This window comes from Elaeis guineensis, chromosome 1, assembly GCF_000442705.2.
Source record: "Elaeis guineensis isolate ETL-2024a chromosome 1, EG11, whole genome shotgun sequence".
In the NCBI taxonomy this organism is placed as follows: domain Eukaryota; kingdom Viridiplantae; phylum Streptophyta; class Magnoliopsida; order Arecales; family Arecaceae; genus Elaeis; species Elaeis guineensis.
In genome coordinates, this window is record NC_025993.2 from 24,583,136 (window position 1) to 24,655,224 (window position 72,089).

The window sequence follows — 72,089 nt, forward strand, 5'->3', positions numbered from 1 at the left end:
CATTAGTCTATATGATCTTAATATCCGATTCATCTTTTCACAACTTCAATTTGATAACCTTCATCTTTTTTGGCTTTGGACTAATCAAGACTATGCCTCAATCTCTATCCAATCAAATGTTTACTTATAAGTCCATCAAGATTGTCCTAGGTATGAGCTCCTATCTGGTTGTCCCATGTATGAAAGTCCATGAGGGCTGTCTCAGATATAAGCTTCTGGCAGGCTATCCCAAGCATGAGCTCTTGACCGATTGATCTAAGTATAAGCCCGTGAAGGCTATCTCAAGCATAAGCTCCTGATAGACTATTCCATGACGAGACTAATTCGAACCATATATTTTTTATCCTTTTATTTTACATTAATAGCTCCTGACAGACTATTCTATGATGAGGCTAATCCAAATCATATATTTTTTATCCTTTTATTTCATATTAATTTCATGTTGTTTTCACCAAACAATTTTAAATTTTCAATATGATCAGAGAAAGAATGTCATATCCATATAACTATAACATCAACCACTGATACATATGCATAATCAATAAATGATGTAAATCATACCAAAAAATTATTTAAGGAATGATTATATCTCAACCCTGGTAAATCCATTAATACAAGAAAATCCAACGGTAAAATGGTATATATCTATATTTAGTAATCATGTATAGGGATTCTTACCTCAAGTAGTGATAAATTAGACACACTGCCTTATGCTCTGGATGTCAAAAGCTACTCGATGCCCTCCTATTTGGACTGTTCTCCTATATATATATATATATTAAATAATGTTATAAAATAAATCAAATATATCAAATTAATTTTTTAAAATCTTCTATTGGGGTTTATCGGGATCCTCACCCATGTCTCCAATATTTTTCCTTCCCAAATTTCTCTAAACCATCTAAAGGAAAAATATAAATTGATTAATTAATTATCTAATTTAATTTATTAATTATTTAAGAAGAGAGAGAAGAAGCTTCTTCTTCTCTTCTCCTCATCCAAAATGGCGGATGTGATCCCCTTCTTCTCCTCTCCCCCCACATGCAACCAAGGAGGACCGACATCGGTTACCCGTGGTGGTTCCCAACATTAGTGAACACACAACCCCGACGACAGCCTCAATGGTAGCTGTTGCCGGCAGCATGCGAGGAAAAACAAAATAAAATAGGGATGGCCCTATTTGGTTCAAATCTGATGGCTTGCCGTCACTCGTTCGAGGATGGAAAGACAATCAGGAAAAAAAGAAAGGGGAGGGAAAGAGCTTATCTGGCTCCAGTGGCCAAAAAGAACTCCGATGACCCTTTCTTCCCATCCAAGAACATGTAGAAAATCCTTGAAGATGTTTCAGTGAGTTCCCAAAATCCTTAATGAAGACCTAAGAGAAGAGAGGGCTTTCTATAGGGGGTTTTCCTAACCTAATGGGGACTGTGCCCCGATCTCGTTGGAGATTAGAGGGAAGAAGACTTCGATTAGGAGTCTTCTTCCTTCCCTCTCTCATGCACTATGCACGACCCAAACTTCTGGGCTGGTCCAAAATGCTCTAAGGACTGGGTCATTACAATATGATGAATTGGTGAATTGGCAATTGAATTTCAGTATTTTTTCCTCCTTTCATGAGCTCCAACTGCTTAACTTGTTCGACAATCATATTGGAGGATTGCAATCACAAATAGGTTAACCTCTTGCTCATTTACTTTGTTTCTATAATTTCAATTAATTCATATTTTTTATCATTTTGTCATAAATATGTTTGATTTAGATCCACTTTCTTTGGGAACTTATTTGACAAACATATCAGAATTGAGAAAGTTAGAAATCCTTGATCTCAATAATAATTGGCTCAATGGAAGTATTCTATTATATCTTAAGAACCTATCTTCCCTCCGTGCCCTATATCTATGAGACAACATGCTAAATGGCACACTTGGTATAGAAGGTAATAACTTGCAGAGTCATGTACAACTATTTCTCTATCATAAGACCATTAACACACTGAATATAATGGTTTGTATATTTTCTTAGTTTATATTAGTCTATCCCTCATCTAATTTGCTTTTCTAATTTTGTCAGTCTTTTCATATTTTCTATCCTCTTGCTATAAATATTTTTTTAATTTAGGCTCACCTTTCTTTGGAAACTTTGTATTTAACAGATATATCAGGATTCAAAAGGATAGAAATCCTTGATCTCAACTATATCCAGCTCACTGGAACCATTCCATTATCTTTTAAAAATCAATCTTTACTTAGGATTCTATATTTGCAATGCAACTATCCAAATGGCACACTTGATGCGCAAGGTAAAAACTTAAAGATTCTTGTGTAATTATTTCTCTATTACAAGACTATTAATACATTGAGTATGATATGTTATATATTATCTTCTTGGTTTACATCAGCCTCTCTTTTATCCAATATGCTTCTCTAATTTTTCAGTCTATTCATATTTTCCATCTTCTTACTATAAATAGTTTTGATTTGGATTCACTTTCTTTGCAAACTATGTATTTGACAGACATATCAGGATTCAAAAAATTAAAAATCTTTAATCTCAAGTATAATAGGATTATAATTAGGACTACTCTGTTATCATTTAGAAATCTATCTTTACTTCGTGCCCTATATTTAGGAACAACATGCTAAATTGTCCACTTGATGTGCAAGATAATAATTTAAAGGCTCTAATTTAATTATTTCTCTATTAGAGACCATTAACACATCAAGTATATATATTGTCTTCTTGGTTTATGTAAGCTTCTCCTTCATCCAACTTATTTCTCTAATTTTTTTAGTCTATTCATATATATGTTCCATCATCTTATCGTAAATATTTTTCATTAGGTTCACTTTTTTTTTGGAAACTTTATTTTTGATTAACATATCAGGATTCAAAAAAGTTGAAAATCATTAATCTCAGCTATAATAGGCTCACTGGAACACAAGTTTGTATTATTGAGATTCTAGAATATTGGGTTCGTATCATTATGGATTCAGATCTATTCAAATCTAATAAGTATTGTAAGTTCCATTACAAGCACTATGATTAGCATATAGTCAGCCCAAATGTGTCAGTACTATAGTACCCCCTAATTTACATGAGCTATAGGTTGCTTCCATTTTAATACCATTTGCAATAATTTAGGATCTTACTTAAAAAAATTAGTTAGGCAGTGTTATTTGAATTTCTTAGTCCTCTATAGGTACCTAATTAAAATCTATATATTGCATGGTTGATATGGGATTGTATACATGCCTGTATAGATCCTTCCATAGCTATACACATGTCAGCTCGAGTGGAAGTTTTGTACGTGTACTCAAGGCAGATCAATTGGTTTTTTCAGCAGCCAACAATTTGGCAAGTACAAAATATACATCATGGGCTTTAATTGACCCAACAACTAAATTTAACATTACCCTTAAAGTCATTAGTTACTCTAAGTTGATCATGAGTCAGTTTTGGAATCCTAAAAAACCAAGAGACCATGTCAAAGGCACCTTATTCTTTGGCTGAAAACCTTATTAAAAGTTTGATGAGGTCAAATTCAAAGCATGCGTGGAGAGTAAAAAACAAGTTAGCATGAACTTTGGCTATGTCTTTGAAAAGTCTCAACCATAATTTTCTTGAAAGACGTCATAACACCACACAGGGCCAAGAAGAAGCTGCACGGTGGTGACCACTTTGGCTCAATAAAATTCCAACGGGAAGCTTCTGGTTGCATGTGAATTGTTGCCATGCGACCATGTTTATTCAATCACAACCACTATACTTATCATAGAAAAACTTCCTTCATTCTAGATAAAGGTCAAATTTATGCCGGTGTATGATCACAGATGAATGCTTACATAGTGGCCGTCCAAACAATCTCGTGATAATTTTTTCTATATGGTTTTTTCTTAGGGTTTAAGAGATTTCAAACCTAAAATAGTATTAAAGAAAAAAAAAAGAGAGAGAGACATAGAATTCAATGATGAAACAATTCATGAATATGAAATGAAATGTTAGATTCAAATGGTCATTGCTTTCAGCTAACCGAGAGCCTCTAGAGTTTGTCTCAAAGCCATAAATCATGATTAAATTCCTTCTCAGAATCCAATTTTAGTCACCTAAGTTTCTCTTTACCTATGGATTTAAAAAAAAGAAGATAATAAATAAATAAGATGTCTAACTAACACTACTATAGTTGGGTGATGTGACAATTTACTTTAGGGTCACATCAGTATCTTCAATAACTTAGCATAGAAGACTAGTAATTAGATAGCATTTCTGGTTTATGGTCTAAAGGTACTGCCTTGAGTTGGTCCTCAATGCAGAATGAGAATTGCTTTTTAAAATAGGGACGGCTGTTATAATTTTGTTAGTTTCTTACTGTATTCCACTATAACACTGTTATAATGACTATAATTATTATTTAAATATTAAAAATATGGAATGTTACTATTTGAGGCAAATAACCATTATGACGATCTTACACTAGTCAATAACTATTAAGGTGAGGGTCCTTTCTAATGCTATAATGTGTTGCTTTTGGGATTAATATTGGCATGCATCATTGCTTGTTAGATTTTTTTTTTCTTTTGTCTATTTTTGAGATAGGGGAGAGAAGTCTTACTATTGGAGAAGAGAAGGTACCTAAAATTCTAGGATCTTTTTCATAAATATTTCTGAAATAATATCCTAACAAATAATACTACACAAGTCTAAATCATTTTGACCTCTCCCTTCCAAACAAGAGGGTGCAACCACTGAGTTCAAGCTCAAATCACTTGCTAGATGTTTTAAAGTGATTAGATTGATTGCCACAATTCATGCATGACATTCAGATATGATAGTGTCATAGGTTATGGCAACTGATATTAAGCTCATGCACACTCATGCCCACATGAGTTAGGTAATTGGTTAATGTTGGACGGGTCAAAGCAAGGAGCCATCAATTTTAGGTCATTTGTTAATTTGGGGTTGGGTTGGGTCAAAACATGGAAGATGCTCATGTGATCTTCGTTGATCATCATATCTATAATTTGACCCAAGCTGGACTAATGTTTCATAAAAATCAGCTATTAATCAATGTTGAGATTTGTTAGGTCGGACAGGTTGGAGAGCAATGCAACCAAGGTTAGGCCATACAATAATTAGAAATCTTCAGAATCCAAGAGAGAAGAAAAAAGGAATTAGGAGAATTGGCTCGTCCTCGAGGGATGGTGGTAACCTTAAATAGCCAGGAGGCTAGCTTTCCTAGCACCCATCGAAGATCGAGAAGAGGAGTGGCCCCTTTTCAAGCCAGGCCATGAGCCAAAGTCCAGGCCATGATCCGAATTAAACATCAGGCTGGTGAAGTGGACCAGACCCAGTTCATTTTTTGGGCTAGGCATTATATACTGCATCTATCAGAATTCACTCAGACAATCCTGAAGCAGAGTGCCTCAATGAAGCTTTCCTCGATTTCTAGATCTACTGGCAGGTAGGCAGAGGAGCAAGGTAGTCCTCCTCTGATGCCCATCTTATAGAGGCTAAGCAGCGAGATTAAGGTCTCCCATATTTATACTAGAACTAACTAATATACCTTAAAAGAGTTCATCGCAATTTAAAGTGATGTTGAAGTAATGAAGGCATACAATGCCTAATTAACATCCATGAAATTTAGTACAACAAAGAATGGATTTACCAACAAATTTCTGTCTCTTTACTAATCTTCACATGGTACATTTAAATATTACTCTTCTTGAATAGTAGTTGAAGATAGACTATTTGGTCTATGGATATCTAGAGTCCACAGTTATAGAGCTCCCATTATTCAAGAGTCAAATCCTCTTTGGAAAAAATTTTGATCAAGAGTAGAAAAACTCCCAATAGCTTTTCTCCAAAAAAGAAGTCCTACATGGATCATGATGCATACTTTTCTTCCATATAGACTTAGACTTGCTAGTTTACGCATTGAGTCAGTGCACGTGGAACAATTGAAGACTTTATCGAGAAGTCCTAGTTCATAGGGAAAGTTTCTACCCCTAAATCTTCTTAAGTTCTTAATGAGTGGATTCTAGATCTTACAAGAAATTATTCCCCATATCTTTCTATGACTCTCTTTTACCTTTTGTGAGCTACTCGCTTGTCTTTAATTGTTTTTATTTTTTTTACTAGTTTCTTCCATTTGGTGAATTACACTTCACTCACTTTCAATTCTAATAATTATTCTTAGGCTGGGGTCCACCCCCAATCTCATTTCCCAAAAAAAATCTTACCATTGAGGGATTGAACATGACATTATTGGAAGCCATGCAGTCAACCTAGCAATATGTTGACTTGGCTATAGACTCAAATCTCCAAACCTCCATGCTTTTATATGACTAGTACAAGGATGAGATGAGAAGCAAATATGCATCAGATAATTACCTTACAACAGTTACCCCATTATGAGGAATTGCTATTACTCTGTCACCTACTCAAGGCTAGCAATTTTGTTATGGACTTCATTGATTGTAGTCCTATGCAACTGCAGCTCTAGCTTCGGATGTCCTTCAGAGGAGTATGAAGCTCTATTAGAGCTTAGATCTTCTCTCCTTCACAACGACTATACTTCACCACCCACATGGGGAAGAGGGAGAGACTGCTGCCTTTGGAAGAGAGTAATCTGTAGCAATAGCACAAAACAAGTGTCAAAGCTCTTGCTTTCACAGCTCGTGGAATATGATCAATTTAAGCAATGGCGATTGGATTTCAATATTTTTTCTTCCTTTCACGAGCTCCGACAACTTAACTTATCCAGCAATCAAATAGTAGGACCATTATCACAGATAGGTCAGCTAGCCTTTCTCTCATCCAACTTATTTTTCTAATTTCATTATATTCTATTCTTTTGTTGTAAATAGTACTTTTGATTTAGATTCTTTTTTGGGAAATTGTATATTTGATAGATATATCAGGCTTGAGAAAGTTGGAAATTCTTGATCTAAGTGATAACATGCTCACCGGAACTATTCCGTTATCTCTCAAAAATTTATCTTCACTTAATGTCCTGAATCTAGGACACAACTAGCTGAATGGCACACTTAACGGGGAAGGTAATTACTTACAAAGTCATCTGCAGCTTTTTTCCTAGCATGAGACTATTAACATATGGAGTATAATGGTTTATATTGTCTTATTGCATTGTGTTAGCCTCCTCTACAAATTTGTTTGTGCAATTTTGTTCTATTAATATTTTCTAGTCTCTTGTCGTAACTATTTTTGATTTTAATTCTTTTTTTTGGGAACTTTGTATTTTTTTTTTTTGATAGAAATTTACAATGGGGTTCGATCACAGATGAATGCTTATTGGGTGGCCTTCCAAGCATTCTCATGATGACTTTTTCTAGGTGGTTTTTTAAAGAGTTTAAGAGATTTCTAACCTAACATGGTATTAAAAAAAAAAAAAAAAAGAGCAGGTGTCCCTTTCTACTAACCTGGGCCCTATACAGCCTGTCTCAGAGCCATTAATGATAATCAAGTATTCCTTTTTAGAAGTTAATTTTGGTCTCTTAATTTTTTCCCTACCTGTGGACATAAAAGAAGAACATAATTAATAAATATAATTTGTCTAACTCCTCTAGCTATCATGATTGGCTAATGTAACTATTTACTTTAGGGGTCAGGTTATTTAGTCTTCCACAACTTAGCATGGAAGGCTAGTAATTAGATAGCTTTTTTGGCTTAAGATCTAGAGGTACTATCTTGAGTCGGTCTTCAAGCAGCATGAGAAATATCTAAAAAAACAGGGATGATAGTTAGTTTTATTGTATAATGAATGCTTATAATACTAAATATCATGTTATAATGATTATTTTCTCTATTATTATATATATAACAAAACCTTGGGGAGGGGGCTATTAAAAAAATTGTTAGAATGACTATTTAATAGTTATAACACCTTATTTTTTATCCTTGGTTATTATCTCTCATATGGACCGTAATTTGCCATGTGAATACTTTACCCAACCGCTTGGTGTAGTCCTATTAGAATACAACTAACCGGACCCATATGTTCTCCTGAAGACTTGCCGAGCTGACCGTCCATTGTATTGACCGGTCTTATGGATTCAAGATAAAAGTCTTGTTGGGACACTTAATGTAATATACATAACAATATGTAGAAAAATAACTACCATTATAGTGCATATGTGATTTATATTTATCATCATCTATTTATATAAATAATGCTCATTACTATTTACTTGTACCTTCCATAAATAAAATATTAATTTTTAAACTTAAATTTCTAATATTAAGATTTTCTCTAAATGTTATTGTATGCTCTAGAAATAATATTTTGTGTTTAATAAAAAGTGAAGGGAAAACTAATGTTATTATTTTCCCATTGTTTTTCATTATAACATTGTTATAAAAACTATAGTTGTTATTTAAATATTAAAAATATGAAATGTTATTATTTGAGGTAAATAACTATCCTGATGACCTTATAATACTAGTTAATAATGATTTTGATGTGGGCCCATTCTAATGCTATGAAAGCCATTGATGGAGGAGCGTCCGTGAGAGAGCACTTTATTAGGCACAGATATAAAAATTAGAAAAATTTTATTTTATTTAGAAAATGAATAATTTTATTTTTACTAGACTATAGGAATAGAGTTTTACAAGTATTTAAATATTTTATTTTAATATAAATTTCTATTAATTTTTTGAGTCTATATATATATATATATATATATATATCCACTATTATGTAATTGAGAACACAAGTCCGTATTATTGAGATTCAAATATTGAGTTCGTATTATCATAGATTTAAATCTATTGAAATCCAATAAATATTATAAATTCAATTACAAGTACTATGATTAGCATATGTCAGTCTAAATGTGTCTGTACTGCAGTGTCCCCTAATTTACATGAGCTATAGGTTACTTTCATTTTAATACCATTTGCAATAATTTAAGATCTTACTCAAAAAAAATAGTTAGATGGTATTATTTGAATTTCTTGGCCCTCTATAGGTATCTACTTAAAATCCATATAATGCATAGTTGCTATGGGACTATATACATGCATGTATAGATCCTTCCATAGCTATACATATGTCAGCTTGAGTGGAAGTTTTAAAGCAAGTTAATTGGTTTTTCCAGCAACAAATAATTTGGCTTAGTACAAAATGGCCATCATCGGCTTCAACTGACCCAACAACTAAATTTAACATTACTCTCAAAGTCATTAGTGACTCCAAGTTGGTCATCAGTCAGTTTTGGAATCCTGAAAAACTAAAGGACCCAGACCATGTCAAAAGGCACCTTACTCTTTGGCTAAAAACCTTATTAAAAGTTTGAAGAGGTCAAAGTCAAAGCATGCGCGAAGAGTAAAAAATAAGTTAGCATGAACTTTGGCTACATCTTAGAAAAGTCTCAGCCATAATTTCTTGAAAGATGTCATAACACCACACAGGGCCAAGAAGAAGCTGCACGGTGGTGACCACTTTGGCTCAATAAAATTCCAACGGGAAGCTTCTGGTTGCATGTGAATTGTTGCCATGCGACCATATTTATTCAATCACAGCCACCATACTTATCGTGGAAAAACTTCATTCTAGATAAAGGCCAAATTTATACCAGTGTATGATCACAGATGAATGCTTTCATGGTGGCCATCCAAACAATCTCGTGATAATTTTTTCTATATTATTTTTTCTTAGGGTTTAAGAGATTTCAAACGTAAAATAGTATTAAAGAAAAAAAAAAGAGAGAGAGACAGAGGTAGAATTCAATGATGAAATAATTCATGAATATCAAATGAAATATTAGATCCAAATGGTCATTGCTATCAACTAACCTAGAGCCTCTAGAGTTTGTCTCAGAGCCATAAATCAAGCTTATGTATTCCTTCTTAGAATCCAATTTTGGTCACCTAAGTTTTTCTTTACCTATGGATATAAAAAAAGAAGATAATTAATAAATAAAATGTCTAACTGCACTACTATAGTTGGGTGATGTGACAATTTATTTTAGGGTCACATTAGTATCGATCTTCCATAACATAGCATAGAAGACTAGTAATTAGATAGCATTTCTCTAATTTCATTCTATTCTATCCTTTTGTTGTAAATAGTACTTTTGATTTAGATTCTTTGTTTTTTTGAAATTGTATATTTGACAGATATATCGGGATTGAGAAAGTTGGAAATTCTTGATCTAAGCAATAACATGCTCACCGAAACTATTCCATTATCTCTCAAAAATTTATCTTCACTTAATATCCTGAATCTAGGAGCCAACCTACTGAATGGTATACTTAATAAGGAAGGTAATTACTTACAAAGTCATCTGCAGCTTTTTTTTCCTAGCATTAGACTATTAACATATTGAGTATAATAGTTTATATTGTCTTATTGCATTATGTTATCCTCCTCTTTAAATTTGTTTCTACAATTTCGTTCTATTCATATTTTCTAGTCTCTTATCATAACTATTTTTGATTTTAATTCTCTTTTTTGGGAACTTTGTATTTTTTTTTGGTAGAAATTTATGATGGGGTTCGATCACAGATGAATGCTTATCGGGTGGCCTTCCAAACATTCTCGTGATGACTTTTTCTAGGTGGTCTTTTAAAGAGTTTAAGAGATTTTTAACCTAACATGGTATTTTTTTTTTTAAAAAAAAAGAGCAGGTATCCCTTTCTACTAACCTGGGGCCTCTACAGGCTGTCTCAGAGGCATTAATGATAATCAAGTATTCCTTCTTAGAAGTTAATTTTCATCACTTAATTTGTTCCCTACCTATGGACATAAAAGAAGAACATAATTAATAAACAGAATTTGTCTAACTCCTCTAGGTATCATGATTGGCTAATGTAACTATTTACTTTAGGGGGTCAGGTTATTTAGTCTTCCACAACTTAGCATGGAAGGCTAGTAATTAGATAGCTTTTCGGCTTAAGATCTAGAAGTACTATCTTGAGTCGGTCTTCAAGTAGCACGAGAAATATCTGAAAAAATAGGGATGGTAGTTAGTTTTATTGTATAATGAATGCTTATAATACTAAATATCATGTTGTAATGATTGTTTTCTCTGTTATTATATATATATAACAAAACCCTGGGAAGGGGCTATTAAAAAAATTGTTAGAATGACTATTTAACAGTTATAACACCTTAATTTTTATCCTTGGTTATTATCTCTCATATGAACCGTAATGTGCCATGTGAATACTTTACCCAACCGCTTGGTGTAGTCCTATTAGAATACAACTAATCGGACCCCTATGTTCTCCCGAAGACTTGCCGAGCTGACCGTCCATTATATTGCCCGATCTCATGGATTCAAGATAAAAGTCTTATTGGAACACTTAATGTAATATACATAACAATATGTAGAAAAATAACTACCATTATAGTGCATATGTGATTTATATTTATAATCATCTATTTATATAAATAATGCTCATTACTATTTACTTGTACCTTCTATAAATAAAATATTAATTTTTAAAGTTAAATTTTTAATATTAAGATTTTCTCTAAATGTTATTGTATGCTCTAAAAATAATATTATGTGTTTAATAAAAAGTGAAGGGAAAAGTAATGTTACTATTTTCCCATTATTTTTCATTCTAACATTGCTATAAAAACTATAGTTGTTATTTAAATATTAAAAATATGAAATGCTATTATTTGAGGTAAATAACCATCCTGATGACCTTATAATACTAGTTAATAATGATTTTGATGTGGGCCCATTCTGATGCTATGAAAGCCACTGACGGAGGATCATCCTATGAGAGAGCACTTTATTAGGCACACATATAGAAATTAGAAAAATATTATTTTATTTAGAAAATGAATAATTTTATTTTATTTAGACTATAGGAATAGAATTTTACAAGTATTTAAATATTTTATTTTAATGTAAATTCCTATTAATTTTTTGGGTCTATATATATATATATCCACTGCAATGTAATTGAGAACACAAGTCTGTATTATTGAGATTCAAATATTGAGTTCGTATTATCATCGATTTAAATCTATTTAAATCCAATAAATATTATAAATTCAATTACAAGTACTATGATTATCATATAGTCAATCCAAATGTATCTGTACTGCATGCCCCCTAATTTACATGAGCTATAGGTTACTTCTATTTTAATACCATTTGTAATAATTTAAGATCTTACTCAAAATAAATAGTTAGCTAGTATTATTTGAATTTCTTGATCCTCTATAGATATTTAATTAAAATCTATATAGTGCATAGTTGCTACGGGGCTATATACATACATGTATAGATCCTTTCATAGCTATACACATGTCAGCTTGAGTGGAAGTTTTGTACGTGTACTCAAAACAAGTCAATTGGTTTTTCCAGGAACCAACAATTTGGCTAAGTACAAAATGTCCATCATGGGCTTTAAGTGACCCAACAACTAAATATAACATTCCTATCGAAGTCATTGGTGACTCCAAGTCAGTCATCAATCAGTTTTGGAATCCTGAAAAAACCAAAGGACCTAGACCATGTCAATAGGCACCTTATTCTTTGGCTGAAAACCTTATTAAAAGTTTGAAGAGGTCCAATTCAAAGCATGCGCGGAGAGTAAAAGACAAGTTAGCATGAACTTTGGCTACATCTTTGACAAGTCTCAACCATAATTTCTTGAAAGACGTCATAACACCACACAGGGCCAAGAAGAAGCTGCACGATGGTGACCACTTTGGCTCAATAAAATTCCAACGGGAAGCTTTTGGTTGCATGTGAATTGTTGCCATGCGACCATGTTTATTCAATCACAACCACCATACTTATCGTGGAAAAACTTCATTCTAGATAAAGGTCAAATTTATACCGGTGTATGATCACAGATGAATGTTTTCATGGTGGCCAATCAAACAATCTCATGATAATTTTTTCTATATGGTTTTTTCTTAGGGTTTAAGAGATTTCAAACCTAAAATAGCATTAAAGAAAAAAAAAAGAGAGAGAGAGAGAGACAGAGGTAGAATTCAATGATGAAATAATTCATGAATATCAAATGAAATATTAGATCCAAATGGTCATTGCTTTCAGCTAACCTAGAGCCTCTAGAGTTGGTCTCAAAGCCATAAATCATGATTATTTATTCCTTCTTAGAATCCAATTTTGGTCACCTAAGTTTTTCTCTACCTATGGATATAAAAAATGAAGATAATTAATAAATAAAATGTCTAACTGCACTACTATAGTTGGGTGATGTGACAATTTACTTTAGGGTCACATTAGTATCGATCTTCCATAACATAGCATAGAAGACTAGTAATTAGATAGCATTTTTTTATTTAAGGTCCAGATGTACTACCTCGAGTTGGTCCTCAATGCAGCATGAGAATTACTTTTAAAAATAGGGATGGCTGTTATCTTTATGGTATAGTGAACCCTCATAATACTAAAAAGTGAAGGGAAAGATAATTTTGTTACTTTCTTATTATATTTCACTATAACACTGTTATAATGAATATAATTATTATTTAAATATTAAAAATATGAAATGTTACTATTTGAGTCAAATAACTATTATGACGATCTTACACTAGTCAATAACTGTTAAGGTGAGGGTCCTTTCTAATGCCATATTGTGTTGTTTTCGGGGTTAATACAGGTCATGCATCATTGTTTGCTCGATTATTTTTGTTTCTTTTGTCCATTTTCGAGATAGGGGGAAAAGTCTAACTATAGGAGAAGAAAAGGTACCTAAAAATCAAGATTTTTTTTTACTTAAAAATTTTTGAAATAATGTCCTAAAAAATAGTACTACGCAAGTCCGAATCACTTTGACCCCTCACTACAAAACAATGGGGTGCAACCACTAAACTCAAGATCAAATCACTCGCTAGATGTTTTAAAGTGATTAGATTGATTGCCACAATTCATGCATGACATCCTGATATGATAGTGTCATAGGTTGGTCATGGCAACCGATATTAAGTTCATGCACACTCGTCCATGTTAGTTAGTTTGGTTAATGTTGGATGGGTCAATCAAAGAGCCATCAATTTTAGGTCATTTGTTAATTTGGGGTGGGGTTGGGTCAAAACATGGAAGATGCACATATGATCTTCATTGATCGTCATGTCTATAATTTGACCCAAGCTGAACTAATATTTCATAAATATCAGGTGTGAATCAATGTTGAGATTTGTTAGGTCTGATAGAATTCCTTAGCGACCATCCATCCAAGAGCCATGTCTTAATTTCTGTGTTAGTAAAGATTATGTACATTGAGATGAGAAAGCTAGGAATCAGCTAAGACTCAAATAAACCTTATTGCAAGGCTTACAATGGACCAAGTATTTTTGCTTCTCTAATTAACAACAAATGTATGTTTCACCGGCACACAAGAAAACTCTTTCGAGATTTATTCATGGAAGCTGCAAACATGTTAATTACATGCAACATAGAGTCTAAAAGATGAAGATTTATCAAAGGATCAAGACCATGTCAAAGGCATCTGATGTTTTGGCTGAACACTTGATTAAAAAATAAAAAGTCTGAAGAGGTCATCAAGGCACCCTGGTTGGAAATGGTAGAGGCAAAGCCTCTGCCTTTGGACCAGGGTTGGAAGCTCGGAGCAAAGAAAGTGTTCGGAATAGGAAAAATGAAATCCAGTGAATTCTTGAGGAATTTCAGGGTAGTACATAGTAGTGGCCTTGTGCGAGGACAGTAGGGAGAGGAGGAAACTAAGAGGTGAGGAGGTGGATCTGGCAAGTTTGAAGTCATGATTTCGGAAAAAGCAGGGTGATGACAATGATTGTTAAATCTGGAGAATCCGAGAGAGAAGAAAACAAGGATTGGGCGAATTGGCTCGTCCTCTTGAGGGGTGTAAGAACCTTGAATAGCCAGGAGGCAAGCTTTCTTAGCGTCCATTGGAGAATGGGAAGAGGAGTGGCCCCTTTTCAAGCCAGGCCACGAGCCAAAGTAAAGGCCATGACCCAAATTAAATGTTAGGCCGGTGAACTGGGCCAGGGCCGGTTCATTTTGGGCTAGGCATTATCTACAGCCTCTATCAGAATTCACTTGGACAGTCTTGAAGTAGAGTGCCTCAATAAGCTTTCCTTGATTTCTAGAATTGAGAAAGTTGGAAATCCTTGATCTCAATAATAATTGGCTCAATGGAAACATTCTATTATATCTCAAGAACCTATCTTCCCTCCGTGCTCTATATCTATGAGACAACACGTTAAATGGCACACTTGGTATAGAAGGTCATAACTTGCAGAGTCATCTACAACTATTTCTCTATCATGAGACCATTAACACATAGAATATAATGGTTTGCATATTTTCTTAGTTTATATTAGCCTCTCCCTCGTCTAATTTGCTTCTCTAGTTTTTTGTCTTTTCATATTTTCTATCCTCTTGGTATAAATATTTTTTATTTAGACTTACTTTCTTTGGGAACTTTGTATTTAACAGATATATCAGATTCAAAAAGTTGGAAATCCTTGATCTCAGCTATAACCAACTCACTGGAACTATTCCGTCATCTTTTAAAAATCAATCTTCACTCAAGGTTCTATATCTGCAAGGCAACTATCTAAATGTCACACTTGATGTGCAAGGTAATAACTTAAAGACTCTTATGCAACATTTCTCTATTACAAAACCATTAATACATTGAGTATGGTAGGTTATATATTCCTTCTTGATCTATGTTAGCCTCTTCTTTATCCAATGTGCTTCTCTAATTTTTCAGTCTATTCATATTTTCGATCCTCTTGCCATAAATAGTTTTGATTTGGATTCACTTTCTTTGAAAACTATGTATTTGATAGACATATCAGGATTCAAAAAGTTAAAAATCCTTAATCTTAGGTATAACAGGCGTATAACTAGGACTACTCTATTATCGTTTAAAAATCTATTTTCACTTGATGCCTTATATCTAGGGGACAACATGCTAAATGGCATACTTGATGTACACAGGTAATAATTTAAAGGCTCTTATTTAATTATTTTTCTATTAGAGACCATTAACACATTGAGTATATATATTGGCTCCTTGGTTTATGTAAGCTTCTTCCTCATCCAACTTGTTTCTTTATTTTTTCGATCTATTCATATATTCCATTATTTTATTGTAGATATTTTTCATTTAGATTCACTTTTTTTTGAAAACTTTGTATTTGACAGACATACCAGGATTCAAAAAGTTGAAAATCTTTGATCTCAGTTATAACAGGCTCATTGGAACACAAGTTTATATTATTGAGATTCGAGAATATTGAGTTCATAATATTATGGATTCAAATCTATTCAAATCCAATAAATATTGTAAATTCCATTATAAGCATTATGATTAGCATATAGTCAGCCCAAATGTGTCTGCACTATAGTACCCCCTAATTTACATGAGCTACAGGTTGCTTCCACTTTCATACATTTACAATAATTTAGGATTTTACTCAAAAAAATTAATTTAAAAATATTATTTGAATTTTTTAACTCTCTATTAGTATCTAATTAAAATCTATATAGTGCACAATTGATGTGGCACTATATACATGTTATATAGATCCTCCCGTAGCTATACACATGTCGGCTTTAGTGGAAGTTTTGTACGTGTACTCAAAGCAAGTCAATTGGTTTTTCCGACAACCAGCAATTTGGCTAAGTACAGAATGTCCATCATGGGCTTTAACTGAACCAACAACTAAATATAATATTACTATCGAAGTCATTGGTGACTCCAAGTCAGTCATCAGTCAGTTTTGGAATCCTGAAAAACCAGAGGACCGAGACCATGTCAAAGGGCCTTATTCTTTGGCTGAAAACCTTATTAAAAGTTTGAAGAGGTCAAATTCAAAGCATGCGCGGAGAGTTAAAAACAAGTTAGCATGAACTTTGGCTATGTCTTTGAAAAGTCTCAACCATAATTTTCTTGAAAGACGTCATAACACCACACAGGGCCAAGAAGAAGCTGCACGGTGGTGACCACTTTCGCTCAATAAAATTCCAACGGAAGCTTCTGGTTGCATGTGAATTGTTGCCATGCGACCATGTTTATTCAATCACAACCACCATACTTATCGTAGAAAAACTTCCATCATTCTAGATAAAGGTCAAATTTATGCTGGTGTATGATCACAGATGAATGCTTACATGGTGGCCGTCCAAACAATCTTGTGATAATTTTTTCTATATGGTTTTTTCTTAGGATTTAAGAGATTTCAAACCTAAAATAGTATTAAAGAAAAAGAGAGAGAGAGAGAGAGAGATAGAGGTAGAATTCAATGATGAAATAATTTATGAATATCAAATGAAACATTAGATCCAAATGGTCATTGCTTTCAACTAACCTAGAGCCTCTAGAGTTTGTCTCAAAGCCATAAATCATGATTAAGTATTCCTTCTTAGAATCCAATTTTGGTCACCTAAATTCATGATTAGATTGATTGCCACAATTCATGCATGACATCCTGATATGATAGTGTCATAGGTTGGTTATGGCAACCGATATTAAGTTCACGCACACTCGTCCATGTTTGTTAGGTTGGTTAATGTTGGATGGGTCAATCAAAGAGCCATCAATTTTAGGTCATTTGTTAATTTGGGGTGGGGTTGGGTCAAAACATGGAAGATGCACATATGATCTTCATTGATCATCATGTCTATAATTTGACCCAAGCTGAACTAATATTTCATAAATATCAGGTGTGAATCAATGTTGAGATTTGTTAGGTCTGATAGAATTCCTTAGCAATCATCCATCCAAGAGCCATGTCTTAATTTCTGTGTTAGTAAAGATTATGTACATTGAGATGAGAAAGCTGGGAATCAGCTAAGACTCAAATAAACCTTACTGCAGGCTTACAATGGACCAAGTATTTTTGCTTCTCAAATTAACAACAAATGTATGTTTCACCAGCACACAAGAAAACTCTTTCGAGATTTATTCATGGAAGCTGCAAACATGTTAATTACATGCAACATAGAGTCTAAAAGATGAAGATTTATCAAAGGATCAAGACCATGTCAAAGGCATCTGATGTTTTGGCTGAACACTTGATTAAAAAATAAAAAGTCTGAAGAGGTCATCGAGGCACCCTGGTTGGAAATGGTAGAGGCAAAGCCTCTGCCTTTGGACCAGGGTGGAAGCTCGGAGCAAAGAAGGTTTCGGAATAGGAAAAATGAAATCCAGTGAATTCTTGAGGAATTTCAGGGTAGTACATAGTAGTGGCCTTGTGCGAGGACAGTAGGGAGAGGAGGAAACTAAGAGGTGAGGAGGTGGATCTGGCAAGTTTGAAGTCATGATTTCGGCAAAAGCAGGGTGATGACAATGATTGTTAAATCTGGAGAATCCGAGAGAGAAGAAAACAAGGATTGGGGGAATTGGCTCGTCCTCTTGAGGGGTGTAGGAACCTTGAATAGCCGGGAGGCAAGCTTTCTTAGTGTCCATTGGAGAATGGGAAGAGAAGTGGCCCCTTTTCAAGCCAGGCCATGAGCCAAAGTAAAGGCCATGACCCAAATTAAACGTTAGGCCGGTGAAGTGGGCCAGGGCCGGTTCATTTTGGGCTAGGCATTATCTACAGCCTCTATCAGAATTCACTTGGACAGTCTTGAAGTAGAGTGCCGTAATGAGCTTTCCTTGATTTCTAGAATTGAAAAAGTTGGAAATCCTTGATCTCAATAATAATTGGCTCAATGGAAACATTCTATTATATCTCAAGAACCTATCTTCCCTCCGTGCTCTATATCTATGAGACAACACGCTAAATGGCACACTTGGTATAGAATGTTATAACTTGCAGAGTCATCTACAACTATTTCTCTATCATGAGACCATTAACACATAGAATATAATGGTTTGCATATTTTCTTAGTTTATATTAGCCTCTCCCTCATCTAATTTGCTTCTCTAGTTTTTTATTTAGACTCACTTTCTTTGGGAACTTTGTATTTAACAAATATTTCAGGATTCAAAAAGTTGGAAATCCTTGATCTCTGCTATAACCAACTCACTGGAACTATTCCATCATCTTTTAAAAATCAATCTTCACTCAAAGTTCTATATTTGCAAGGCAACTATCTAAATGGCACACTTGATGTGCAAGGTAATAACTTAAAGACTCTTATGCAATTATTTCTCTATTACAAAACCATTAATACATTGAGTATGGTAGGTTATATATTGCCTTCTTGATCTATGTTAGCCTCTTCTTTATCCAATGTGCTTCTCTAATTTTTCAGTCTATTCATATTTTCGATCCTCTTGCCATAAATAGTTTGATTTGGATTCACTTTCTTTGAAAACTATGTATTTGATAGACATATCAAGATTCAAAAAGTTAAAAGTCCTTAATCTTAGGTATAACAGGCTTATAACTAGGACTACTCTATTATCGTTTAAAAATCTATTTTCACTTGATGCCTTATATCTAGGGGACAACATGCTAAATGGCATACTTGATGTACACGGTAATAATTTAAAGTCTCTTGTTTAATTATTTTTCTATTAGAGACCATTAACACATTGAGTATATATATTGGTTCCTTGGTTTATGTAAGCTTCTTCCTCATCCAACTTGTTTCTTTATTTTTTCGATCTATTCATATATTCCATTATTTTATTGTAGATATTTTTCATTTAGATTCACTTTTTTTTGAAAACTTTGTATTTGACAGACATACCAGGATTCAAAAAGTTGAAAATCTTTGATCTCAGTTATAACAGGCTCATTGGAACACAAGTTTATATTATTGAGATTCGAGAATATTGAGTTCGTAATATTATGGATTCAAATCTATTCAAATCCTATAAATATTGTAAATTCCATTATAAGCATTATGATTAGCATATAGTCAACCCAAATGTGTCTGCACTGTAGTACCCCCTCATTTACATGAGCTACAGGTTGCTTCCACTTTCATACCATTTACAATAATTTAGGATTTTACTCAAAAAAATTAATTAAAAAATATTATTTGAATTTTTTAACTCTCTATTAGTATCTAATTAAAATCTATATAGTGCACGATTGATGTGGCACTATATACATGTCTATATAGATCTTCCCGTAGCTATACACATGTCGGCTTGAGTGGAAGTTTTGTACGTGTACTCAAAGCAAGTCAATTGGTTTTTTCGACAACCAGCAATTTGGCTAAGTACAGAATGTCCATCATGGGCTTTAATTGAACCAACAACTAAATATAATATTACTATTGAAGTCATTGGTGACTCCAAGTCAGTCATCAGTCAGTTTTGGAATCCTGAAAATCCAGAGGACCGTGACCATGTCAAAGGCACCTTATTCTTTGGCTGAAAACCTTATTAAAAGTTTGAAGAGGTCAAATTCAAAGCATGCGCGGAGAGTTAAAAACAAGTTAGCATGAACTTTGGCTACGTCTTTCAAAAGTCTCAACCATAATTTTCTTGAAAGACGTCATAACACCACACAGGGCCAAGAAGAAGCTGCACGGTGGTGACCACTTTTGCTCAATAAAATTCCAACGGGAAGCTTCTGGTTTCATGTGAATTGTTGCCATGCGACCATGTTTATTCAATCACAACCACCATACTTATCATAGAAAAACTTCCGTCATTCTAGATAAAGGTCAAATTTATGCTGGTGTATGATCACAGATGAATGTTTACATGGTGGCCGTCCAAACAATCTCATGATAATTTTTTCTATATGGTTTTTTCTCAGGGTTTAAGAGATTTCAAACCTAAATAGTATTAGAGAAAAAAAAAGAGAGAGATAGAGGTAGAATTAAATGATGAAACAATTCATGAATATCAAATGAAATGTTTGATTCAAATGGTCAATTCTTTCAGCTAACCGAGAGCCTTTAGAGTTTGTCTCAAAGCCCTAAATCTTGATTAAGTATTCCTTCTTAGAATCCAATTTTGGTCACCTAAGTTTCTCTTTACCTATGGATTTAAAAAAAAGAAGATAATTAATTAATAAAATGTCTAACTAACACTACTATAGTTGGGTGATGTGACAATTTACTCTAGGATCAGATTAGTATCTTCCATAACTTGGCATAGAAGACTAGTAAATTAGATAGCATTTTCGGTTTAAGGTCTAGAGGTACTACCTTGAGTTGGTCCTCAATGCAGCATGAGAATTACTTTTAAAAATAGGGATAGCTGTTATCTTCATGGTATAATGAACCCTCATAATACTAAAAACTGAAGGAAAGATAATTTTGTTGGTTTCTTATTATATTTCACTAGAACACTGTTATAATGAATATAATTATTATTTAAATATTAAAAATATGAAATGTTACTATTTGAGGCAAATAACCATTACTACGATCTTATACTAGTCGATAACGATTAAGGTGAGGGTCCTTTTTAATGCTATAATGTGTTGCTTTTGGGGTTAATACTGCCATGCATAATTACTTACTAGATTATTTTTTTTCTTTTGTCCATTTTTGAGATAGGGGAGAGAAGTCTTACTATTGGAGAAGAGAAGGTATCTAGAATTCTAGGATTTTTTACTTAAAAATTTTTGAAATAATATCCTAAAAATTAATGCTACACAAGTCCAAATCATTTTGACCCTGCACTTCCAAACAAGAGGGTACAACCACTGAGCTCAAGCTCAAATCACTTGCTAGATGCTTTAAAGTGATTAGATTGATTGCCACAATTCGTACATGACATATGATAGTGTCATAGGTTATGGCAACCGATATTAAGCTCATGCACACTCATGCCCATGTGAGTTAGGTTGGTTAATGTTGGACGGGTCAAATCAAAGAGCCATCAATTTCAGGTTATTTGTTAATTGGGGTTGGGTTGGGTCAAAACATGGAAGATGCAAATATGATCTTCATTGATCATCATATCTATAATTTGACCCAAGCTGGACTAATATTTCATAAAAATTAGGTGTTAATCAATGTTGAGATTTGTTAGGTCGGACAGGTTGGTGGGCAATGCAACCAAGGTTAGGCATACAATAATTAGATTCCATTGAATTCAAATAAGGAAGATTCGAGTGAAATTCCAAACAATCATGGAGCCTAGAATTGGCCCATCCTGACCCAATTCTTCAAGCAAGTTGTTCAAGGCTCAATCCATTTACAGCAACAATGTCGATTTCCAGTCACAATAATCCATTGTCATTTGGCTTCATGCTCTGTAGTTTACTTCTCATGTTTATTTCGCCAACATTCTTATCTATAACTCTCATGAGCGTTGCATGGACATCCTTAATCTACTTCCAGAATTCCTTAGTGACCATCCATCCATGAGCCTTGTCTAAATTTCTGTGTTAATAAAGATTATGTATATTGAGATGAGAAAGCTGTGAATCGGCCAAGGCTCAAACAAACCTTATCGCAAGGCTTATTATGGACCAACTATTGTTGCTTCTCTAATTAACAACAAACTGCATGTTTCACCAGCACACTAGAAAACTCTTTCGAGATTTATTCATGGAAGCCACAAACATGTTAATTACATGCAACATAGAGTCTGAAAGATGAAGATTTATCAAGGACCAAGACCATGTCAAAGGCATCTTATGTTTTGGTTCAACACTTGGTTAAAAAAAAAAAAAAAGCAAATTTGAAGAGGTCATCGAGGCACCCTCACCCTGGCTGGAAATGGAATAGGCAAAGCCTCTGCCTTTGGAACAGGTTTGGAAACTCGGAGCAAAGTGTTCGGAACAGGAAAAATGAAATCTAACAAATTCTCGAGGAATTTCAGGCTAGTACATAGTAGCGGCTTGTGTGAGGATAGTAGGGATAGGACGAATCTAAGAGGTGAAGAGATGGCTTTGGCAAGTTTGAAATCGTGATTTTGGCAAAAGCAGAGTGATGACAATGATCATTAGAAATCTTGAGAATCCAAGAGAGAAGAGGTAAAGGATTAGGAGAATTGGCTCGTCCTCTTGAGGGGTGGTGGGAACCTTAAATAGCCAGGAGGCTAGCTTTCCTAGCACCCATCGAAGATCGAGAAGAGGAGTGGCCCCTTTTCAAGCCAGCCAAGAGCCAAAGTCCAGGCCATGATTCGAATTAAACATCAGGCTGGTGAAGTGGACCAGACCCAATTCATTTTAGGCTAGGCATCATATACAACCTCTATCAGAATTCACTCGGACAATTCTAAAGCAGAGTGCCTCAATGAAGCTTTTCTTGATTTCTAGATCCACCTGTAGCTAGCAGAGGAGCAAGGTAGTCCTCCTCAGATGTCCATCTTATAGAGGCTAAGCAGAGAGATTAAGGTCTCCCATATTTATACCAGAACTAACTAATAGGCTTTTTTTTTTTGGTAAGAACTAACTAATAGGCTTTAAAAGAGTTCATCACAATTTAAAGTACTGTTGAAGTAATGAAGGCATACAATGCCTAATTAATATCCATGAAATCAAGTGCAACAAATAATAGATTTGCCAACAGATTTCTTGATATCTCTTCATTGATCCTCACATGGTACATTCAAATATTACTCCTCTTGAATAGTAGTTAAAGATAAACTATTTGGTCTATGGGTATCTAGAGTCCACATTCATGGAGCCCTTGTTGTTCGAGAGTCAAATCCTCTTTGTAAAAACTTCTGGTCAATAGTGGAAAAGCTTCCAACAGCTTTTCTCCAAAAAAGAAGTCCTGCATGGATCATGATGCACACTTTTCTTCCATATAGACTTGGACTTGCTAGTTTGTGCATTTAGTCAGTGCATGTGCAAATTGAAGATTTTATCGAGAAGTCAAGTCTGTAGAAAAAGTTTCTACCACTAAATCTTCTTAAGTCCTTAATGAGTGGATTTTAAATCTTATAAGAAATTGTTCCTCATGTTTTCCTATTGCTTTCTTTTACCTTTTGTGAGCTGCTTACTTGTCTTTGATTTTTTTACCTTTTTTTTATTAGTTTCTTCCATTTGGTGAATTATACTTCACTCACTTTCAATTCTAATAATTATTCTCTGGCTGGGGTCCACCCCCAATCACCTTTCCCAAAACAAAATATTAGCATTAAGGGATTGAATATGATATTATTGGAAGCCATGTAGTCAACCTAGCAATATGTTGACTTGGCTGTAGACTCAAATTTCCAAACCTCCATGCTTTTATATGATAGGTTCAAGGATGAGATGAGAAGCAAATACGCATCAGATAATTATCTTACAATATTCACCCTATTATGAGGAATTGCTACTGCTTTGTCATCTACTCAAGGCTAGCAATTTTGTTATGGACTTCATTGATTGTAGTCCTATGCAACTGCAGCTCTAGCTTGGGATGTCCTTTGGAGGAATATGAAGCTCTATTAGAGTGTATCATTGTTTTATAAACTTCTACCAATCTTGATGAATTACTTGCTTCAGCAGAATGTGTTGTACAAGAGCATAGACACACTTAAGGCTGAGCATACTCTACTATTGAGTTAGCAATTAGCAAGCCTCTCGCTGCACTAGGGCTGCTTGACTTCTCCCAGGGGATGTCATGTCGGCTAATAGGTAGTTCATTTGCTCTCTTTACGAGCGGAGAAAGCTCTATTTCCATATAGGAAGAAAGAATCTTCTCTCCTTCACAACAACTACACTTCACCACCCACATGGAGAAGAGGGAGAGACTGCTGCCTCTAGAAGAGAGTGATTTGTAGCAACAATACAAAACAAGTATCAAAGCTTATGCTTTCAAGCCTTGTAGAATATGATCAACTTAAGCAATGGCGATTGAATTTTAGTATTTTCTTCCTTTCATGAGCTCCATCAACTTAACTTATCTGACAATCAAATTGTAGGATCGTTATCAAGATGAGTTAGCTAGCTTTTCTCTCATTCAACTTATTTCTTTAATTTCATTCTATTCATATTTTCTATCCTTTTGTTGCAATAGTGCTTTTGATATAGATTCCTTTCTTTGGAAACTTTTATTTGACAGATATATCGGGACTGAGAAAGTTGGAAATTATTGATCTCAGCAATAACTTACTCATTGGACTATTTCATTATCTCTCAAAAATTTATCTTCACTTAGTGTCCTAAATCTAAGATTCAACATGTTGAATGGCACACTTCATGGGGAAGGTAGTAACTTATAAAGTCACTTGTAGCTATTTTGCTTTTCCTTTTTCTTTTTCTTTTTCTTTTTCTTTTTTTTTCTTTTTCTTTTTCTTTTTTTTTTTCCTTCTTCTTCCCGTGGTCTTCTTTGGCAAAACAGGAGACCGAATGGTCCCCCCCCTTTTTGATCGGTCGATCAAGGCCTAGCCGGCATGGTGGTGGCCGGCGGTAAGAGAGGACCCACCCGAGGCTCGAAGGGACCAAGGCCGGTGGTCAGTGGTGACTGCCGACATCGGAACCAAGGAAAAGAGAGGGCCGAAAAGGGGACTTCTTTCCCAACAAAATTCGGTGACACCAGTCGTTGGCAATCGTGCTCACAGGTATGGAAAGAAAGAAAGAGAAGAGAGGAAGAGAGATCAGGCTTACCTCGAGCTCTAGTGACCTCTCCGGTGAGAAATTGAGGTGAGCACGGTGATGGCTTCTGCGAGCAAATTCCGACGATCCTCACCGTTTCGCTCCGAGTTCCTTAGTGGAAGAAGGGAGAAGGGGTCTCCCCCTTAAATAGAGCTAGAGGGAGGAGTTTGACTTCTCCCCGGCAAGGTTTCCAACTCCAATTGGAGCCGGTCGGGAGGAAGAAGGAGACTCCTTACGGGAGTCTTCTTCAAATTTTTTTTTTGTTTTGGGCTTTTGGGTTTAAGGCCCAACAAACCGGGTGTTACACTTGATCTTAGCTTTAATAGGCTCACTCAAACTATTCTTTTATCTCTTAAAATGCTGTCTTCACTCAGGCCCTATATCTGCACAGCAACTATCTAAATGGCACACTTGATGTGTGAGATAATAGCTTAAAATCTCCTGTGTAATTATTTCACTATTATAATACCATTAACACATTGAGTATGATGACTTTAATGTTGCCTTCTTAGTTTATGTTAGCCTATCCCTCATCCAACATGCTTCTTTAATTTTTTCAATCTATTCATATTTTCCATCTATTCATATTTTCCATCATCTTTCTATAAATATTTTTGATTTAGATTCACTTTTTTTGAAAACTTTGTATTTGATAGATATATCAGGATTCAAAAAGTTGAAAATCCTTGATCTCAAGAATAACAAGCTCATTGGAACTATTCTAATATCATTTAAAAATCTATCTTCACTTAGTGCCTTATATTTAGGGGACAACATGTTGAATGGCACACTTCATGTGCAAGGTAATAACTTAAAGGCTCTTGTGCAATTATTTTTATTATACGACCATTAGCATATTAAGTATAATGGGTTATATATTATTTTCTAGGTTTGTGTCAACCTCTCCCTCATCCAGCTTGTTTCTCTAATTTTTCGGTCTCTTCATATTTTTCATCCTCTTGTTATAAATACTTTTTATTTAGATTTATTTTTTTGGGAAACTTTAGATTTGACAGATATATCAGGCTTCAGCAAGTTGAAAATTTTTGATCTAAACTACAACAGCCTCATTGGAACTATTCCATTATATCTAAAAAATCTATCTTCACTCAGTGCCCTATATCTAAGGGGCAACATGTTAAATGACACACTCGATATACAAAGTAATAATTTAAAGGCTCCTATGCAACTGTTTCTCTATTATGAGATCATTAACATATTAAGTATAATGGGTTATATATTATCTTCTTAGTTTATATCAGCCTCTCCCTTATCCAACTTGTTTCTTCAATTTTTTAGTCTATACATATGTTCCATTAACTTATTATAAATATTTTTTATTTAGATTTATTTTCTTAGAAAATTTTATATTTGACAGATATATCAGGCTTCAAAAAGATGAAATCTTGGATCTTAGCTATAAAGCCTCAGTGAAACTATTCCATTATATCTCAAAAATTTATCTTCACTTAGTACCTTATATCTACAGGGACAACATGTTAAATGGCATACTTGACATACAAGATAATAACTTAAAGGCCCCTATGCAATTGTTTCTCTATTATGAGACCATTAACATATTAAGTATAATGGGCTATATATTATCTTCTTGGTTTATGTCAGCCTCTCCCTTATACTACTTGTTTCTTTAATTTTTTTAGTCTATACATTATGTTCCATTCTCTTGTTGTAAATATTTTTTATTTAGATTTATTTTTTTGAAAAATTTATATTTGATAGATATATCAAGCTTAGAAATTTAAAATCCTTGATCTTAGCTATAACAGTTTCAGTGGAACTATTCCATTATATCTCAAAAATTTATCTTCACTCAGTGCCTTATATCTATCAGGCAACATATTAAATGGCACACTTGACATGCAAGGTAATAATTTAAAGGCTCCTATGCAATTATTTCTCTATTATGAAAATATTAACATATTAAGTATACTAGGTAATAACTTAAAAGCTCCTTTATAATTATTTCTTTTTTACGACATCATTAGCACATTGAGTATGATGAGTTATATATTGTATTCTTGGTTTATGTTAGCATCTGTCTCATCCAACTTATTTCTCCAATTTTTTAAGTGGATACATATTTACTATCATCTTATTTTAATGTGCAAGGTAATAACTTAAAGGTTTCTTTGTAATTATTTCTTTATTATGAGATCATTAACACATTGAGTATAATGGTTTATATTGTCTTATTGCTTTATTTCAGCCTCTTTCTCATCAAGCTTGTTTCTGCAATTCCATTCTATTCATATTTTTTAGCCTCTTGTTGTAACTATTTTTGATTTTAATTCTCTTCTTTTGGAAACTTTATGTTTGACAGACATATTAGGATTGAGAAAATTAAAAATCCTTGATCTTAGCTTTAATAGGCTCACTCAAACTATTCCTTTATCTTTTAAAATGCTATCTTCACTCAGGGCCCTATATCTGCATGGCAACTATCTAAATGGCACACTTGATGTGCGAGATAATAGCTTAAAATCTCTTGTGTAATTATTTCACTATTATAATTCCATTAACACATTGAGTATGATGACTTTAATGTTGCCTTCTTAGTTTATGTTAGCCTATCCCTCATCCAACATGCTTCTTTAATTTTTTCAATCTATTCATATTTTCCATCATTTTTCTATAAATATTTTTGATTTAGATTCACTTTTTTTGGAAACTTTGTATTTGATAGATATATCAGGATTCAAAATGTTGAAAATCCTTGATCTCAGTGATAACATGCTCACTGGAACTATTTCAATATCATTTAAAAATCTATCTTCACTCAGTGCCTTATATTTAGGGGACAACATGCTGAATGGCACACTTCATATGCAAGGTAATAACTTAAAGTCTCCTGTGCAATTATTTTTTGTTATGAGACCATTAGCATATTAAGTATAATGAGTTATATATTGTTTTCTTGATTTGTGTTAACCTCTCCCTCATCCAGCTTGTTTCTTTAATTTTTCAGTCTATTCATATTTTTCATCCTCTTGTTATAAATACTTTTTATTTAGATTTATTTTTTTAGGAAACTTTATATTTTACTGATATATCAGGCTTCAGTAAGTTGGAAATACTTTATCTAGACTATAAAAGCCTTATTGGAACTATTCCATTATATCTCAAGAATCTATCTTCACTCAGTGCCCTATATCTAAGGGGCAACATGTTAAATGGCACACTTGACATACAAGATAATAATTTAAAGGCTCCTATGCAATTGTTTCTCTGTTATGAGACCATTAACACATTAAGTATAATGGATTATATATTATCTTCTTAGTTTATGTCAGCCTCTCCCTTATCCAACTTGTTTCTTCAATTTTTTTGGTCTATACATATGTTCCGTTCTCTTGTTGTAGATATTTTTTTATTTAGATTTATTTTCTTAAAAAAATTATGTTTGACAGATATATTAGGCTTCAGAAAGTTGGAAACCCTTGATCTTAGCTATAACAGCCTCAATGGAACTATTCCATTATATCTCAAAAAATTTATCTTCACTCAGTGCCTTATATCTATAGGGCAACATGTTAAATGGCACATTTGACATGCAAAGTAATAATTTAAAGGCTCCTATGCAATTATTTCTCTATTATAAAAATATTGACATATTAAGTATAATAGGTTATATATTGTCTTCTTGGTTTATGTCAGTCTCTCCCTTATCTAACATGTTTCTTCAATTTTTTTAGTCCATACATATATTCCATTCTTTTGTTGTAAATATTTGTTATTTAAAATTATATTTTTAAGAAACTTTGTATTTAGCAGATATATCAGGATTTAAAAAGTTGAAAGTCCTTGATCTCAGCTATAACAGGTTCACTGGAATAATTCTACTATCTCTTAAAAATCTATCTTCACTCACTATGCTATATTTGCAAGGCAATATGCTAAACAGCACACTTGATTTGCAAGGTAATAACTTAGAGGCTCCGATGCAATTATTTCTCTATCATGAGACTATTAATATATTAAGTGTAATGGATTATATATTGTCTTCTTGGTTTATGTCAACCTTTCCCTTATCCAGGATGTTTCTTCAATTTTTTTAGTCTATACATATATTCCATCATCTTGTTGTAAATATTTTTTATTGAGATTCATTTTCTTGGGGGACTTTATAATTGATAGATATATCAACATTTAAAAAGTTGAAAATTCTTGATCTTACCTATAACAGTCTGATTGGAATGATTCCATTATCTCTCAAAATTTGTTTTCACTTAGTGTCCTGAATCTTAAGACAAAATTGGCTAAATGGCACAATTAATATGGAAGGTAATTGCTTATAGAGTCATTAATTTGCAATTATTTCTCTGTCATGACACTATTAACACATTGAGTGTAATGGCTTATATCATCTTCTTTGTTTACATCCATGGCCATATACTTCAGGCCTTCTAGAAATGTAGAAGCTTAGAGTGGTTGATCTTGGACAAAATCAGCTCACAAGAGGGATACCCATAGCTTTTGAAAATTTATCTTCGCTTAATTCCTTAGATTTGGATCAAAACAATTTAACAAGTTCAATGCCTTCACAAGGTATAATGTTGATTCCTTTAACTAAGAATTTCACATATTTTTTCTTTGAGCTCACAAAGTACCCCATATTGAAAGGTAAAAAACCTACACATGTTGACGATGGCTTGGCCAAGCTGAATCATTTTTTTTCATTCTAGTGGGTCAAAATTCATATCAATTGCAAAGCTTTAGAGCAGGATTGTGACTAAATCAGGTTTGGCCTATGTCTATCCTGAGTTAGTTAACTTGACCCAATTAGAAAACTCACCAAACTTATGTTCCCCAATTTTAATAAAATGATATTTCTGTGTTGGCTTCATCATATCAAGCATTTAAGCATGCATTTTGCTTGTTTCATTTTCTTGTAATTTTAAACATTAATTCTATCAAATACTCCAGTAAGCTCACATCACGTGCTCTATATTTAGTCGGTTATCTAGAACCAGCGAATGAAGCATATAAAATTTAAATGAATAATGTTTCATCATATTTTTAAATGTTACTTCCCTTGAATACTGGGTAGCTTTCACCTTTTTTGAATTTATTCTATTTTTGTATTTCTTTATGGTATTTATTTAGCATCCAGGATTGACTTGAGTTACCAAGTTGACTCATCGAAGTCAAAAAAATTGTGAGTAGACAAGTAGTGGGTCACAAGTTTTCTAACCTTATTCATATTATCGAGCAAAAAAATTATTTTTTTATTTTCTTCCTTTTTTTTTGCAGTGCTTAGTGGACTGCAGAACCTACGTGAGTTGGATCTCTCTGACAACCAACTCAATGGAAGTCTTCCTTTATCTCTAAAGAAACTGGTTTCTCTTCAATATTTAGATCTTTCTTCCAACCTATTTGATGGGCATTTCTCATTTTCCTCCTTTGCTAATCTTTCAAAGCTGGAAATTATCGACTTGTCAAACAATGAGGAATTATTTATACATCTGGATGGCGGAAAGTTTGTTCCGTCCTTTCAGCTACGGTTCCTCATCTTATCACATTGTAACCTTGATGTGAACCCCTTGCAAGACCAGCTTTTCTTGCTTCCCAATACAAGTTAGAAGGTCTTGATCTTTCTCACAATAACTTGAAAGGAAATTTTCCCAACTGGTTGTTCAAAAATCTTACCAGACTAACATATCTCAACTTGAGAAATACCTCAATAACGGGTGCATTGCAGTTCCCGAATCATCCGAATGCAGTCATGTCCATAGTTGATCTCTCCATGAATTTCCTCGATGGATCGATTCCGACAGACATCGGCACGGTATTTCCAAATATGACGGCCCTGAATTTATCCTCGAATCATCTAACTGGAAATATCCCTTCATCATTGGGTAACATGAGTAATTTGCAATACTTGGATTTGTCCAATAATAATTTATCCGGTGAAGTACCAAATAGCCTTATGCTCGATTGCACTGAATTGTCGCTTCTGAAGCTTTCCAACAACAACTTGCATGGGAATCTGCTTGGTACAAATCATAGTCATACTTCTCTTTCCGCTATTTTTCTGGATGGAAACAATTTTACTGGAACATTGTGGAGCTTTCTGTCACAACAACAGCAATTATCTGTATTGGATGTCCACAATAACCAATTATCGGGCATAATTCCAGAGAGTATAGGAAATGTTTCTTATCTGAAGACCCTTAATCTCGCAGGAAATCATTTTCATGGTCAAGTACCACATCATATATGTAATCTCACACTTCTTTGGGAGTTAGACTTATCAAGTAATATCCTCTCCGGGTCATTACCTCGTTGCTTCCAATCATCCGAATAATAGTGCTTCTCAATTTTGCTGGGAATTCTTTAACAGGCACAATTCCAAGTGGTTATTTCAATAATTCATGCCTTGCAGCATTGGATGTCAGCAATAACCAGCTTTCAGGTAAACTGCCAAGACAGATAGAAGATCATCTATCTTTGGAGATTCTTCTTCTCAGTGGAAATTCACTTGAAGGCCCAATACCAATTGAGTTATGCAAGCTGCAGTCTTTACATGTTCTGGACCTTTCGCAAAACAATCTTTCAGGATCAATACCCTCTTGCTTTGGCAAAATGCATTTCAGGAAACCTGATATAGCATATTTAGATCACTTTTACGGTTTTTATATTGTGTGTCCTAGTCCATTGCCATCCAATATGGGTGTGGTGGTTTACTTATATGGATAATATTGGTAGACCTCATCACAAAGGGCAACTTATATGCCTACGCAACAGATCATTTGCTTCAGATGTCCGCAATGGATTTGTCAGCAAACAAGTTGACAGGAAACATCCCGCCAGAAATTGGAAATCTGCATGAGCTTGTACAATTGAATCTATCACACAATCAGCTAGCAGGTCCAATTCCTGAAACTTTCTCAAAACTCAATCAGATTGAGAACTTGGACATATCACACAATCAGTTGAGTGGTGTGATACCCTGGCAATTGGCTCAACTACATTTCTTGGAGGTATTCTTAGTTGCTTATAATAACTTATCCGGATGTACACCGAATTTCAAAGGCCAATTTGCCACATTTGATGTGAGAAGCTACGAGGGTAATATTGGATTACATGGGCCGCCATTGGATCAAACCTGCACTTCTGACTCAAATCCAATTGTTGAAGTAGAAGAAAACCAAGATAATAGCAATGTGGAGGATGATATCATCTTCTTTGTAATACTTGCAGCTTCATTCGTGACTGGCTTTTGGGGTTGTATTGCTTTTTTGTTGTGTCATCACATCGGGCAGCACATTCATAGTATATTGGATGATTTTGCGGATTCCTTGACTGTAAGGATCTTAATGGCAGCACATAAGCAGACTTGCGTGCAGCGGAATCGCAAGTGAGATAAACAATATCTTATGCATTTCAGAAGCCCTTTCTTTTGGCACTTTGTAATAAAGCAAAGCAAACTTCTGTTCAATCCAGTAATTTGAAATCTTTGATGCAATCAAGCTTGATATAGTTTTTATTTTTTGCAGCCCAATCAAAAATCAACTCACTGCCCATTGGTCACACACTATTCCTTTCAAATTGAAGTGCAAAAGATAGTTTTTTAATATAAAAATTCAAAGCAAGAAAGCAATTTTATAAAAATCAAAAAATATAATTCCTCTCTTAGTCTTGTGACTATGTAAGGCCATGATGAGGCCCATGATTAGGATTGGAACCAAATCTAGCCCAATGATGTGAGACAAAATCATATTTAGCCATAGAATAGATATCCCAAAGAAACTCGTTGCTGAACACATGCTTCACTAGCGACCACCTCTGCCAATGGGGTCTGAATTGTTGTCAAAGTAGAAAGTAAGATCCAATATTTTTTCCACACCAACACCAAAATCAATTTTTAACCATACATATATTATTATATTTCCAAATACTCATAAGCTTTCAAACATATTTCTATGATGATAAACCAATCAAAAAGGTTTTCTTGATATATTTCCATCTTGATAAATTAGACTAACATGTACAGCTAAAAAAATTATATGCTTAATCAATATTTAAAACTCATTACTTTATGTAAGATAAATCAAGCATAATATTTATTTCTTAGTCTTGGAATTTCTAAGAAATAACCAATTAAATTGAATTTCAAAATCAATTTCGCTTTCATTTACAAACTATATATTTGAAACTAAGCAAGTAAAGATGATGGTTTCAATAAGAGTCATGATGAATATTCAATCATTAATTTTCTAATACAATATATAAATGCCTTTATAAAATGTTATAATGAGGAAAGTACTTGTTTCATCCGAAGAGTAATTGAAAAAGATCCTTTCTCCAAGAAAATATCGTTGCACATCACAGTCCTTGGTAATACAAACAACTATTTAATTAGCTAGAATCATAAGGCATTAAATTCAGGGCTCAAATTTGTAAGAGCACCATTAGATGGCATCCTTGAAAGAAGGCAACTGTTACAAATTACTCTAGTACCGAAATATGAGCCTCTATATTTTCCCCTAATCAAATACAATAAGATCTTAATTAATTTTGTTTAGTTAGAAAATTTGATCAACTATGCATGAAAAGTTGCTTACAATAGATATACAAAACATTAACCTTTACCTATCAATATGGATTTTTTTAAACATATAGCATTCTATTGCAACATACGTAATAGGATAATTAATTCAAATAAAAATGCTAATAATTCTATAAGCAAATCTTCAAGACTTCCATCCTCCTCTTCTATTTTTATAAAAGAGCCCCTAGCTGCTTCTCCTAATTAAGGAAGAAAAGAGCCAAGAGTTAGACTTAAACATAAAAACGTTGTTGGAGAAGAGAAATGACTAGATCAAATAAATTTTAGAGAGAAACAAATAGAGAAGAAAGTTTACCATATGCAAGAGAAAGAAAGTAGGAGATGGAAAAGTAAAGACAGTGTCAGGGAGTAGGAGAGCGAGTTCAATCCAAGCGGGGGAGTAGATGATAGAGAGAGGTATGTCAAGATAGAGAAGGCAACAAAGAAAAGGTGTAAGAGGCATGGGGCCGTGGAGGGGGGGAGATCGAAAGAGGCTATGGGTGGCATTATCTCACTGGTTTAAATGGGGCAGCCAACCAAGAAAATCCAGAGTCTTTCCACAAGAGTAGACTTTCTTCGAATTTTTGATTTGTTGAGGTCAAAGGCATCTGATAGAGTATCAATGAGTAAAAGCTTGAAGGGAATTTGAAGAAGAAGAAGAAAATGTAGCTCCATGCCTCTGCTCATCATCAATATTCAATTTCAATTCTAGTGATAACATGAGAAAAATTGACTTGCATAGTCATAGAAGCTTATGTTGGCTGCTAAGGAGCACACGAAGATTCTCTCCAACATAATATTTACCATCATGAGCCGAATTAATCAGAAGAGCAACAGTCTTATTTGAGCCTAGTGCATTCATCCAACCCAAAGTAAATGTAAAGAGAAAACAAGAATTAAAAATAAAACCCTCAGGTGCACTTGGCCGACCGACATCACTAGGCAGTTAAAGATGCAAGTGGCCAACTGATCCTTAAATGTATCCCAAACACAATATGGGCTTCTTATTGGTCATCAGAATTCCTAAGGAGGAGGGAATTGATGTAATAGGCTGACTTTGGCCCAATGATAATATACTGTCTTAGATGATGAGATCATCAGTAGATTAATTTGCATCATGTAACTTAATGTTTAGGATTCCACGGCCCAATAGATAAGGTGCCGATCTAGGAACCACAATTTTGGAGAATCTAGTAGAGTTGTATGTCTTAAAAGGATAGATGTTGGGATGCATCGACCAACCATTTGATTAGACTTGGCTATTTTGTCTATCCTCTATTTTTTTTTGCTCCTTTATCTTTAAAATTAAAATTCATATTTCTTTTAAGTTAGTGACACTCAAATCTATTTGGCAAGATAATTCTTATCTTTTTTGGATTATGGGGGGGATAGAACCTAATAATTTTTAAATAATTTTAGCCAATGATGGTACTTGTAGTACCTCTAGCAGCTTCCATAGCTTTACATATTCACGACTGGTTCATATTACAACCAAACACAAGTGCCCCCTTTAATCTTGTAAAAATATATGTATTTTAAAATAAAAAAAGCTTACTTAATTTCACCATTGGAAGAGTCTAGACTCCTTTTATGATGTACCTAATACCCCCATACCTTTGCACATTTGCCATATCACAGCTCTCCACATGTACCTAATATTTTCAGAATTGGATTGGAATGGAAAAAAAAAATTAGAGGCCAATTGGATGGCCCGATCAATTGATTCGTGATATCAGCATGACATAACAAAATATTATATATAATTTTATAATAAAATAAATAAAATTAATATTATATTAGATGTTGTAAAATAATGTCTTAATCTCAGTAGATCGAAAACTTTTGATGGCTCTACTAGAGATTAATAAAAAAGAGTGGTTCGGATTTGGCATACAAGTTTCCAAGTATCAAACCTCCTCGCCGCCCTCTGTCCCCCCTCCCTACATGGCCTCTCCACCGCCTCCCTCTACATCCACTTGGAGTTCCCCTTCCCTCTCCACTGCCTACTCCACCACCTAACCCCCTTCGCCCCCTCCTCCATCGTCCCCACACCCCTCGACCATATCTTTGTCCATCCCACCAACTCCCCCAATGACCTCCTCTCCCTCCTCACCACCGTTGATGCCCTCCTCATCATTGCCTCCTCAGCCTCCTAACCTCCTTCGCCCCCTCCTCCATCATCCCCACATCTCTCGACCATATCTTCGTCCGTCTCGCCCACTCCCTCAACGATCTCCTCTCCCTCCTCACTGTCGTCGATGTCCTCCTCGCCCGGCCCCCTTCCGCCCTTGCTGTCCGCATTCTCGTTGTCGACTCTATTGCCGCCCGCTTTCATTTAGGCGAGGATGCACCTTTAGGCTTTAGATCCCACTCCCAAGGAGGTAGAGGCTCGGCGGCGCTGGTCGGGCAGGCAACATCGATGAGTTTGGGGCTCTGGGCAGCGACGACGAACAGAAAGTCGAGGAGATGAAAATTATGTACGGAGCGGAATACTCTTATATCTAATACCCTAGTGGCTGTGCTATTCGACCCGTGATCTGGCTGGTTTATCACGGGCCGACTCGACTGTTTCACTAGATCTTCACAGTTTTTTACGAATTGAAACCATACTGGGTCATGTCTAAGCTTTGGATCGGAATTAAAAGTGATCTCCGATCCGATCGATCGTCCGAGCTGGTCTGGTTCTGAAAATACTGCATGTACCATATATTTAATCATATTTAATATTATATTAATATTAATATTAATATAATATTAATATATTATAATATAACATCAGATCATAATAATTTATTGTGTCAATATAATACTGATATATATTAATATTATGTTAATATAATATTATTATTTTAATATAATAAATTTATTAATATAGATATAAATATAATATTATATTAATATTAATATTATATTAATATTAATAAAAATATATATTAGTATAAATAATAAAATATAATAAATATTATTATATTATATTATATTTATATAAATATTAGGATAATATTAATGTAATATGATATCACCATTCAGTATTTCATCCTAAAAAAGTACCATCACTTTCCATCCTAAGTGCTAAAATTTATCTCCTCCATAGATTTTTACTTTCTGTAGAATATGAAAAGTGACTTTCCATATAAAGAGATTTTTTTACTTTTTTTTTTCTTAAAACTTCAACCAAACAAGAATAATCTCTTCAAACTACCACTTCTTCCTTCTGCTTTCCATTAACCAAATGTAAGATTGAAACCGGATCGGATACGGATCGGATATCACAATATCCATATCTATATTTATTTTGTCTGATGAATAAAAATATGGATATAGATATTATTCGGATGTAACAATTCATATCTATATTTATTTTAAATGGATATGGATACGATTCAGATACTAGAAATATAGATATAATTACATATATTACTTATATAATTAAATTTTATGACTATAGAATTAAAGATATTATTAAATAAATAATCAATCAAGTTAATAATATATTTATATAATAATATATATATTTTAAAAATAAATAAGTACTATATAAAATTTTATAGAATTATATATAGATTCAAATATTCGGATACAAATCAGATAGTTGTCTATTCATATCCATATCTATTTTTTTTTATAGATATGAATACGAATATTAGTTGGATTCTTAAATTTCTATCTATATTCAAATTAATTTGAATACGAAGATAAATTTGAATAAATAATATCCATACTACTTTCACTTCTAACCAAACAAATCCATATATATATTTTAAAATAAAATAAAATAAGCCTATCTAATTTCACCGTTAGAAGAGTCTAGACTGTTTTACATGATATGCGTAGCGGCTCCTATGCCTTCCTACATTTGCCACATCATAGCTATCCACGTGTACCTCTTTCATCTATTTCCCACACTTTCTCGCGCTTATCTCAGGCTCATTTTACAAACACTTACATGTACCCCTCTTATATTTCGAAAATATATGTACTTCCAAAACAAAAGAGAATATATCCTTACCTAGTTTCACCATGGGATGATTCTAGAGTCTCTCATATGATGTGCCTAGCCGCTTCCACACTTTCCCCAGTTCACCGCTAGCCATATCACAACAATCCACGTGTCTCTCACATTTCCAAAAACATAGGTGCTTAGAAATAAAAGAAAATATCTTGACCCAATTTCACCAATAATTAGAAGATTCTAGACTTTCTTACATGATGCCCCTGGCAGCTCCACACCTCAGCACTGACCTATATCACAACCATCCGCATGTGCCCTCTCATCTTCACAAAATATAAATACTTCAAAAATTAAAAAAATATTTACCTAATATGACCATTGGATGACTGTACATGCTCGAATAATGTGCTGAGTAGCTCCAATGCCTCCTTATATTGGCCCATGTCACACCCATCCACACATACCCTTCTCATCTTTTGAATATATATATATATATATATATATATATAAAGAATAAAATAGAACAATAACCATGGGATCAATAGCACTCGCGATCAAATCTCCTTATTTTGACAAATATTGAATTAGAGCACCTTTTCTATGATCCTTCAATCTTAATTAGTTTTGCATTCATTAATCATCTTATTTGCCATCAGTTATACAAATATTACTATAGAAATCAAATATAAAAATGCAATAAAAATATACTAATAAAATATTAGTATAATATAATGTCCTGCACGAGATATTTGTAGGATACATTATTAATGCAAAAAATTATTAATACAATATACATTAAAATATCAATATACATTAAGTAAATATGACTATTAATAATTTCATTAATTTATATACTAATTTAGTGGTACCAATGAAAAATTCTTTATTTAATATATTTTAATAATCTAATAAGCTTTTTGTTAATGTTATATTATTGTGAACCACATTGGATAAGAGCCTTACTTATCATCCAAAATAAAGAACTCTTTTGATAATGTTATAAATATAGGCATCCACACGAATCTACCTAACCATTGTGCAGGATGTGATTTTTTCTCTTATTTCTATTTATTCTTGAAATGCAATATAAAATAAGTGACAGAAAAAAAACATAATATAATAAATATAAGAGCATAATTACTTCTAAATTAAATTTTCAACATTAGAATTATGATATGTTATCACAATATGAAATTCTAATAGTATATGAATATCTATCTATGTAGTAAAACATATATTATTATAAAACAATAAAATCATTATCCAACATATTTATCATAAGAAATTGAATAGTATTGTATCTAGGGATATTTAAATATAATATGGTGGCTGGTCTTAACAGCCCAAATTAATATCCAATTAATAAATACTAGGCAGAATCAAAGAGCCCCAACAAATTTGGCTCAATATCAGACTAAATTTTGATACGATAAAACTAAAGCAGGCTTAGTCTTGCTTGGTGCGACCAGTAATTAAACCCAGACATAGGCGAGGTTCAGCCTAACGTTCAACCCATAGGTGAGATCGACCCTGGGCCTGACTTAGCCAATCAACATCTGTATGCAGTTAAGGATGCAAATTGTTGCATCTGGTTTGCTTGAACCCATCACAAACACAACATGGGCTTCTTATAAGCTTTTCCAAATTATGTTAAAGAATATTGGCCATTAGATCTCTTTAAGTGGAGGAAATTGAGACATAATATGATGGCTTTGGCTCAATGTAGACATGCTGTCTCATATAGATGATGTGATCACAAGTAGATTAATTTGTGTCATTGATCTTAATGTTTGGGACTTCATGGCCCAGTGGAGAGCCTAGTGGAGTAGTATGTTTTAAATTAGATGAAGGGATGCATGGACCAACCATTAAATCAAATTTTGCTTTATTTATTGTTTTTGCTCTTTTATCTTTAACATTAAAATTCATATTTCTTTAAATTTAGTGACACACAAAATCCATCCTTTTTGATTATTGGAGAAAAGTACTTAATAATTTTCACAGAGTAAATAATACTTTACCATGCCATGCCTATAATTAATCTTTCATGTCCTGAAAAAGCAAGGTTTTAAATAATGGTGTTACAATTATCAGAAAAGTTTCTACCACCGCCCATTGTATTATATACATAATAATGTGTGGAAAAATAACTACTACTGTAATGCATGATTAATGTTCATAACAATCTATTATATCCAAATAATACTAGCATTATTTACTTGTACTTTTTTCTAATTTAAATTTTAACCTTTAAATTTAAATTTTATGTTAAAGTTTTCTCTAAAAGTAGTCCTATGATCTAGAAATAATACTTTTTTTGGAAAATGAAGGAAAAAATGTAGTTATTTTCCCATCATTGTTCATTAAAATATTGTTAGAATAACTATAATCATTATTAAATATTAAAAGTTTGAAATGCTAGTGTTTGCGGCACATAACCATCATGATGACCTTATACCGGCCGATAACGGTTTGAGTGGGGCCCCAGTCTAATACCATAATACATTAGTTAAAATCTTGACAAGAGGGCCATTTATTAATAATAGCTAGACTATTTTCTCCTTTTTGTTTTCTTTTTTTCAGATAAGTGAGAGAAGTCTTGCTGTAGGAGAAGAATGAGGTACTTACAAATCTATGATTTTTTTTACTAAAAAATTTTTGAAAGGTTGAATATTTTGAAAAATAATACTACTTGAGACCGAGCCTTTGACCTCTCAGCTCCAAACAGGAAAGTGCAACCATGGAGCTCAAGCTCAGATGACTTGCTAGGTGTTCTAAAATGATTAGATTAATTGCCATATCTCATATGTGACATTTTGATATGATAGTATCATAGGTTAGTTTTGGCAACCAATATTAATTTCACACATGCTAATGCCCATGGGACTCAGGCTGGTTAATATTGGAAGGGTCAAGCCAAAAGAGTCATCAATTTTTGGTCATTTGTTAATTTGGGGTTGGATTAGGTCACAACATGAAAAATAAAGATACGATCTTGAATAATCATGATATCTATAATTTGACCCAACCTTGCCTCATCTTTTATAAAAGTTAGTTCAAATCAGGTGTTAATCAATGTTGAGGTTGGCCAGATCCAACTGGTTGGAGAGCCATGTAACCAAGATTTTGCCGGACAATAATTTAGATTCGGGTTGAATCTTTAATGAGAAAGTCTGTGCATTGGATGTGGTGCAGTAAAAATATATCGCCCCACCTTACTAGGCTACATAGCCATCGTTTTTCAATACGCATTTAATTCTTGTAGTTTTGCTTTATCATTTGAAATTTTAAATGACAAAAAATTCTATTTTTTTTAAAAAAATTATGATATTTTGTAATATATCATGACATCCTGCGGTCAAATTATGAATTCTTATGCAACAGTAAATCATAATTTGGCCCTAGGATGTCATAAAGATAAGAATGGAGGAGTATTTTTGTTATTTAAAAATTTTATAAATTTTCAATGATAAAAATATCCTATTGTAAATTTTCAATGATAAAAATTTTCATAAATTTTCAATGATAAATTTTCAATGATAAAAAATTTCATAAATTTTCAATGATAAAAATTTTTATAAATTTTCAATGATAAATTTTCAATTATAATTTTTGGAAGAAAATTATGACTTCCTATTGTACAAGAAATTATAATTTAACTGCAAGATATCATAATATAATCACAGGATGTCATAATTTTTTCAAAAGAGAAAGGATATTTTCGTCATTCAAAATTTCAAATGAAAAAGTAGAAATGCAAGCATTAAATATGTATTGAAATATGGTAGCTATGTGATCCAATAAGATGGGATGATGTATTTTAGTTACACCATATGTAGGATAAAGAATTATTCATCTTTAACAACGAGCGTTCAAGCCCAATGCCAAGCAATCATGATGCCTAGAAATTGGACCATCCTGATCAAATATTTATGGTGGGGAGAAACTCTTTCTGCACCGCGGACAGTGCAGTTCGGCCACACCACCCATGGTGATTGGTCGGCACATGGGCTTAGAGAAAAAAAAAATTTTTTTTTCTCAGGGCTAATGCTAGAGCCCATGCACCAATCAATCACTGCAAGCGGTGTGCGCCGAGCTGCACCATCCACAGTGCAGAAAGAATTAATGGTGGTTTTATTGGATGGTGCTCTGAACTTAATATTTGGAGGGCCCAGTCCATTTACAGCGACAATTCCAGATTTCTACACGTAATAACCCATTTTCAGTTCTGCTTCCTGCTCTCTAGTTTGCTTCTCATTTCCATTACAACATGTCTAATCTACAACTCATGTGCATTGTACGGACATCATCTCAACAATAGGCTAAATATTTTAGTCAAGTGCATTAAGCGTACACTCATCCAAACATTAGTTTGTTTCATTCTTTATCTGATCATTGAGGATGACTCGATCTCAATTGTGATTTGTATCTAAAGGCATGTGTGGGGTGACGCCACCCATCCCCTTTTGTAGGACATATCAACTTCATTGACCAATTGTGCAAACTTCATTATTAGGCATATCTTTCAAGAGATGAACATGACAGCTAACGGAATGATTGCTTTTATCGTGGAACACTTTTGGATGTCATTTTGGACTACGATGAGAAAGATCTCAAGCCATTGAGGGATATTTATTTTCTGATTCTTCTAAATATATTCACACAAAAATTGTATGAATGATCTGTCCTATTAAAAAAAATAATAAATTAAAAAAAAAATCAGAATGATATGCCACTAGTACAAAAGAAGACGAACCTGCTATCTATATCGTTACAAAAGATGGACACAAGATAGATCTAAAAGAAATAGTTACATAAAGGATAATAAGAATGGTTTTAAAAACAAAGCTAAAGTGCACCAAGAGCTTAGTACTAGTTTCATGGGGGCTTGTTAGAGAGCTTTAGATGCTATATTAGACACCACATGTTGGGTATAAAAGTGACCACAGCCGAAGTCCTCAGCGGGATCGACTGCAGGAAGACTCCGCCCGGACTCCTACGGGAACCGGGCTTCGTCCTTGACTCCAACAGATGAGGACAGACTTCATCCGGACTCCTACGAGAGCCGGACTCAGCCGACGACTTCAACAGTGAGCAGCCTCCACCTGGACTCCTACGGGAGCCGGGCTCCGTCCTCAACTTCAACCGCTGGTAAGCACTGTCCGGACTCCTACGGGAGCCGGACTTCACCTTTAACCTTGATTGCAGGAAGACTCCGCCCGGACTCCTACGGGAGCCGGGCTTCGTCCTCGACTCCAACAGATGAGGACAGACTTCATCCGGACTCCTACGGGAGCCGGACTCTGCCGACGACTTCAACAGTGAGCAGCCTCCGCCCGGACTCCTACGGGAGCCGGGCTCCGTCCTCAACTTCAACCGCTGGTAAGCACTGTCCGGACTCCTACGGGAGCCGGACTTCACCTTTAACCTTGATTGCAGGAAGACTCCGCCCGGACTCCTACGGGAGCCGGGCTTCGTCCTCGACTCCAACAGATGAGGACAGACTTCATCCGGACTCCTACGGGAGCCAGACTCAGCCGACGACTTCAACAGTGAGCAGCCTCCGCCCGGACTCCTACGGGAGCCGGGCTCCGTCCTCAACTTCAACCGCTGGTAAGCACTGTCCGGACTCCTACGGGAGCCGGACTTCACCTTTAACCTTGATTGCAGGAAGACTCCGCTCGGACTCCTACAAGAGCCGGGCTTCGTCCTCGACTCCAACAGATGAGGACAGACTTCATCCGGACTCCTACGGGAGCCGGACTCAGCCGACGACTTCAACAGTGAGTAGCCTCCGCCCGGACTCCTACGGGAGCCGGGCTCCGTCCTCAACTTCAACCGCTGGTAAGCACTGTCCGGACTCCTACGGGAGCCGGACTTCACCTTTAACCTTGATTGCAGGAAGACTTCGCTCGGACTCCTACAGGAGCCGAGCTTCGTCCTCGACTCCAACAGATGAGGACAGACTTCATCCGGACTCCTACGGGAGCTGGACTCAGCCGATGACTTCAACAGTGAGCAGCCTCCGCCCGGACTCCTACGGGAGCCGGGCTCCGTCCTCAACTTCAACCGCTGGTAAGCACTGTCCGGACTCCTACGGGAGCCGGACTTCACCTTTAACCTTGATTGCAGGAAGACTCCGCCCGGACTCCTACGGGAGCCGGGCTTCGTCCTCGACTCCAACAGATGAGGACAGACTTCATCCAGACTCCTACGGGAGCCGGACTCAGCCGACGACTTCAACAGTAAGCAGCCTCCGCCCGGACTCCTACGGGAGCTGGGCTCCATCCTCAACTTCAACCGCTGGTAAGCACTGTCCGGACTCCTACGGGAGCCGGACTTCACCTTTAACCTTGATTGCAGGAAGACTCCGCCCAGACTCCTACGAGAGCCGGGCTTCATCCTCGACTCCAACAGATGAAGACAAACTTCATCCGGACTCCTACAGGAGCCGGACTCCGCCGACGACTTCGATCGCCGGTGAGCACTGTCCGAACTCCTACGGGAGCCGGACTTCGCATTTAACCTTGATTGCAGGAAGACTCCACCCGGATTCCTACGGGAGCTGGGCTTCGTCATCAGCCCCAAGCTTCAGCCGATGGACACGCATCCCCTGGCCGTATCAACGGCCATGATTCTGCTCCACTCATTGCGGTAGACCCTACGCGACCCCATTATCCTCTGGCAAGCTATATCAACGGCCATAATTCTGCTCCACTCACTGCGGCAGACCCCGCACGGCTCCATTACTGGCTGACAGGCCACGACAAACGGCCCCAATCCTGCTCCACCTCCTGCGACGGATATCGCATGATTCGCCCATCCGCTGGCAAAACGCGACAACAAACGCCGCCTCATTACCCACGGCAGGTTCCACGTGGCACGTTCCCGCAAGGGCCACGAGTCCACTCCACTACTCTTCGCCGCATATTCCACCTGACCCCTGGGCAGCCCACTGCGAGGCGGTTACAAACGTCACCATCAATACATTACCTCCTCCGCCTATAAAAAGGAGGACCCAGATACGTTATTCTATAAGCTCATTTCTTATCTCAAAACTCTGCTAAATTCTCCATTCGAGCGCTCCATTCTTGTTGAGGCAGAGAACTGACTTGAGCGTCGGAGGGTCTTGCCAGAGCAACCCCACCTCCGGTTTAGACTTCCTTTGCAGGACTCGGCGGCGACCGCGACTTCCCCGACTCTAGCTCATCCGGCGCCAGCAGATTTTTGCACCAACACCACATAAGTATGGCAGCAAGGTATGATTATGGTCATTTGAACTTCCAGAACCTACTAGAATCAAGAAGTAGATGCGTAGAAATTGATCTGCGATTATTTATGCATTGTTTTGGCATTGTTTGCAAAGCATGCTTGGTAGGAAAATAGCATACAGAGCCCTAAATCAAGTAGGGAAGATTGCCTCTCTCCTTGGTCCATACTGAAGTAGCTAGTCCATAGATTTAGGAGGGTCATATTACTTTCTCCTTGGTCCGTAAAATTTGATAAAAAGCACATCGTGTGACATTTGGGTGTGGACTTAACTCCATTAACTGGGATGGACTTGTCCTCCATTTGACAAGATGGGGATGGAATTCAACACCTCCACCATGCCCTCTGTTGGTGCAAAAATCTGCTGGCGCCGGATGAGCTGGAGTCGGGGAAGTCGCGGTCGCCACCGGAACCTGCAAAGAAAGTCTAAACTGGAGGTGGGGTTGCTCCGGCAAGACCCTCCGACGCTCAAGTCAGTTCTCTGCCACAACAAGAATGGAGTGCTCGAACGAAGAATTTAGCAGAGTTTTGAGATAAGAAATGAGCTTATAGAATAACGTATCTGGGTCCCCCTTTTTATAGGTGGGGGAGGTAACGGATTGATGGCGACGTTTGTAACCGCCTGGTAGTGGGCTACCCAGGGTCAGGCGGAATTTGCTGCGAAGAGTAGTGGAGCCGCGGGAAGTGGGGCGCGGATGCTGTCGTATCTTGCCAGCGAATGGGAGAATCGTACGATATCCATTGCAGGAGGTGGAGCAGGATCGCGGCCGTTTATCGTGGCCTGTCAGGTAATAATGGAGCTGCGTGGGCGTGGGATCCGTCGTAGGGAGTGGAGTAGTGTTGCGACCGTTACTGTGGCTTGTCAGGGAGTGATGGAGCTGCGCGGAGTCCACCGCAGGAAGTGGAGCAGGATCGTGACCGTGATTGTGGCCTGGGAGTACAGATCTGCTGACTGAAGCTCGGCAGCGATCGGAGTCTGGCCCCCGTAGGGGTCCGGGCGGAGTCCTCCTTGCGATTGGGGTCGTGGGTGGAGCCCAGCTCTCGTGGGAGTCCGGGTGAATCCCCTGCAATCAGATACAGAGTCCGGCTCCCGTAGGAGTCCGGACATGGCTTACCAGCAATTGGAGTTGAGGATGGAGCCCGGCTCCCGTAGGAGTCCGGGTGGGGTCCGCTTGCTGTTGACGTTGTCGGTGGAGTACAGCTCCCGTAGGAGTTCGGATGCAGTCCGTCTGCAGCTATCGGAGTTGAGGACGGAGTCCGGCTCCCGTAGGAGTTCGGACGAAGTCTCCCTGCAATTAGAGTCAAAGAAGAGGTCCGGCTCCCGTAGGAGTCCGGACAGAGGCTTACCAGCGGTTGGAGTTGAGGACGGAGCCCGACTCCCGTAGGAGTCCGGGCGGAGTCTGCTTGCAGTTGACGTTGTCGGCGGAGTTGAGGACAGAGCCCGGCTCCCGTAGGAGTCCGGGTGGAGTCCGCTTGCAGTTGACATTGTCGGTGGAGTCCGGCTCCCGTAGGAGTCCGGATGCAGTCCGTCTGCAGCTATCGGAGTTGAGGATGGAGTCTGGCTCCCGTAGGAGTTCGGACGAAATCTCCCTGCAATTAGAGTCAAAGAAGAGGTCCGACTCCCGTAGGAGTCCGGACAGAGGCTTACCAGCGGTTGGAGTTGAGGACGGAGCCCGGCTCCCGTAGGAGTCCGGGCGGAGTCCGCTTGCAGTTGACATTGTCGGCGGAGTTGAGGATGGAGCCCGGCTCCCGTAGGAGTCTGGGCGGAGTCCGCTTGCAGTTGACGTTGTCGGTGGAGTCTGGCTCCCGTAGGAGTTCGGGCGGAGTCCACTTGCAGTTGATGTTGTCGGCGGAGTCCGGCTCCCGTAGGAGTCCGGATGCAGTCCGTCTGCAGCTATTGGAGTTGAGGACGGAGTCCGGCTCCCGTAGGAGTCCAAGCGGAGCTGCCATGCGGTCGATTCCGCTGAGGACTTCGACTGTGGATATTTTATACCCAACACCAGTCCCCCTACTTCCGAGTTTGAATTTCAAACGAAGGAAGTACAGAGAGAGAGATGGGCACAGTCAAAGCCGTCCCTTCGAATTCTGCGCACTGCCACCTCCAGATATTTTGGCATTAAATGTGCGCGTGCCGGAGTCTTTTCGAATTGGAGCGGTACGAGGGGACGCTTCGAAATTCTCACAGGTACACGGGCCTAGGCACAGCGCAATTACGATCCTGCCAACCGTCAGCCACTTTTAGCCGCCTGCCAGGGGGAGTGGGACACGTGTCGGATGCGGACTGGCTTGGGGGGATTCACGATCATTATGGCGTCGGATCCCAGGGTCTATTTAAACCCGTCCTCTCACCTTTAGGCATCCTACTCCATTCCTGAGTTCTCGCCAGCGTCTGTCTTCTCTTCGAGAGTCCTGCTTCAGTGAGCGTCTTCTCGAGCCGTAGGCGCCTCCCATTTTTCGTCCCTCAGGTCCCTCAGAGTAATCTAGGTTAGTGCCAACCTTCCTCTCACCGCCTAGGGGCTTCTTTTCCTGTCATTACTTTTGGGTATCCCTCCGAGTAAGCCTGCGGCCTCTCGTTCCCCCTTCTGTCCGCCCTCTTAGGGTCCTTTAGAGTTCCCCTTCGAAACTACTCAAAATGTCTTCTGGCTCTTCTACTCCCAGCAGTTCTGAGAGCTCTTCCGCCTCACACCCTCAAGTTCCCGTCTCTGTAGACGAACCTGCATCAGGGGCCGGGCCCCGCCCAGTTTTCGCACCGGGCACCATTCCGTGTTCCTTGACCTCGGAGGAACTCCTCCTGATAAGGGTTCAGTATGGAGTTCCTCCGGAGTACGACTTGGAACTGCCAGGCCCTTCTGACCGGGCCAGTAATCCTCCACCTGGTCGCTTCTGTTTGTATCAGGAAGCATTCCGTGCCAGACTCCGGCTTCCGCTTCCTTCTTTTGTTGCCGCCCTCTTCCGCTTCTTAGATATCTCTTTGGCTTCCGTGGCCCCGAATTCGTTTAGGTTCTTGATAGGATTTCTCTCTCTCTGCCATATAGTCGAGGTCCAGCCGTCTCTCTCCTTGCTTAGGCACTTTTATACCTTCAAACGCCATCCCTCGACGAAAGACTGGTGGTACTTCTCCCCCCAGTTCGGTAAGAAGGGGTTGCTGAAAGGCACCCCTTCTTCGATCCACAATTGGAAGGGGAAATACCTCTTCGTCCACTGCCCGACCCTGGAACTGGGTCTGCCCCCTTGGGGCTCTCTGAGGGATTCTGTCCGCCGGGCTCCCAGCCTGGGGGAGGATGACCTCCAGGCCGCCCAGAAGCTTTTAACTTATCCCGCTCCTTCCCTTCCTAATCTTCTGAGGGAGCAGCTTCTTTTCAACATCGGCCTGAGCCCCCAGGATCCAGCGAGTACTCATCTTATCTTTTCTTTTCTTGCCTTTCTTCTTACCTCTTTTTCCTTCTCCTTCTCTTCTTCTCTTCTCTTCCTCTTCTTTTTTTTTTTTTTTTTTTTTTTGACTCTTGATTGATCGGTGTTGCTTCTTTTTCCTCTTTTTCTTCTCTTTTTTAGGAATGGACGCCGAAGCAACGCGGATGCTCGCCAGGGGCATGAGGGCTCAGAAGAGAAAGGGTGCGGCGGCCTCCGGATCGGCAAAGAGGGCCAGGGTGGAGGAGACGAGCTTGGCTGCACCCGTCCAGGCGGCCCCGGCCATCGACATTCCCCCAGATGTCGAGCCAGTGGCTCCCCGGGCCTCCTCGAGGAGCCCGCCGACTGGGGCCCATGCTCCGGGGGTTCGCTCCACGGAGGCGCCTGCCACGGGGAGGAGGAGGAAATCAGTGGCTCGCAGGGCGAGTAGCCATCGAGCCGCTGCAGATGAGTCCGTCTGCTCCGAGGGGGGATCGAAAAATCCCTTCAATGATAGGGACCTGATCAGGCGGCTGATCGACGGCTGCATCCTGTCCGACGTCGTGGAGAGGATCGACCGCGTCGATCCTGAGCAGCGGGCTTGGAACTCTTTGGGGTCCTTCCTCGAGGTAAGCGGATGTTTATTTACACGGTCACTCGACCTTTGTCGTAATTCTCTATCCGTCCTTGCAGATTGGGCACCAGCTCTTCGCCTATATCGAGGCAGTGAGCCGCATGAGGAGGGACATCCTCCAGGCGGAGGAACGCTGCCAAGCCGAGGTTGCTCGCCTCCAAGCGAAGACGGCTGAAGTAGCCGCCCTCCAGGAGGCCCTGGAAAGAGAGAAGCAAGCCCGGGAGGAGGAGAGGCAGATCTTGGAAGAGTCGGCGAGGAAGGCGGAGGCCGAGGTCGCCCACTTGGTCAAGCAAACTCCGATCCTGGTCTCAAAGGCCAGGGCCCTTGCGGTGGAGGAATTCAAGGCCTCCGCGGAGATGAGGGTCCTGAATGTCCAGTTTGGCCAGGAGGCGTTCACCCAGGGGTTCGAGCTCTGCCAAGAGAAGGTGACAAGCAAATTCCTCGAGCTCGACCTCGACTTCCTTGAGGAGTCTGAAGATGAGGCCGGCCCTTCGTCTGCCGCCACTGCGGTCGCAGCCCCCGCACCGAGTTCTCCGCCTCCCGCCCCTGAGGTCTGAGACCTCTGATCTTGTGTCCTTATTTTGTCATAATATTTCCTTTCTGTTTGTCTTCAAAATTATTCAATCAATAAAGTTGAATTTCTTGTCGTGGATGGCTTCTCCTTCCCCCTCCTCCTTCTTTCTGCTTTTCTCCTTGCAATGAGTCGCTCTTTGATGCTTTTACCTTCCGATGGCAGTGCCCTGCAGAAGCACTCCCCTTGCCCCTGGGGGTCCCGCTGAAATCGATAATTCAGCGGTTGAAAAAGGAGGTCCTTCACCTGACGAAGAAGTTGAAGAAGATGGAAGGTGAGCTCCGCAAATCAAGAGAAGGCCATTCTGAAGCCGCCGCTGAGGCCGCCCACTTTCGGAGTCTCCATGTGAAGGCGATCATGGATTACAGCCGGAGGAAGGTGAACTTCGCAAAGGAACTCGAGGAATGCAAGAAGAGCTCCAGTGACCGGATTTGGGCCCAGGAAGCCAGGATCAACACCCTTAAGGTGGAACTGTCAGCGGCGAAGAGGAAGATCGGCCAGCTGGAAGGGAATTCATCCCGGCTCTTGGCCCGGGTCGATGACGAATAGAAGTGGTCGCAGAGGGTCTCCGACCTTCAGAAGCAGCTTCAAGACGCCGAGATGAGCCATGACGTGCAGCGGGCTAGCTGGCGCCGGCAGGTGGAAGAGTATAAAGGGAGATTCCAGACGGCGGCCGACGAAGTCCTTCATCTCCAGAGGCAGCTGGCTAACAGGGCGCAGCTTACTTCCGCCCAAGATTCTGAAGAGCTCCAAGCCCTGAGAGGCACTGTTGAAGGGATTTCTGTCTCCCTCGGGGAGAAGACAGTCGAGCTGCAACAAGTGAAGATCCAACTGGCACTTGAGCGACGGGCCATCGCAGACGCGGAGGTGGAGTCCGAAGTTTTGAGGAAGAGGCATCGAGAGGCAGAGGTCGAGAGCCAGCAACTTCGTCGGGCGCTCCAAGATGCGCTGCGGAAGAGAGAAGAGCTAGAAGGAGAAATAGAGAATCTAAGGCAGTCCTGGTTGAGGGATGGAATGGATAACTCTAGGTCGGAGGGAGCAGGGCCTCCTTAGAGCTCTTTTATCTTTCTGTTTTATCATGTAATTACTTCCTTTTTGTCGTTTTGCCCTTCTTTCCTTGGCCGTCCTGGCTTTGTAGTGTGTATATCGGAAATGGAATAAAAAGAGCATTTTGTGTTACCTCGTCCGCGCGTCGCACTGATACTGCTGTCTGCCGAACCTTTCTTGTCGTTTGACTTGTCTGATGTTGACATCGTTGGGGGGGAGGGGCTTTTTCCTTTCATCCGATCTTGTTAGGCGGCCGGGTTTCGCCACCATTAGCCCTTGCTGCAGAAGTCGTGGATGGAGCCCAGCTTCCGTAGGAGTCCGGGTGAAGTCTTCCTTGTAGGCGGAACCCGACTCCCATAGGAGTCCAGGTGAAGTCTTCCTTGCGAGCGAAACCCGGCTCCCGTAGGAGTCCGGGTGAAGTCTTCCTTGCGGGCGGAACCCGGCTCTCGTAAGAAGTCCGGGTGAAGTCTTCCTTGCGGGCAGAACCCGGCTCCCGTAGGAGTCCGGGTGAAGTCTTCCTTGTAGGTGGAACCCAGCTCCCGTAGGAGTCCGGGTGAAGTCTTCCTTGCGGGCGGAACCCGGCTCCCGTAGGAGTCCGGGCGAAGTCTTCCTTGGCGTCGTGGACGGAACCCGGCTCCCGTAGGAGTCCGGGTGAAGTCTTCCTTGCGGGCGGAACCCGGCTCCCGTAGGAGTCCGGGTGAAGTCTTCCTTGCGGGCGGAACCCGGCTCCCGTAGGAGTCCGGGTGAAGTCTTCCTTGTAGGCGGAATCCGGCTCTCGTAGGAGTCCGGGTGAAGTCTTCCTTGCGGGCGGAACCCGGCTCCCGTAGGAGTCCGGGCGAAGTCTTCCTTGTGGGCAGAACCCAGCTCCCATAGGAGTCCGGGTGAAGTCTTCCTTGTAGGAGGAACCCGGCTCCCGTAGGAGTCCGGGCGAAGTCTTCCTTGCGGGTGGAACCCGGCTCCCGTAGGAGTCCGGGTGAAGTCTTCCTTGCGGGCGGAACCCGGCTCCCGTAGGAGTCCGGGTGAAGTCTTCCTTGTGGGCGGAACCCGGCTCCCGTAGGAGTTCGGGTGAAGTCTTCCTTGGCGTCGTGGATGGAACCCGGCTCCTGTAGGAGTCCGGGCCTTCCATTTTGCTCGAGCCGGTGTGAGGTTCTCCTCTCGTTACCAGCCTGGCTTGTGGGGGCGCATTAGGGCACTGTAAGGCCTCTCCCCCCATCCGGTCTAAAAGAACCGGGCCTTCGACTTTGCTCATGTCAGGACGAGGTTCTCCTCCTGTTCCTGACATGGCTGTGGGGGCACATTAGGATGTTGTAAGGCCTCTCCCCCCATCCGGTCTAAAAGAACCGGGCCTTTGACTTTGCTCAAGTGAGGGCGAGGTTCTCCTCCTGTCCCTAACAGGGCTGTGGGGGCATATTAGGGCGTTGTAAGGCCTCTCCCCCCATCCGATCTAAAAGAACCGGGCCTTTGACTTTACTCAAGTTAGGGCGAGGTTCTCCTCCTGTCGCTAACAGGGCTGTGGGGGCACATTAGGGCGTTGTAAGGCCTCTCCCCCCATCCGGTCTAAAAGAATCGGGCCTTTGACTTTGCTCAAGTTAGGGCGAGGTTCTCCTCCTGTCCCTAACAGGGCTGTTGGGGCACATTAGGGCATTGTAAGGCCTCTCCCCCCATCCGGTCTAAAAGAACCGGGCCTTTGACTTTGCTCAAGTTAGGGCGAGGTTCTCCTCCTGTCCCTAATAGGGCTGTGGGGGCACATTAGGGCATTGTAAGGCCTCTCCCCCCATCCGATCTAAAAGAATCGGGCCTTTGACTTTGCTTATGTCAGGACGAGGTTCTCCTCCTGTTCCTGACATGGCTTGGTTTTTTGGAGGGGTCATATCCAGTCGTAACAAATCCACACCAGGTGGGAAGAGCACGTTAAGTAGAAAGAAAATTAGATTCGAGGCGAAATCGTAAGTGATATAGTTACAGGTTTTTCGAGCTCCATGGTCGCGGGTGGCCCGCTCCTCCTTGAGGCCCTCCGATGATGGAGTCGATGGTCCCGATGGGAGGCCAGTCCCTGGGTTGCTCCTCCCTCCTCGGCGGTTCAGGTTGTGGAAGGGCTCTTGGCCGGTCTCCTCTACCCTCAGGCCTGCGGTGGATGAATCTGTCGAGTCGACCTCGCCGAATGAGCTCCTCGATCTCATCCTGGAGCTGGATGCATTCCTCTGTGTCGTGGCCGTGGTCGCGGTGGTAGAGGCAGAACTTGTTGGGGTTGCACTTCCTGGGGTGTGTAAGCATCCTCTCCGGCCTAGGGAGCTGTTCCCTGACCTCCATCAGTACCTGGGCCTTTGAGGCATTGAGAGGGGCGTAGTTGCGGAATCTCCCTGGCGGGGAACCCCGCCGAACTCCGTGGTCCGGGCTTCTCTGCCTGCGTGCCCGGGGTGGAGTATGGGCGCGCTTATGTTTAGGAGGGGATCGAGAACACGGCCGGGCTTCCTTTGGCCTTTTCTCAACTGCGGGCTTACTCGAATCTCCCGCTTGCCGCTCCCTTGCTGTCTCTTCGTCCTTCATTTTGAAGGCTTCTTCCGCTCGGGCGTATCCCTCAGCCCGAGCCAGCAAATCGGCAAAATCCCTGGGGTACTTCTTCTCCAGGGAGAACAAAAGATCATTCTTCTGAAGGCCGCCTTTCAGGGCGGCCATGGCAACTGATTGATCCAAGTTTCGGACCTCCAATACCGCGATGTTAAAGCAGTTGACGTAGGCCCGTATGGACTCCCCTTCCCTCTGCTTGATGTTGATGAGGGACTCCGAATCCTTCCGAGGGCGCCGGCTGCTGACAAAATGGGCCACAAATTGGTGGCTCATTTGATCAAAGGAAAAGATGGTACCCAGCTTCAAAGCCGAGTATCAGTTCCTCGCTGCTCCCTTCAAAGTAGACGGGAAAGCCCGGCACAAGATGGCGTCAGGAGCGCCGTGGAGCAGCATCATTGTCCGGAAGGCCTACAGATGGTCAACCGGGTCTGACGTCCCGTCGTAGCTTTCGAACTGGGGAAGCTTGAAGTTCGGCGGGATCGGTTCCTGCATGATCATTTGGGAGAAGGGAGGGTCAGTGCAAATATCCTCACCATAAGCAGGGGGTGCGTGGCGGAGTTCTTCAATCTGTCGGTTCATCTCCTGGAGCCTCCGGTCCAGGAAATCCTCTCGACTTCGAGTCTCGAGGGTCCTCTGGCAGAGCAGAGGCAGGGATCTTCCAGGGGTGGAGTCGTGGTCCGATTGAGGGCTCTCTACCCTCGGATTTGTCTTCCCGGGAAGGATGGGGCGGCTGGCCCAGGTGGCCCACCCCGCCGCCGGGTTCTGGCATTCCGAAGATGCCTTTTCCGGATGCGCCGACGCCTGCGGTTGCTGCTGCTGCATTGCTTGCACAGCTTTGACGAGGCCTCTGACCTGCTGTGCCAACAAGTCAAATTGCTTCATGCCGACCGCCGCCGCCGGAGGAGGAGGAGGCTGAGAAATAGGGGGGAGGCCGGAGCCTGAGATCTGGCCGTGGAGGCCGTGGACCGTCGTGTGGATGCCTTGCATGGAGGCATCGAGCGTGAATCTCGCGGGGGGAAAATTAGGAGTAGGTGTCGGAGAGACGATCGGAGGCGGCTCCGTTGAACACTCCTTTAAGAACAAGGGTGCTGCGAAGACACACCCCTCCCTCTAGCACCAATCCTGTTGGTGCAAAAATCTGCTGGCGCCGGATGAGCTGGAGTCGGGAAAGTCGCGGTCGCCGTCGGGACCTGCAAAGAAAGTCTAAACCGGAGGTGGGGTTGCTCCGGCAAGACCCTCCGACGCTCAAGTCAGTTCTCTGCCTCAACAAGAATGGAGTGCTCGAATGGAGAATTTAGCAGAGTTTTGAGATAAGAAATGAGCTTATAGAATAACGTATCTGGGTCTCCCTTTTTATAGGCGGGGGAGGTAACGGATTGATGGCGACGTTTGTAACCGCCTGGTAGTGGGCTACCCAGGGTCAGGCGGGATTTGCTGCGAAGAGTAGTGGAGCCGCGGCAAGTGGGGTGCGGATGCTGTCGTATCTTGCCAGCGAATGGGAGAATCGTGCGATATCCGTTGCAGGAGGTGGAGCAGGATCGCGGCCGTTTATCGTGGCCTGTCAGGTAATAATGGAGCTGCGTGGGCGTGGGATCCGTCGTAGGGAGTGGAGCAGTGTTGCGACCGTTACTGCGGCTTGTCAGGGAGTGATGGAGCTGCGCGGAGTCTGCCGCAGGAAGTGGAGCAGGATCGTGGCCGTGATTGTGGCCTGGGAGTGCAGATCTGCTGACTGAAGCTCGGCAGCGGTCGGAGTCTGGCCCCCGTAGGGGTCCGGGCGGAGTCCTCCTTGCGATTGGGGTCGTGGGTGGAGCCCGGCTCTCGTGGGAGTCCGGGTGAATCTCCTGCAATCAGATACAGAGTCCGGCTCCCGTAGGAGTCCGGACATGGCTTACCAGCAATTGGAGTTGAGGACGGAGCCCGGCTCCCGTAGGAGTCCGAGCGGGGTCCGCTTGCTGTTGACGTTGTCGGTGGAGTACGGCTCCCGTAGGAGTCCGGATGCAGTTCGTCTGCAGCTATCGGAGTTGAGGACGGAGTCCGACTCCCGTAGGAGTTCGGACGAAGTCTCCCTGCAATTAGAGTCAAAGAAGAGGTCCGGCTCTCGTAGGAGTCCGGACAGAGGCTTACCAGCGGTTGGAGTTGAGGATGGAGCCCGGCTCCCGTAGGAGTCCGGGCGGAGTCCACTTGCAGTTGACGTTGTCGGCGGAGTTGAGGACGGAGCCCGGCTCCCGTAGGAGTCCGGGCGGAGTCCGCTTGCAGTTGATGTTGTCGGTGGAGTCCGGCTCCCGTAGGAGTCCGGATGCAGTCCGTCTGCAGCTATCGGAGTTGAGGACGGAGTCCGGCTCCCGTAGGAGTTCGGACGAAATCTCCCTGCAATTAGAGTCAAAGAAGAGGTCCAGCTCCCGTAGGAGTCCGGACAGAGGCTTACCAGTGGTTGGAGTTGAGGACGGAGCCCGGCTCCCATAGGAGTCCGGGCGGAGTCCGCTTGCAGTTGACATTGTCGGCGGAGTTGAGGACGGAGCCCGGCTCCCGTAGGAGTCCGGGCGGAGTCCGCTTGCAGTTGACGTTGTCGGTGGAGCCCGGCTCCCGTAGGAGTCCGGGCGGAGTCTGCTTGCAGTTGACGTTGTCGGCGGAGTCTGGCTTCCGTAGGAGTCCGGATGCAGTCCGTCTGCAGCTATTGGAGTTGAGGATGGAGTCCGGCTCCCGTAGGAGTCCAGGCAGAGCTGCCATGCGGTCGATTCCGCTGAGGACTTCGGCTGTGGATATTTTATACCCAACACCCTCCATCTGCCCCTTATCAGCTCCTCCCCCAATTCCCTTGTACCTGGAGAATGGTACATCCACCATAGCCATATGCCTTCCCCTCACTCTATCATGTGCTCCTCTTCTGCCTCCCTTTTCTTGCTTCTTGCTCTTTCGATAAAGACAATCATGCATGCATAAATCATGAAATTTCATAAACATGATGTATAAATCATTCTTGTCAGATATTTATGTCATGTTTCAAAATATTACTCATAGATATTCATGCTAAGATCACTTTATACCCGTGACATCGCCATATTTTGTAATTGACAGAATTCTTATTTTATATGCTAATTTTGTACCCATTGGTAGGGCCATGTTTCTTGTAGATGCTAGCTCCAAATGTTAATCTTTTCAATTTTAGAAATTCATTCATAGCTATCTAAGAGCCTTTAAAATCTTTATATCTTTCTTTAAACTATATATATACATAGATGGAAAAAATAATAAAATTTATACTTTATAAATATATTATTTTATAAAATATATTCATGAAATCAATGGTTATAATAAAACATACTTTTTCATATCTCATATGCTGGTCCTTATTTTATGAAAAATATGAGTCCATCAACACTAGATGATTTGCATGAAAAGTATGAAAATTTGAAAATAAATATGGAGTGTAAGATCCATTTACCTCATTTGTATTAGATCTTCAAATTTTATTAGAAGAATTATATTATCCTATTTAAAATATTAAATCATAATTAATTTTTTTAATTAATTTAATAAAATTAAATAATAAAAAGAGGTCATTAATCAGGTGATCGATCTGATAAACCATCCGGGTACCAAGTAGTTCGGGGTCTTTTTGTTGGGATCAATACGGATTTGTAAAAGAGGAAGGCATAAGTCGATTCTAGAGTTCTTAGGTCTTCTTAGAGAGAAAAATGAGTGAAGAAAGAGAAAATAGAGAGAAAAAGTGAAGAGAAAATTTTTGTATCTCTCAAAAGAGAAATTCATGATCAAAATCAACAGAGGTCATGTCAAGATGCTCAATAAATCGAAGTTAATAGTGATTAGACGCTATGAATTTCTGGCAAGAACTGGGTGGGATCCGACCTGTTGCATGGATCTCCAAGTAATTTCAGATCTCTTTGAAAAGATCATCTTACATTCATACTAGGGTCCATGGATTAGATAGAGAGAGAAACCCCAAAGGGAGAGGAGAGAAATAAGAGAGAGAAAGAAAAGAGAGAGAGAGCTCTTCTATCTCTTTCATATTTTTCTTTTCTTTCCTTTTCTTCTCTTCTTTTTCTTCATTTCTTTTCTTTCTTCTTTTCTTGGCCAAACAAGGGAGGGATATAGGTGTGGGCTAGTGCTCCAATGGGGTGCAATGACATAATCGAAGGACCAACAATGACAGCCGATATTGGTGGAGGAGGGGACAACCAGTGGCACGAATCAACCAATAGAAAATCATAGAAGGCCCAAAAAGAGAGGATCTAGGGCTTCTCTTTATTTTTGGCCATCGACCTTTCGCTGACGGTCATAGACTTACTATGGAGGGTTGTCGGGAGGCTAGGGCACTCGACTTCAAGGGATGACGATTTTTGTAGCTGGAAAAAGCAAAAGAAAAGCTGAAAAGTTATATGATCCTTTCTTTGTGATTTTTTAGCAAGATCGATGCCCGGCAATGGTGTCAAATGCCACGGGAAGATGAAAAAGAGAGAGAGGTGGGATCGACGTTTACCATGAACTCCGGTGGCATCTCCAGCTCCAATTTTCGATGGACACAGGTTTAGGAAAATCGGCAAAAATGAGGAAGAAAGAGATAGAGGAAGAAGAGAGGAGGGCCAATGTTCATCGTGATATGCCTTGGAGGGGGGAGGAGGAGATTTATAAGAGATTTTCTATGATTTTTGACAGCCTTAGGAGATCAATTTCAAGCTAGATTCGATCAGGAAGAAGATGGGAGCCTTCATTCCTTGTTTTTTTTTTTTTTTTGTGGAGACACTTTGACATTTGTGCAGCTGATTTGGATCAGGTTATCACATGGTCCTTATTCAAGTGTAGTAGTATATAAAAGGGCATAATCACTTGTTGATTAAGACTGGTTGGCCTGGAGCTAGGATTACAAAAACGAACACCAATAAAAAATATAAAAGATAATCATGGAAGAGAAGAAAATGTTAGACAGAGTAAAATTATATTTGTTTAAAAGAACTCGGCTTTGCCCTCATGGCACTTTAGAGAATGCCACAAAATGATAAAGAAAAGAAAGTTGAAAAGCCTCTCACCCAAAGGGCTCAGAAGACACCTCCCCTCTCTGACGTCCCACCTTTTTTTCGGTTTGCTTTTTTCATTAAGACACACCTCCCTCTTCCCTTTAGAAAATACCTCATGCTCCATTAAGGAAAAATAACACTTTTTTAGTAGAATATGTTTTCAATTCCGCAACAAAAATTCGACAAGTCCAACACTAAAAGATGAAACCTAGTTTTGTTTAGTCTAATGCTCGCTTTGACTAACTTATATTGGCACCAAGTTAGATACTTGATTTTGGTCTCTTCACTGACCTTCATACGGTACATTCAAATATTACTCCTCTTGAATTGTAGTTAAAGATGGACTAGTTGGTTTATAGACATCTAGAGTCCATGGTTGGTAAGCCATCCTTGTTCGAGAGTCTATTCTATTTTGAAAAAACTTTTGGTCAGGAGTGGAAAGCTCCCAATAGCTTTTCTCCAACAGAAAAGTCCTATGTGGGTCATGATGAGTGCTTTTCTTCCATGTAGACTTGGACTTGTTTGTTGTGCATTTTGTCGGGGCATTTGAAAAGCTATAAGATGAAGTTTCTATCATAAAAATTTTTTCTCCTCAACGAGTGGATTCTAGGTCTGAATTAATTGTTCCCCGTGTTGTATTTATGTTTCTCTCTTCTCTAGAGATTCTCTCCTGACTTAGATTTTTTTTTTCCACACTTGTTTTTCCATTCTTTATTTTATTCCCACTTGTATGTTCTCCCACTCTATGTATTAGTCTTCACTTATTCAATTTAATAATTACTTTAGGTAGGGGACCACGTCCAATCTCTTTTCAGAAAACAACATGGAAGACTTGGAATTGAATGGAAGACTTGATCGCATACCCAGACTTCCATGCCCCTATGGTTTTGTACGAATTATGCAAGCATGAGACATGAAGCAAATGTGCATCAGACAATTATCTTACAAACTTCACTCTACTATGAGGAATTGCTACCAGTTTGTCTCCTACTCAAGGCTAACAAATTTGTTATGGACTTCATTGATTGTAGTCCTATGCAACTGCAGCCCCAAATTTGGATGCCCTTTAGAGGAGTATGAAGCTTTGTTAAAACTCAAATCTTCTCTCCTTCACTACAACAACTCTTCACTATTGACATGGGGACGAGGGAGGGACTGTTGCCTTTGGGAGAGAGTGAGCTGCAACAACAGCACACAACAAGTGTCAAAGCTCATGCTATCGAGCCTTCCAGAATATGATCAACTTCAGGATTGGCGATTGAATTTCAGCATTTTTTCCTCCTTTCATGAGCTCCAACAGCTTAACTTGTCCTACAATCAAATTGCAGGATCGTTATCACAAATAGGTTAGTCTCGCCCTCATCCTACTTGTTTTTCCAATTTCTTTTAGTCTATTCATATTTTCTATCATCTTGTCATAAATATTTGTTTTGAATTCATTTTCTTTGGAAACTTTGTATTTGATAGATATGTCAGAATTGAGAAAGTTGGAAATCCTTGATCTCGGCTATAACAGGCTCATTGGAAATATTCAATTATCTTTCAAAAACCTATCTTCACTTAGTGTCTTGCATCTAGAAGAAAACTTGTTAAATGGCACACTTAATGTGGAAGGTAATAATTTACGAAGTCATATGTAACCATTTCTGTATCATGAGACCATTAACATATTGATTATAGTTTAAATATTGTCTTTTTAGTTTATGTTATATAGCTGCTCCTTCATTGAACTTGTTTCTCTAAATTTTTCAGTCTAGTCATATGTTCTATCCTCTTGTTGTAAATATTTCTCATTTAGATTCTCTTCCTTTGGAAACCTTATATTTGATAGCTATATTAGGGTTGAGAAAGTTGAAAATCCTTGATCTCTTCTATAACAGACTTAGTGGAACTATTCTACTATCTTCTAGAAATTTATCTTTGTTGGGATATACCGACCGGTCCCCCTCATGCCGACTCATCGTCGGGCCTACTTGACCAGCGCCCGACTCTGCCGACCGACGGCTGCCGTCACCGACCGACCGAGTATACATCGATCGGGCATACCTTCTTCACTCTCGATCGGCCAAACTATGGGGCCGATGCCCGACTCCCACAATGCGCTCGACTGACTGTCGGAGGGTCTCCGGGTTTTCACCCGATGGCCCTCAACCAGCCGCCGACCTATAGTCGGTCAGCTCCTTCAAAGTCATATGACTACTGGAGGCTGTCGATCCTGACAGCGGCATGCGGCACATCCGCCTTGGGGCATTATCCCACCTAAGACATGGGTCAACCCTAGCGATTTGACAGCCCCATGGCGATTTGACAACCTCACGATGGCTCTGACAGTCCTTGTGATTTGACAATTCTTTCATTGTCTGCACCATTAATGACGGCGCCATGCCGCGCTCCACTATAAATCGGGGAAGGCAACAGTGCTGAGGAGGTCTTTTCGAAACCCTTGAGCTCTTCCTCTCTAGCTCTCGCTCTCACCCTCTCTCATTGAGCTTCTTGATTCTTGTCTACTGTTGCCTAGTCTCCTCTCTGACTTGACCGTCGGAAGGTCCCCGCCGGAGTCACCTCTGATCAATGCGGACTTCTTTTGCAGGTGCTCGTTCTCGGCGACCAGGCGATGAGGGGATTGGCCACAACAGGTTTTGGCACGCCAGGAAGGGGTGATCGACAGCATCAGGGATTGTACCCCCCACAGAACTCGAAATATTTGTCAAGATGACAAGAACAAGAGATCAGCGATCAAGGGTCACCGGATCGACGAGGTGCTCTTTCCGTCAGGAAGAGGCCTCTCCTCCACCCTCCATGGCGGAACCTAGCTCTCCGCACCCCGCGGTGACCATGGAGGCACAGATCACGATGATCATACGGTAGATGATCGTGTTGACAGGCACAGTCAAGAGCCTTCAGCAACAACTAATCCGGTTGCCACCCTCGCCGATTGAGCAACCGGCGGCACGTCCGATGCCCTCCAGGAGCAGCCGCTGACACCCGCGTCGGTCTCCTCGCCTCCTCGGGAGCATCTGCCACAGCACTCCCACCGAGAGGAGGAGGGGCGGCCGCGGCATGACACCCATCGGTCCCGACGGCCATCTCCCTCCCACCTGAAACGAGCGAGGAAGGAGAAGCAGCCGCGAACACCGTCCGCCTCCCTCTCGGACTCATCGGGAGACTCCTCCCTTGGGGTCTTCCAGCACCGACGGATCGACGACTATGAATGCAGGTTCGAAGAAATCGACCGTCGGCTTGTCCAGCTGCAGGTGGATGGACAGAAGTCCTCAAAGATGTTGACTTCCAGACCGCCCAACCTCTTTCCGACTCATCCTCGACGAACCGATCCCCAGTCGGTTCAAGATGCCACACGTGGAGCCTTACAATGGCTCCACCGACCCAGTTGACCACCTTGAGAGCTATAAGCTCTCATGACGATCCAAGGGGCGACCGACACTCTTCTTTGCATCGGCTTCCCCCACGCTTCGCAAAGCTGTCAGGGCCTAGTACTCCGATCTTCGATCAGGAAGTATCCACTCCTTTGGGTAGCTCGAGCACTCTTTGTGGCCCACTTTAGCACCAGTCGGAAGCTGCCACGAACCTCGGACAGCCTTTTTTCCCTTAAACAGGAAGAAAATGAGATGCTCCGATACTTCGTGATGCGATTTAATATGGCCACGCTTGAGGTCGGGACCTCAATGAAGACATGGCCGTCTCGGCCATGAAGCGGGGGCTGGGGGCATCCTGATTTACTTATTCCTTAGACAAGACCCTCCCCCGAACGTACGTCGAATTGCTGGAGCGCATGTACAAGTACATGCGCATAGACGAAGGAGCTTCGACCGTGCCTGACCGAGTCCAATGGCCCAAGGAGAAGAGAAGGGTCGGGATCCTGTCGAGCCTAGCAGGCCCCCGACCGACAGTCGGGTCTCACCCCCGTGATGGAACCAGAGGTCGCCTCGACGGTGGAGTCCAAGGCCGACACGCCCCAGGTATGACTCCTATACTCCTCTCTCTGCTCCTCGTGCACAGATTTTGATGGAGATCGAAGGGGAGGAATATCTGCGACGGCCTCCGTCTCTGAAGGCAAAGGGCCTCGACCGGCGAAAGTACTGTCGATTCCATCGGGCCACGGCCACAATACCGAGCAATGCATCCAACTTAAGGATGAGATCGAAGCCCTCATACGTTGGGGATATCTCGACAAATTTCGGAGGAACCCGCCGACCCACCCCATTGCCGACCGACGACCCCAGCCGACTGAAGAAGCAATGACTAACCAACCTACGGTCGAGGTCATCAATATGATTTTAAACGATTGGGCCCGAGGAGTCTGCTGGAGGGGAGCCGACGAATAAGCCACGCCCAGACGATGTAATTACTTTTACAGATGAAGATGTTCGGGGCATCCAAACTCCCATGACGATACTGTTGTTGTCTCGACAATAATAAAAATTATAATGTAAAAAGAATCTTTGTAGATAATGGAAGTTCAACGAATTTTGTTTTACTCGACCTTCTCCTGGATGCAACTGTCGACCGACCGACTCAAGAGAGTCTCTACACCCCTGATAGGCTTTGCTGGAGATGCTGTCACGGTGGAAGGAGAAGTTACTTTGCCCGTGATGACTGGAACCGAACCATGACAAAGCACAGTCCACTTGACCTTTGCGGTCGTCCAAGTGCCTTCGGCCTACAATGCTATACTTGGAAGACCCGGACTAAATGCCCTCAGGGCGATAGTTTCGACGTATCATCTCCTGGTTCGGTTCCCGACCAAAAATGGAGTCGGAGAGATGCGCGGGGATCAACAGCTCGCTCGACGATGCTACCAGATCTCCGCTCAAAGCGACGAGTTGAAGGGCTCCCTGACAGCCGACAAGTTGGACCAATGAGAGGAGGAAGAACGGGTGAACCGGCCGAACAGCTTGTTCCCATCTCTATAACAGGGAATCCCGAGCGAATGGTATGGGTCGGATCTCAATTACCCGATCCTGAGCGATGACAGTTGGTGGAGCTGCTGCAAGCCAATGCCGACATATTCGCTTGGTCGGCAGCGGATATGTCGGGCATCCCCCCGGAGATAATAACACACCGACTCAACATCGACCCAGCAATGAGGTCGGTGAGGCAGAAGAAGCGGTCTTTTGCTCCTGAAAGGTAGAGGGCCATCGACGAAGAGGTGGACAAGCTACTCGAGGCAGGCTTCATCAGAGAAACTACATACTTCGATTGGCTCGCCAACGTCGTCATGGTCAAAAAAGCCAATGGGAGTTGGAGGATTTGCATCGACTATACCGACCTAAACCATGCCTGCCCGAAGGACAGCTTCTCACTCCTAAAAATCGACCAGCTGGTAGACGCTATGTCCAGCCACCGACTGCTCAGCTTCATGGACGCTTTCGTCAGATACAATCAGATCCGGATGGTGCCCGAAGACGAAGAGCACACCGCCTTCGTGACCGCCAAGGGCCTGTATTGCTACAGCGTAATGCCCTTCGGACTGAAGAACGCTGGAGCCACCTACCAGTGACTCATCAATAAGGTCTTTAAAGACCAAATTGGGCGCAATATGGAAGTGTATGTGGACGACATGCTGGTAAAGAGTGCACAGACTACAGATCATGTTCGAGATCTCAAGAAGCTTTTCGCACTCTACGGCAACACTGGATGAAGCTGAATCCGACTAAGTGCGCCTTCAGAGTGACTTTGGGGAAGTTCCTCGGTTTCTCGTTTCTCAACGTGGAATCGAGGCCAACCCTAAGAAAATAAAGGCAATCATCGACATGCGGCACCCAGACACCAAGAAGGAGGTCCAGCAGCTGAACGAAAAAATCATCACCCTCAGTCGATTCATCTCTCGGTCGGCTGAAAGATGCCTCCCGTTCTTCAAAACCCTGAGGTAGGTGAGGGGCTTCTCTTGGTCGGATGAGTGCCAACGGGCCTTCGAGGACCTGAAGAAGTACCTGGCTTCTCCGTCGCTGCTTGTGAAGCCGGAGGTCGGAGAGACGCTGTATCTCTATTTGGCCACTTCCCCCGAGGCGGTTAGCTCGGTCCTCGTCCGAGAGAATGAGAGCCGAATTCATCAACCTATATACTACACCTGCAAAGTGCTCCATGGCGCTGAAGCTCGGTACTCGGAGATGGAAAAGATGATATTCGCCCTGACCGTGTCCGCACAACGACTCTGTCCATACTTCCAAGTGCATGCCATTGTGTCCTCACCAACCAGCCCCTGAGGGCGATATTGCACCAACCTGACACATCGGGACGACTGGCGAAATGGGCGATGAAGCTCAGCGAGTTCGACATATAGTACCGACCGTGACCCGCCTTGAAGGCCCAGGTCTTGGCCGACTTTATCGCGGAGTGCCCGACAACCGACCAAGGGTCGGAAGGTGGAAACCCCGGAGGAGCTGCGATCTTCGAGCCTGATCTGGGGTCCACCTGGGTACTGCACATCGACGGAGCTTCAAATGCTCAGGGGAGCGGGGCCGAACTCCTGCTCACCAACTCGGAAGGGATGGTCACTGAGTACGCCGTCCGATTCGACTTCAAAGCCTCCAACAATCAAGCTGAGTATGAAGCGCTCCTCACCGGCTTGGGGATGGCGAAGGAGCTGGGGATCGACAGCCTCCGGGTCTTCTCCGATTCTCAGCTGATCGTGGGCCAGGTCAAGGGCGAATTCGAGGTGCGAGACCCGGCTATGGCAAAATATCTCCAGAAGGTGAAAGATCTTGTGGCGCACCTCGGATATTTTGAGATCTCCCATATCCCTAGGTCGGAGAATGCTCGAGCCGACGCACTCTCCAGGCTAGCGACTTCAGCTTACGATGCTTTGGGCCGGACGTTCGTAGAGAATCTCGAGCAGTCGAGCATCGATAAGGCCGAGGAGGTGCTACAGCTGGCGACCGAACCAAGCTGGATGGACCCGATTGTTCGGTACCTGACCGACGAGATTAGCCCTGAAGATCCCGCGGAGGCCAGACGGCTCTGATGGTCAGCCTCCCAATACGTAATAATGGATGGCCGACTCTACAAAAGATCGTTCTCCCTCCCCTTGCTCAGATGCTTGGGACCAACCGACGCGGACTACGCGCTCAGAGAAGTACACGAAGGGATCTGCGAAAATTACTTGGGGGGCAAATCCTTGGCCTATAAAGTCCTGCAGCAAGGTTACTACTGGCCCACTATGAGGAAGGATGCAGCTGAGTTGGTTCGGAAGTGTGAGCCATGCTAGAGGTACGTCAACGTACAACACCGATCGGCTAGCCAAATCACCCCTATCGTCGCCCCATGGCCCTTCGCCCAGTGGGGGGTCGACATACTCGGTCCCTTCCCTCTGGCGTCTGGCCAAAAGAAGTTCATAGTCATCGCCATCGACTACTTCACCAAGTGGGTGGAAGCCGAGCCTCTGGCGCAGATTACCGAGCAAAGATGGAAGATTTCATCCAGAAGTCCATCATCTTCAGGTTCGGATTGTCGCATACCATTATCACCGACAATGGGTGACAATTCGACAACCAAGACTTCAGAGACTTCTGTGCGAGATTCCATGTCATGCACCGACTGACCTCGGTCGGGCACCCACAGTCCAACGGTGAAGTCGAGGTGACCAACCAGACCATACTGCATGGACTCAAGACCCGACTGAATGAAGCCAAAGGCCTCTGGGTCGAGGAGTTGAACTCCGTCCTATGGGCGTACCGGACGACACCCCGTGTCCCGATCGGGGAATCACCTTTTATCTTGGCCTATGAAACGAAAGCGATGATACCGCTCGAGATCGAGCTACCATCGACTAGAGTCGAGCAGTATCAAGAGTCAGACAACTCTGAGTGTCGGATGGCCGACCTAGACCTCCTCCCCGAGCTTCGAAGCGAGGCTCAACTTCGCATGGCTTCTTACCGACAGAAAGTAGCCCGATATTACAATGCCAAGGTCAAACCAAAGCTTTTCAGGCCTGGGGACCTAGTCCTAAGAAAGGCAGAAGTCTCAAAGCCTCTAGACCAAGGGAAGTTAGCTCCAAACTGGGAAGGACCCTACAAGGTAGCGGACACCTACGGGCCGAGAGCTTACCGGTTGGAGACTCTGGAAGGGAACCCCATTCCTCGGACCTGGAATGCCGACAACCTAAAGTTGTATTACCAATAAACTTTGTATCCACTCACTCAGAATACAAATTCAGTTTCAAAACTTCGGAGTCTGGAATCTCGACTCTTCGACTGTGGGTCAGTGCTCGCCAAGAAGTGCGAGCCCCCGACGTCCCGACTTGAACCTAACATTCCACTGGGGACCAACGGCCCGATCGCCAACAATGCATCGGATGCTTAAAAGGGCCGATATATCCAAGACGACGGGAGTTACACTCCTTCTACAGTCAAACTCCCAGGCAAAATGATCGATTGACTCACCGACTCTACCTCGGCCAAGAAAAGCAAAACGCCGATGGACCAATGTCACGTTCGCAACTTACCGACCAGGTCACGATCGGTCGAAGGATATTCGGCTTACCACCGATTATCACACGATGCGACATAAGTACCCGACCTAGGTATGGGTAATGGAATTCGACTTATCATCGTTTCCCGACTGAACAAATGCGTCGGACGCCATTCGACTGAACAAATCGACGATCGACTGAACAAAGCATCGAGCGACATTCGATCATCGATCCTACGAAACGATCCGGCCATCAAGTTATGCCCGAAGGTCGATCGACCCTTGGCTCGATGAACCACCCGACTCACGTCTGGGCCACAGGCATTTGACTTAAGCTCTCACCATCGCATCGCACGACAATCGGGAGGCTGATCCAAAGTTGAATTCGCTCTGCCTTTGCTGCGGTGCGCATTACCGAACGTCCTGACTAGTTTATTGGGCTTGCGACTTATGTGTTCAAAAAGTATCCCATGACACATGAAAGAAAAGAGACATACAAAGGAGAAGAGTCCAAGTTGAAAAGACTTTGACTTCATTTCATTAAAGTTCGGGCTAAGTTTACAAAACCAGGCCGAAGCCCGAATACAAGTATGATAAACAAAAGTGAAAAACGAAAGGCCGACTACCCTCAGAATCGGCTTCCTCCATCGGGTGAAGATTGGGGGCGGTCGGCGAATCCACTCGAGCTTCGGGGTCGGAGCCGCTTCGGGAGTCGGAGCCACCCGACCTTCGGTGACTTGGTCTACTCGGCTTCAGCTTCCACTACCGCGGTGCGACCTCCCGATGATGGGTCAGCCATCTCCTCCGCAGCTGGGGCCTCCGACTCTGGCGGGATGATGCTGCCGAGGTCGAGCTCCGGGCATAAGCTCCGAATGGCTTTCCGAGCATCCTCGTATCCCACTCGATACGAGAGGAAGCCGCTCTCCAGAAGTTCCTCCCGGTACTCTTCAGAGTCGCGGAAGTCTTCTATGACCGACCCATTGCTTCCCTCGCCGACTCCGCTTCCGCCCTCGCGATGTCTGCATCGGCCTGAGCGATGGACAGACTTTCTTGGCCTTAGCGAGGTTCCGAGGCTTACTCGGAGCTGCTCGCGTTCGGCCTTGAGCTCCTTGGCGAAGCTGCCCCTCTCATGGTGTAGCCGACGGATGGTGCGGGACTTCCGCTTGGCGTTGTCCCAGGCCGACTGCAGCTCGGCCCCCGAAGCAGCCAAAGTGCCTGTGAGTCAGGAGACCTCCCCCTCAAGTCGGGCTTCCCGATCGACCGACTGCTGCAGCTGGTCGACCAGTATGACCCTATTGGCTTCGACGGCCATGGCCTTGTCCTTCCAGGCCGCGCGCAGATCACCGAATCTTTGGTATCCGCCTCCAGCTCAGATATATTATAAATCAGCTGCGAGAGACAAAACTGACCGTCAGAAGCCGAACTTATGAGAAATAATAATGAAAACAAGGAAGAGGAAGACTTACCCGGATCATGGTCGGGTAGAACGAAGACAGCATGTCGGAGATCTGCTGATTCTTCATGGCCTCAATGTCGGCCGGGAGAAGGAGCGCCTGGCACAGCCTCCTGGCCAAGTCATGGTTGGCCAGGCCCGACGCCCCTTCGAAAGTGGGGAGTCGGTCGATGCTCCGCCACCGGCCGACCTCCTTCGTCGCCGGACGCCATCGGGGCCTTCCCTCGGGCGGACATCCAAGCCCTGATGTCAGAGAAGGATGGCATGCTTGAGCCCAACCGAGTCTCTCCCGAAGGTGCAGCAGCAGCAGACGTGGGTTGCTCGGGCTCGCGGCCTCCTCCCGAACCTCCTCTGTCGGCTGAGCAGCCGGCACGTCCTCGATCGATTCCTCACCGCCCTTCCCTCAGGAGGCTGCTACCTCGACTGATGGTCCCTCGGACGGGACTTCGACAGGCACCGTCGGCGCCGACAGTGCGATGACAGGCTCCGCCTCCGCCCCAGCCGGCTCGCTCGGTGGAACTACTTGAGGCCTCTTAGGAGGCCGCGATGGTCAGCCCCTTGCGCGGCCTCTTTCGCACAGCATACTGCGGACGTCGGCCACCGTCAATCTCGCCCTCGGTGGCATATCTGCAAATGGCGACAGATGATCAGCACCAAAAAAGAAAGAAAAGAAGAAAGAAGGAGGAAGACGGAAAACGAACCTAAGCGAGGGATCGGGCTGAGACCGACGTCGTACAGGCCTGCTCGGTGATGAGCTCCCTTTGCTTCAGCACCGAGATATCTTTCAGGCGGTGGAAGTCTTCCGGTCCCCAGCTTCCACCCGACTGTTCTCGTTCGGCTGGGTTCGGGGGTCCCCCAACGGCAGGGAACCCCAAGGAATAGAAGAAGAGACAAAAAAGAACTGGTTCTTCCATCCATGAATCGATGATGGAAGATCGGTGATGAAAGAGAGCCCCTTCGAGAATTGAAGTACCACCACCCTCCGACTTTAGGGTGGGGTCGGAGGACAAAAAAGGCTCGAAAGAGTGAAATCCGAGGGATAGTCGGCAAAAGCCGACACAGCATGGCAAAACTGACTATTAGCCGAACTGAGTTCGGCGCAAGTTGTGTCGGACATAGCCGTAATAGTCCCGAACGTTCTGGATGAACTCAGAGATCGGGAAGCGAAGACTGGCCCGGAGGTCCTCACGTAGAAGGCCACCTGGCCCTCAGGCGGACTGTTGACCCGACCGTTGGCACTAGGGGGAATAGCCAAATTGCTCCGGGATGCAATATTGCTCCCAGAACCGATCGACGTTCGGCCCGAAAGTGAAGAGACCTCCACCTCCGGGGTCGATCGAGGATCGTCAGTTGGATCCCCTGACCGACCTCCTCTTGGAGATGTTCTAGCCATGAACCAGAACAAGGGCAGAAAATGGGAAGAAGACAGACAATGGAGGCAGGCCCCTAGGGGAAAAAAGACTTCCAAAAAGGGGAGAAACGGAGACAGTTACCTGGAGCAGGGGACCGCACGGGCAGAGCTTCGACAGCAAAATGGGGCAAGTGGAAATCCGGATGTAGACGACCTTGTATATATAGCGCCCCCCGATGGCCGAGATGGAGGCGCAACCAATGAGGACCTTCCAAATCACGACATGTGGCGACATCCGGGCCATCTTTTGGCCCGACGGTTCGATGCACCCATCCTCAGATCAAGCCACTCACCCCCATCCGTCGAACGGACCCGGCCCAATGGCCACCTGCCACGTGGCGGAAAGGCCGGACGTTTCGCATCCCCGAAGAGACAACGGGAACGAGGTTTTTACTTTCCGTGGGATGTCTGACACCGACGGAACGTCTGACACCGACGGGACGTCTGATGCTGGCGAATCGCCTGGCACTCATGAGGCACCTGACACCAGATCAGCCAACGGTACGGTCATCAGAATCAGGACTTAATGCGATGGGAATCCACTCCTTTCGTCCGACGCTGCCGCCCACACAAAGACATTAGCAGCACACCATCCGACTTAGGAGTGGAAGGGGGCAATTTTGGGATATACCGACCGATCCCCCCATGCCGACTCACCGTCGGGCCTACTTGAACAGTGCCCGACTCTGCCGACCGACGACTGCCGTCACCGACCGATCGAGTATACGTCGGTCGGGCAGACCTTCTTCGCTCTCGATCGGCCGAACTATGGAGCCCGATGCCCGACTCCCACAACACGCCCGATGACTATCGGAGGGTCTCCGGTTTTCACCCGACGCCCCTCAACCAACCGCCGACCTATAGTCGGTCGGCTCCTTCAAATGCCGTACGACTGCTGGAGGCTGTCGATCCTGACAGCGGCATGCGGCACAGCCGCCTTGGGGCATTATCCCACCTAAGGCATGGGTCAACCCTAGCGATTTGACAGCCCCATGACGATTTGACAACCTCACGGTGGCTCTGACAGTCTTTGGTGATTTGACAATTCTTCCATTGTCTGCGCCATTAATGACGGCGCCATGCCGCGCTCCACTATAAATCGGGAAGGCAACAGTGCTGAGGAGGTCTTTTCAAAACCCTTGAGCTCTTCCTCTCTAGCTCTCGCTCTCACCCTCTCTCATTGAGCTCCTTGATTCTTGTCTATTGTTGCCTAGTCTCCTCTCTGACTTGACCATCGGAGGGTCCCCGCCGGAGTCACCTCCGGTCAGTGTGGACTTCTTTTGCAGGCGCTCGTTCCCGCGATCAGGCGACGAGGGGATTGGCCACAACAATCTTCACTCAGTGTCCTGAATTTAGGAGCCAACATGCTAATGGGCACACTTGATATGGAAGGTAATAATTTATAGACTGCAATTATTTCTCTTTCACAAGATCATGAATATATTAAGTATAATGGTTTATGTTATCTTCTTAGTTTATATCAGCCTTCCCCTCATCCAACTTATTTTTCTAATTTTTTTAGCTGATTCATATTTTCCCATCTTCTTGTTGTAAATATTTTTAACTTAACATTCTCTTGCTTTGAAAACTTTATATTTGACAGACATATCAGGATTTAGAAATTAGAACTCCTTGATCTCAGCTTGAGTGATCTCACCGAAATATTCCATTATCTTTCAAAAATTTGTCATCTCTCAACGTCTTGAATCTTGAAGGCAACATGCTGCATGACGCACTTAATGGAGAAGGTAGTAACTTACAGGATCATCTGTAATTATTTTTATCATGAGACCACATTAGCAACTTGAGTATAATGGTTTATATATTGTCTTATTGGTTGATGTCTATTACTCTATATTTCAGGCCTGCTAGGATTGCACAAGCTTAGATTGCTTAATCTTGGAGAAAATCATCTCATTGGAGGGATACCGATAGCTTTGGGAAATTTATCCTCCCTTAATTTCTTATATTTGTTCCAAAATAATCTAACAGGTTCAGTGCCTTCACAAGGTATAATTTTTATTCATTTGACTAAGAATTTACCATATTCCTTTTTTTTTTCTTTTGAGCTTAGACATTTCTCCATATTCAAGATAAAAGAAAAGGGGGCCTATGCAAGTTGACTGATGGCTTGGCCAAGCTGAACCATTTTTCTAGTCTAAGCCATGTTTGGCCGAAGTCTATCTTGACTCAGCTAACTTGGTCAAATTAGAAAACTCATCAAATTCACGTTCCCCAATTTAAATCATATGATATTTCTAAGTTGGCTTAGGAAGTTAAAATGAGTCTCAATTCATATCAGGCATTTATGCTAAGTTCACATCATGCATATCCTCACTTTTAAAGTTATCTAGAATCAATGAGTGGAGCAT

At 41.4% G+C, this 72,089-nt stretch overlaps 2 protein-coding genes across 2 annotated transcripts in view; both read left to right on the forward strand.

The window, feature by feature from the left end:
- Positions 1-25,194: 25,194 nt before the first annotated feature.
- Positions 25,195-32,988, forward strand: LOC140855808 (uncharacterized). Its single transcript, XM_073252702.1, is given in 5 exon segments — positions 25,195-25,362; positions 30,589-30,952; positions 30,955-31,718; positions 31,721-32,036; positions 32,072-32,988. Coding segments are annotated over 5 exon segments (2,319 nt in total). The 3' UTR covers positions 32,779-32,988.
- A 26,360-nt stretch (positions 32,989-59,348) lies between these two features.
- LOC105037544 (uncharacterized) overlaps positions 59,349-72,089 on the forward strand; it is a 15,307-nt gene continuing 2,566 nt past the window's right edge. The window contains 7 exon segments of the mRNA XM_073252708.1: positions 59,349-59,772; positions 59,894-60,040; positions 60,258-60,366; positions 71,024-71,112; positions 71,323-71,370; positions 71,373-71,465; positions 71,581-71,727. Coding sequence (XP_073108809.1) covers positions 59,349-59,772; positions 59,894-60,040; positions 60,258-60,366; positions 71,024-71,112; positions 71,323-71,370; positions 71,373-71,465; positions 71,581-71,727 — 1,057 coding nt within the window.